At 50.6% G+C, this 71771-nt stretch overlaps 2 protein-coding genes across 2 annotated transcripts; both read right to left on the reverse strand.

Moving 5' to 3' along the window:
- Positions 1-1193: 1193 nt before the first annotated feature.
- On the reverse strand, positions 1194-26206 carry LOC139070453 (E3 SUMO-protein ligase ZBED1-like). Its single transcript, XM_070552711.1, has 4 exons — positions 24722-26206; positions 24031-24432; positions 22465-22558; positions 1194-1300 (listed from the first exon to the last, which is right to left on the reverse strand). Exons 1-4 carry the CDS (start codon positions 26204-26206, stop codon positions 1194-1196), a joined length of 2088 nt encoding a protein of 695 aa, XP_070408812.1.
- An 18233-nt stretch (positions 26207-44439) lies between these two features.
- On the reverse strand, positions 44440-48433 carry LOC139070454 (E3 SUMO-protein ligase ZBED1-like). Its single transcript, XM_070552714.1, has 4 exons — positions 46949-48433; positions 46258-46659; positions 44692-44785; positions 44440-44456 (listed from the first exon to the last, which is right to left on the reverse strand). The coding sequence occupies exons 1-4, from the start codon at positions 48431-48433 to the stop codon at positions 44440-44442; spliced, it is 1998 nt and encodes a 665-aa protein (XP_070408815.1).
- Between the last annotated feature and the right edge of the window lie 23338 nt (positions 48434-71771).

Here is a 71771-nt window from a genome sequence, read left to right on the forward strand (position 1 = left end):
GAGGAGCAGAAACCTGGGTCGCACCTGGTCTATAGCAGAGCTCAGCAGCCTCCAGAGGCTGATGGCAGTGTGTGTTCAAGTCCCTGCGGGGTGGAGGAGCAGAAACCTGGGTCGCACCTGGTCTATAGCAGAGCTCAGCAGCCTCCAGAGGCTGATGGCAGTGTGTGTTCAAGTCCCTGCGGGGTGGGAGAGCTGCAACCAGGGTCGGACCTGGTCTAAAGCAGGGCCCATCACCACCCAGATGCTGATGGCCGTGTGTCTTTAATCCCCTGCGGGGTGGAGAGGCAGGAACCTGGGTCGGACCTGGTCTATAGCGGAGCTCAGCAGCCTCCAGCAGCTGATGGCAGTGTGTGTTTAAGTCCCAGCCTGGTGGCAGAGATGCAACCTGGGTCGGACCTGGTCTAAAGCAGGGCCCATCACCACCCAGATGCTGATGGCCGTGTGTCTTTAATCCCCTGCGGGGTGGAGAGGCAGGAACCTGGGTCGGGCCTGGTCTATAGAAGAGCTCAGCAGCCTCCAGCAGCTGATGGCAGTGTGTGTTTAAGTCCCTGCGGGGTGGAGGAGCAGAAACCTGCGTCGGACCTGGCCCGCAGCAGGGCCCATCCCCCTCCAGAAGCTGAAGGCAGTGTGTGTTTAGTTCCCTGCGGGGTGGAGGAGCAGAAACCTGGGTCGGACCAGGCCTGCAGCAGAGATCAGCAGCCTCCAGAAGCTGACGGCGGTGTGTTTTTAATTCCCTGCGGGGTGCAGGAGCTGAAACCTGGGTCGGACCTGGTCTGCAGCAGAGCTCAGCAGCCTCCAGCAGCTGATGGCAGTGTGTCTTTATTTCCCAGTGGGGTGCAGGAGCTGAAACCTGGGTCGGACCTGGTCTATAGCAGAGCTCAGCAGCCTCCAGAACCTGATGGCAGTGTGTGTTTAAGTCCCTGCCTGGTGGGAGAGCTGAAACCTGGGTCGGACCAGGTCTGCAGCAGGGCTCAGCAGCCTCCAGAAGCTGATGGGAGTGTGTCTTTAATCCTCTGCGGGGTGCAGGAGCAGAAACCTGGGTCGGACCTGGTCTGCAGCAGGGCTCAGCAGCCTCCAGCAGCTGATGGCAGTGTGTGTGTTTAAGACCCTGCGGGGTGGGAGAGCTGTAACCTGGATCGGACCTGGTCTATTGCAGGGCTCAGCAGCCTCCAGAAGCTGATGGCAGTGTGTGTTTAAGTCCCAGCCTGGTGGGAGAGCTGAAACCTGGGTCGGACCTGGTCTGCAGCACAGCTCAGCAGAACCAAGAAGCTGAGGGCAGTGTGCATGTTTAAGTCTCTGCCTGGTGGGGGAGCTGAAACCTGGGTCGCACCTGGTCTATGGCAGAGCTCAGCAGCCTCCAGAAGCTGATGGCAGTGTGTCTTCAATTCCCTGCGGGGTGCAGGAGCTGAAACCTGGGTCGTACCTGGTCTATAGCAGAGCTCAGCAGCCTCCAGAAGCTGATGGCAGTGTGTGTTTAATTCCCTGCCTGGTGGGAGAGCTGTAACCTGGATCGGACCTGGTCTATAGCAGAGCTCAGCAGCCTCCAGAAGCTGATGGCAGTGTGTCTTTAATTCCCTGCGGGGTGGGAGAGATGAAACCTGGGTCGGACCTGGTCTGCAGCAGGGCCCATTACCACTCAGAAGCTGATGGCAGTGTGTGTTTAGGTCCCTGCGGGGTGGAGGAGCTGAAAGCTGGGTCGGACCTGGTCTATAGCAGAGCTCAGCAGCCTCCAGAAGCTGATGGCAGTGTGTCTTTAAGTCCCTGCCTGGTGGAGGAGCAGAAACCTGGGTCGGACTTGGTGTGCAGCAGGGCCCATCACCATCCAGAAGCTGATTGCTGTGTGTGTTTAAGTCCCTGCGGGGTGGGAGAGCCATAACCCGGGTCGGACCTTGTCCACAGCAGAGCTCAGCAGCCCAGTTGCAGATGGCAGTGTGTGTTTAGTTCCCTGCGGGGTGCAGGAGCAGAATCCCGGGTCGGACCTGGTCTGCAGCAGAGCTCAGCAGCCTCCAGTTGCAGATGGCAGTGTGTGTTTAGTTCCCTGCGGGGTGCAGGAGCAGAAACCTGGGTCGGACCTGGTCTGCAGAAGAGCTCAGAAGCCTCCAGAAGCTGATGACAGTGTGTGTTTAAGTCCCTGCCTGGTGGGAGAGCCGATACCTGGGTCGGACCTGGTCTACAGCAGAGCTCAGCAGCCCCCAGAAGCTGATGGCAGTGTGTGTTTAAGTCCCTGCGGGGTGCAGGAGCTGAAACCTGCGTCGGACCTGGTCTGCAGCAGGGCCCATCACCGTCCAGCAGCTGATGGCTGCGTGTGTTTAAGTCCCTGCGGGGTGCAGGAGCTGAAACCTGGGTCGGACCTGCTCTATAGTAGAGCTCAGCAGCCTCCAGCAGCTGATTGCAGTGTGTGTTTAAGTCCCTGCCTGGTGGGAGAGCTGGAACCTGGGTCGGACCTGCTCTATAGTAGAGCTCAGCAGCCTCCAGCAGCTGATGGCAGTGTGTTTTTAATTCCCTGCGGGGTGCAGGATGCATAACCTGGGTCGGACCTGGCTTATAGCAGGGCTCAGCAGCCTCCAGTTGCTGATGGCAGTGTGTGTTTAATTCCTAGTGGGGTGCAGGAGCTGAAACCTGGGTCGGACCTGGTCTGCAGCAGGGCTCAGCAGCCCCCAGAAGCTGATGGCTGTGTGTGTTTAAGTCCCTGCGGGGTGGATGAGCCGAAACCTGGGTCGGACCTGGTCTGCAGCTTGTCTCAGCAGCATCCAGAAGCTGATGGCAGTGTGTGTTTAATCCCCTGCGGGGTGGGAGAGCTGAAACCTGGGTCGGACCTGGTCTAAAGCAGGGCCCATCACCACCCAGATGCTGATGGGCGTGTGTCTTTAATCCCCTGCGGGGTGGAGAGGCAGAAACCTAGGTCGGACCTGGTCTGCAGCAGGGCTCTGCAGCCTCCAGAAGCTGATGGCAGTGTGTGTTTAGTTCCCTGCGGGGTGGAGGAGCAGAAACCTGGGTCGCACCTGGTCTATAGCAGAGCTCAGCAGCCTCCAGAAGCTGATGGCAGTGTGTCTTTATTTCCCAGTGGGGTGCAGGAGCTGAAACCTGGGTCGGACCTGGTCTATAGCAGAGCTCAGCAGCCTCCAGAACCTGATGGCAGTGTGTGTTTAAGTCCCTGCCTGGTGGGAGAGCTGAAACCTGGGTCGGACCAGGTCTGCAGCAGGGCTCAGCAGCCTCCAGAAGCTGATGGCAATGTGTCTTTAATCCTCTGCGGGGTGCAGGAGCTGAAACCTGGGTCGGACCTGCTCTATAGTAGAGCTCAGCAGCCTCCAGAAGCTGATGGCAGTGTGTCTTTAAGTACCTGTGGGGTGGGATAGCTGAAACCTGGGTCGTACCTGGTCTATAGCAGAGCTCAGCAGCCTCCAGAAGCTGATGGCAGTGTGTGTTTAATTCCCTGCCTGGTGGGAGAGCTGTAACCCGGGTCGGACTTGCTCTGCAGCAGGGCCCATCACCATCCAGAAGCTGATGGCAGTGTGTCTGTAATCCCCTGCGGGGTGGAGGAGCAGAAACCTGGGTAGGACCTGGTCTGCAGCAGGGCTCAGCAGCCTCCAGAAGCTGATGGCAGTGTGTGTTTAATTCCTAGTGGGGTGCAGGAGCTGAAACCTGGGTCAGACCTGGTCTATAGCAGAGCTCAGCAGCCTCTAGAAGCTGATGGCGGTGTGTCTTTAATTCCCTGCGCGGTGGGAGAGATGAAACCTGGGTCGGACCTGGTCTGCAGCAGGGCCCATTACCACTCAGAAGCTGATGGCAGTGTGTGTTTAGGTCCCTGCGGGGTGGAGGAGCTGAAAGCTGGGTCGGACCTGGTCTATAGCAGAGCTCAGCAGCCTCCAGCAGCAGATGGCAGTGTGTGTTTAGTTCCCTGCGGGGTGCAGGAGCAGAAACCTGGGTCGGACCTGGTCTGCAGCATGTCTCAGCAGCATCCACAAGCTGATGGCATTGTGTCTTTAAGTCCCTGCGGGGTGGAGGAGCTTAGACCTGGGTCGGACCTGGTCTGCAGCATGTCTCAGCAGCATCCACAAGCTGATGGCAGCGTGCCTCTAAGTCCCTGCGGGGTGGAGGAGCAGAAACCTGGGTCGGACCTGGCCCGCAGCGGAGCTCAGCAGCCTCCAGCAGCTGATGGCAGTGTGTGTTTGATCCCCTGCGGGGTGGGAGAGCTGAAACCTGGGTCGGACCTGGTCTGCAGCAGGGCCCATTACCACTCAGAAGCTGATGGCAGTGTGTGTTTAGGTCCCTGCGGGGTGGAGGAGCTGAAAGCTGGGTCGGACCTGGTCTTTAGCAGAGCTCAGCAGCCCCCAGAAGCTGATGGCAGTGTGTCTTTAATCCCCTGCGGGGTGCAGGAGCTGAAACCTGGGTCGGACCTGGTCTGCAGCAGAGCTCAGCAACCAGCAGAAGGTGATGGCAGTGTGTGTTTAGTTCCCTGCGGGGTGGAGGAGCAGAAACCTGGGTCGGACCTGGTCTGCAGCAGAGCTCAGCAGCCAGCAGAAGGTGATGGCAGTGTGTGTTTAAGTCCCTGCGGGGTGCAGGAGCTGAAACCTGGGTCGGACCTGCTCTATAGTAGAGCTCAGCAGCCTCCAGAAGCTGATGGCAGTGTGTGTTTAGTTCCCTGCGGGGTGGAGGAGCAGAAACCTGGGTCGGACCTGGTCTGCAGAAGAGCTCAGCAGCCTCCAGAAGCTGATGACAGTGTGTGTTTAGTTCCCTGCGGGGTGGAGGAGCTGAAACCTGGGTCGGACCTGCTCTATAGTAGAGCTCAGCAGCCTCCAGAAGCTGATGGCAGTGTGTGTTTAGTTCCCTGCGGGGTGGAGGAGCAGAAACCTGGGTCGGACCTGGTCTGCAGCAGGGCTCAGCAGCCTCCAGTTGCAGATGGCAGTGTGTGTTTAGTTCCCTGCGGGGTGCAGGAGCAGAAACTTGGGTCGGACCTGGTCTGCAGAAGAGCTCAGCAGCCTCCAGAAGCTGATGACAGTGTGTGTTTAAGTCCCTGCCTGGTGGGAGAGCCGATATCTGGGTCGGACCTGGTCTATGGCAGAGCTCAGCAGCCTCCAGAAGCTGATGGCAGTGTGTCTTAAATTCCCTGCGGGGTGCAGGAGCTGGAACCTGGGTCGGACCTGGTCTGCAGCATGTCTCAGCAGCCTCCAGAAGCTGATGGCTGTGTGTGTTTAAGTCCCTGCGGGGTGGGAGAGCTGAAACCTGGGTCGGACCTGGTCTGCAGCAGGGCTCAGCAGCCCCCAGAAGCTGATGGCTGTGTGTCTTTAAGTCCCTGCGGGGTGGAGGAGCCGAGACCTGGGTCGGACCTGGTCTGCAGCAGGGCTCAGCAGCATCCGGTTGCAGATGGCAGTGTGTGTTTAGTTCCCTGTCTAGGAGGTGGTGGGATGGGACGTATCTCAGAGGCGTTATGTGAGCGTACCACCATGGCCTGAGCAACTGCGACTACTGAGAGTACACCCAGTACAGACAGCGAGATCATTTTTTTCTTGGGTGTTGTACGTGTGGGTACAGCCGCTTTAATGGCAGTGAGAGCAAGTGGTCAAATGTATTTATAGGTCACTAGCAGAAACTAAGGCACGTGGTCAGAGTGTAATCGTAACCACCGTAGCTCTTGTCATAATTTAATATATATAGAAATCAGAAACGGGCATGTCAGGATAGACATCACGAGTGATAATGCCGCCAGTATCTGTGTGCGCTTGAGAGCACCTTGTTGTTCTACTGTGGTGCCCACGCCGCCGGGTCTGTAAATGTCATCGACCTTCTTTATATACGCATACGCTAAAGACCGTATATTCTCTATGGATTTGAACAAGTCCTTTGTTTCGAGTAACGCTTGAGCTGTCTCGAGCGTGATGTTGTGAGTGTACGCCAGTGTTTCGCGTGCACCGAGGTCCGAAAGGGCGTGCGCTACAACTATTAACCTTGGTTTGGGAGTGTGGCGAAACGCTCGCTCCGCTGTAATGGGCAGATGCAATGTTATCACCTGGTACGTTTCGTTAGTCGGGTCGTAACACACCGGTCCGTGACACGGACCGTCACATTGTATGGGGCACAGTAAGGACAACACGCCGCCGACCGTGACTTCGCACTCGACATGGGATCGCCAGGAACTTACTTAAGGACTATCATCTCATTTGGCATTTACTCACGGACCCAAGAAATCAGTTCCGAAAAATGGTCGAGAATTATAACTTGTCTAATAGCAACTGGAAGATATGTTGCGTCATAAGCCTCTGATGGTTCACAAGGTGCACGGTCCACTCGAAATCCTAATGCTGTATTTGTAGTACATACACTAAGTGTTCTCTGTTGATGTCAGACTGGAGTTTTATTAGAGTTTTACTTTGCAACAATGGGATTCAAGCAATTGATGTGTATAATTTTAATAGTGTACAATGCTACTATTCCTAGGCTGAATGTATGACATGGCTCTTATGTATCATTATGTATCGTTTCCATTAAGTATTAATTTAAATAAAGTCCCTCTGTCCTCAGTGCTAGGTTGTGGGTTTAATACACATTATTATGATCAACCTGTTGAATAGTATAATAACAATATTCCTGTAAAAGTCATTTAGTAATGAACAACCTCAGTTCTGTGAAAGAACATCATGTCTCTGATGTGTACACTGCAGGCCTGACCGGGGTTTGCACGCAAGGGCCTGTGTGTGTGTGTGTGTGTGTGTGTGTGTGTGTGTGTGTGTGTGTGTGCGTGTGTGTGTGTGTGTGTGTGTGTGTGTGTGTGTGTGTGTGTGTGTGTGTGTGTGTGTGTGTGTGTGTGTGAGTGTGTGTGTGTGTGTGTGAAACAAATAAAGATAAATATAGCTAGTGCGGCCACGAGCGGTCGTGCAGGGTAGAGGCTGCGCGAAAACGCCTCTAAAACAAGCGCGTGCCCACGCCCGATCCGTGGAAGCACGTAGAACTAGCAAACGTACTAGCAGAAATCAACGATCGCACACGGGTCATTGAGTGTATACAGGGTTCGTCTGCGTGTGTGGCATTGGGCAATCTAGCGGCAACCGAGTGGCCTGAAGGCGGAACCGGCCAACCCGTCGCCCTCACCATCGTTGCGCTTCGAGATGAACTATTGCTAAAGATGATCGTCCTCGTCAACAACGGTGCTACCAGAGTTACCACGACATGCGCCTTAAAAGCGTTCTCGTTTGGGTCAGCGCCACCAGAATTGAATCGGCAAGTCAGCGGATATTACACAACTCGTAACGAAGACCCTCTCCGTGACCTCGCGGCCAGTGTGCGCAGTGTACAGCAAATGACAAACGATGTTGCGAGCGATATATCGGAAAAACTTTGCACTGACGCGACGGTCACCACTGCAGGTTGTGTGAGTCACGCGCAAAGTGCCATATCAAATGTGCGCAAGCTAGTGACAAGCAACTTCACCAGATCCCACCAGGTCCCGACCCAGGTTTCTGCTCCTCCACCCCGCAGGGGATTACAGACACACTGCCATCAGCTTCTGGATGGTGATGGGCCCTGCTGCAGAGCAAGTCCGACCCGGGTTACAGCTCTCCCACCAGGCAGGGAATTAAACACACACTGCCATCAGCTTCTGGAGGCTGCTGAGCTCTGCTATAGACCAGGTACGACCCAGGTTTCAGCTATCCCACCCCACAGGTACTTAAAGACACACTGCCATCAGCTTCTGGAGGCTGCTGAGCTCTACTATAGAGCAGGTCCGACCCAGGTTTCAGCTCCCCCACCAGGCAGAGACTTAAACACGCACACTGCCATCAGCTTCTTGGGGCTGCTGAGCTGTGCTGCAGACCAGGTCCGACCCAGGTTTCAGCTCTCCCACCAGGCTGGGACTTAAACACACACTGCCATCAGCTTCTGGAGGCTGCTGAGCTGTGCTATAGACCAGGTCCGATCCAGGTTACAGCTCTCCCACCCCGCAGGGTCTTAAACACACACACTGCCATCAGCATCTGGGTGGTGATGGGCCCTGCTTTAGACCAGGTCCGACCCAGGTTTCAGCTCTCCCACCAGGCAGAATCTTAAACACACACACTGCCATCAGCTGCTGGAGGCTGCTGAGCTCCGCTATAGACCAGGTCCGACCCAGGTTCCTGCTCCTGCACCCCGCAGAGGATTAAAGACACATTGCCATCAGCTTCTGGAGGCTGCTGAGCCCTGCTGCAGACCAGGTCCGACCCAGGTTTCTGCTCCTGCACCCCACAGAGGATTAAAGACACACTGCCATCAGCATCTGGGTGGTGATGGGCCCTGCTTTAGACCAGGTCCGACCCAGGTTTCAGCTCTCCCACCAGGCAGGGTCTTAAACACACACACTGCCATCAGCTGCTGGAGGCTGCTGAGCTCCGCTATAGACCAGGTCCGACCCAGGTTCCTACTCCTGCACCCCGCAGAGGATTAAAGACACATTGCCATCAGCTTCTGGAGGCTGCTGAGCCCTGCTGCAGACCTGGTCCGACCCAGGTTTCAGCTCTCCCACCAGGCAGGGACTTAAACGCACACTGCCATCAGGTTCTGGAGGCTGCTGAGCTCTGCTATAGACCAGGTCCGACCCAGGTTTCAGCTCCTGCACCCCACTGGGAAATAAAGACACACTGCCATCTGCAACTGGAGGCTGCTGAGCCCTGCTGCAGACCAGGTCCGACCCAGGTTTCAGCTCCTGCACCCCGCAGGGAATTAAAAACACACCGCCGTCAGCTTCTGGAGGCTGCTGATCTCTGCTGCAGGCCAGGTCCGACGCAGGTTTCTGCTCCTCCACCCCACAGAGGATTAAAGACACACTGCCATCAGCATCTGGGTGGTGATGGGCCCTGCTTTAGACCAGGTCCGACCCAGGTTTCAGCTCTCCCACCAGGCAGGGTCTTAAACACACACACTGCCATCAGCTGCTGGAGGCTGCTGAGCTCCGCTATAGACCAGGTCCGACCCAGGTTCCTACTCCTGCACCCCGCAGAGGATTAAAGACACATTGCCATCAGCTTCTGGAGGCTGCTGAGCCCTGCTGCAGACCTGGTCCGACCCAGGTTTCAGCTCTCCCACCAGGCAGGGACTTAAACGCACACTGCCATCAGGTTCTGGAGGCTGCTGAGCTCTGCTATAGACCAGGTCCGACCCAGGTTTCAGCTCCTGCACCCCACTGGGAAATAAAGACACACTGCCATCTGCAACTGGAGGCTGCTGAGCCCTGCTGCAGACCAGGTCCGACCCAGGTTTCAGCTCCTGCACCCCGCAGGGAATTAAAAACACACCGCCGTCAGCTTCTGGAGGCTGCTGATCTCTGCTGCAGGCCAGGTCCGACGCAGGTTTCTGCTCCTCCACCCCGCAGGGACTTAAACACACACTGCCTTCAGCATCTGGGTGGTGATGGGCCCTGCTTTAGACCAGGTCCGACCCAGGTTGCAGCTCTCCCACCAGGCTGGGACTTAAACACACACTGCCATCAGCTTCTGGAGACTGCTGAGCTCTGCTATAGACCAGGTCCGATCCAGGTTACAGCTCTCCCACCCCGCAGGGACTTGAACACACACTGCCATCAGCTTCTGGAGGCTGCTGAGCTCTGCTATAGACCAGGTGCGACCCAGGTTTCTGCTCCTCCACCCCGCAGGGAACTAAAAACACTGCCATCAGCTTCTGGAGGCTGCCGAGCCCTGCTGCAGACCAGGTCCGACCCAGGCTTCTGCCTCTCCACCCCGCAGGGGATTAAAGACACACGCCCATCAGCATCTGGGTGGTGATGGGCCCTGCTTTAGACCAGGTCCGACCCAGGTTTCAGCTCTCCCACCCCGCAGGGGATTAAACACACACTGCCATCAGCTTCTGGAGGCTGCTGAGCTCCGCTGCGGGCCAGGTCCGACCCAGGTTTCTGCTCCTGCACCCCGCAGGGAACTAAACACACACTGCCATCTGCAACCGGATGCTGCTGAGCCCTGCTGCAGACCAGGTCCGACCCAGGTTTCTGCTCCTGCACCCCGCAGGGAACTAAACACACACTGCCATCTGCAACCGGATGCTGCTGAGCCCTGCTGCAGACCAGGTCCGACCCAGGTTTCAGCTCTCCCACCCCGCAGGGACTTAAACACACACAGCCATCAGCTTCTGGAGGCTGCTGAGACATGCTGCAGACCAGGTCCGACCCAGGTTATGGCTCCTGCACCCCGCAGGGAATTAAAAACACACCGCCATCAGCTTCTGGAGGGTGATGGGCTCTGCTGCGGACCAGGTCCGACCCAGGTTATGGCTCCTGCACCCCGCAGGGAATTAAAAACACACCGCCATCAGCTTCTGGAGGGTGATGGGCTCTGCTGCGGACCAGGTCCGACCCAGGTTATGCCTCCTGCACCCTGCAGGGAATTAAAAACACACTGCCATCAGCTGCTGGAGGCTGCTGAGCTCTACTATAGAGCAGGTCCGACCCAGGTTTCAGCTCCTGCACCCCGCAGGGAATTGAAGACACACTGCCATCAGCTTCAGGAGGCTGCTGAGCTCTGCCATAGACCAGGTCCGACCCAGGTTCCAGCTCTCCCACCAGGCAGGGACTTAAACACACACTGCAATCAGCTGCTGGAGGCTGCTGAGCTCTACTATAGAGCAGGTCCGACCCAGGTTTCAGCTCCTGCACCCCGCAGGGACTTAAACACACGCAGCCATCAGCTGCTGGAGGGTGATGGGCCCTACTGCAGACCAGGTCCGACCCAAGTTTCAGCTCTCCCACCCCGCAGGGGATCAAACACACACTGCCATCAGCTTCTGGAGGCTGCTGAGCTCTACTATAGAGCAGGTCCGACCCAGGTTTCAGCTCCTGCACCCCGCAGGGACTTAAACACACACTGCCATCAGCTTCTGGAGGCTGCTGAGCTCTTCTGCAGACCAGGTCCGACCCAGGTTTCTGCTCCTGCACCCCGCAGGGAACAAAACACACACTGCCATCTGCAACTGGAGGCTGCTGAGCCCTGCTGCAGACCAGGTCCGACCCAGGTTTCAGCTCCTCCACCCCGCAGGGAACTAAACACACACTGCCATCAGCTTCTGGAGGCTGCTGAGCTCTACTATAGAGCAGGTCCGACCCAGGTTTCAGCTCCTGCACCCCGCAGGGACTTAAACACACACTGCCATCACCTTCTGCTTGCTGCTGAGCTCTGCTGCAGACCAGGTCCGACCCAGGTTTCAGCTCCTGCACCCCGCAGGGGATTAAAGACACACTGCCATCAGCTTCTGGGGGCTGCTGAGCTCTGCTAAAGACCAGGTCCGACCCAGCTTTCAGCTCCTCCACCCCGCAGGGACCTAAACACACACTGCCATCAGCTTCTGAGTGGTAATGGGCCCTGCTGCAGACCAGGTCCGACCCAGGTTTCAGCTCCTCCACCCCGCAGAGGATTAAAGACACATTGCCATCAGCTTCTGGAGGCTGCTGAGCCCTGCTGCAGACCAGGTCCGACCCAGGTTTCAGCTCTCCCACCAGGCTGGGACTTAAACGCACACTGCCATCAGCTTCTGGAGGCTGCTGAGCCCTGCTGCAGACCAGGTCCGACCCAGGTTTCTGCCTCTCCACCCCGCAGGGGATTAAACACACACTGCCATCAGCTTCTGGAGGGTGCTGAGGTCCGCTGCGGGCCAGGTCCGACCCAGGTTTCAGCTCTCCCACCAGGCTGGGACTTAAACACACACTGCCATCAGCTTCTGGAGGCTGCTGAGCCCTGCTGCAGACAAGGTCCGACCCAGGTTTCTGTTCCTCCACCCCGCAGGGGATTACAGACACACTGCCATCAGCTTCTCGTGGCTGCTGAGCCCTGCTGCACACCAAGTCCGACCCAGGTTTCTGCTCCTCCACCCCGCAGGTAATTAAAGACACACTGCCATCAGCTTCTGGATGGTGATGGGCCCTGCTGCAGAGCAAGTCCGACCCGGGTTACAGCTCTCCCACCCCGCAGGGGATCAAACACACACTGCCATCAGCTTCTGGAGGCTGCTGAGCTCTACTATAGAGCAGGTCCGACCCAGGTTTCAGCTCCTGCACCCCGCAGGGACTTAAACACACGCAGCCATCAGCTGCTGGACGGTGATGGGCCCTGCTATAGACCAGGTCCGACCAGGTTTCAGCTCTCCCACCCCGCAGAGACTTAAAGACACACTGCCATCAGCTTCTGGATGCTGCTGAGACATGCTGCAGACCAGGTCCGACACAGGTTTCAGCTCCTGCACCCCGCAGGGACTTAAAAACACACTGCCATCAGCTTCTGGAGGCTGCTGAGCCCTGCTGCAGACCAGGTCCGACCCGGATTTAAGCTCTGCCACCCAGCAGGGACTTAAACACACACTGCCATCAGCTTCTGGGGGCTGCTGAGCTCTGCTGTAGACCAGGTCCGACCCAGGTACCGGCTCTCCCACCAGGCAGGGACTTAAACACACACTGTCATCAGCTTCTGGAGGCTGCTGAGCTCTTCTGCAGACCAGGTCCGACCCAGGTTTCTGCTCCTGCACCCCGCAGGGAACAAAACACACACTGCCATCTGCAACTGGAGGCTGCTGAGCCCTGCTGCAGACCAGGTCCGACCCAAGTTTCAGCTCTCCCACCCCGCAGGGGATCAAACACACACTGCCATCAGCTTCTGGAGGCTGCTGAGCTCTACTATAGAGCAGGTCCGACCCAGGTTTCAGCTCCTGCACCCCGCAGGGACTTAAACACACACTGCCATCAGCTTCTGGAGGCTGCTGAGCTCTTCTGCAGACCAGGTCCGACCCAGGTTTCAGCTCCTGCACCCCGCAGGGACTTAAACACACACTGCCATCAGCTTCTGGAGGCTGCTGAGCTCTTCTGCAGACCAGGTCCGACCCAGGTTTCTGCTCCTGCACCCCGCAGGGAACAAAACACACACTGCCATCTGCAACTGGAGGCTGCTGAGCCCTGCTGCAGACCAGGTCCGACCCAGGTTTCAGCTCCTCCACCCCGCAGGGAACTAAACACACACTGCCATCAGCTTCTGGAGGCTGCTGAGCTCTACTATAGAGCAGGTCCGACCCAGGTTTCAGCTCCTGCACCCCGCAGGGACTTAAACACACACTGCCATCACCTTCTGCTTGCTGCTGAGCTCTGCTGCAGACCAGGTCCGACCCAGGTATCAGCTCCTGCACCCCGCAGGGGATTAAAGACACACTGCCATCAGCTTCTGGGGGCTGCTGAGCTCTGCTAAAGACCAGGTCCGACCCAGCTTTCAGCTCCTCCACCCCGCAGGGACCTAAACACACACTGCCATCAGCTTCTGAGTGGTAATGGGCCCTGCTGCAGACCAGGTCCGACCCAGGTTTCAGCTCTCCCACCCCGCAGGGGATCAAACACACACTGCCATCAGCTGCTGGAGGCTGATGAGCTCCGCTATAGACCAGGTCCGACCCAGGTTCCTGCTCCTGCACCCCGCAGAGGATTAAAGACACATTGCCATCAGCTTCTGGAGGCTGCTGAGCCCTGCTGCAGACCAGGTCCGACCCAGGTTTCAGCTCTCCCACCAGGCTGGGACTTAAACGCACACTGCCATCAGCTTCTGGAGGCTGCTGAGCCCTGCTGCAGACCAGGTCCGACCCAGGTTTCTGCCTCTCCACCCCGCAGGGGATTAAACACACACTGCCATCAGCTTCTGGAGGGTGCTGAGGTCCGCTGCGGGCCAGGTCCGACCCAGGTTTCAGCTCTCCCACCAGGCTGGGACTTAAACACACACTGCCATCAGCTTCTGGAGGCTGCTGAGCCCTGCTGCAGACCAGGTCCGACCCAGGTTTCTGTTCCTCCACCCCGCAGGGGATTACAGACACACTGCCATCAGCTTCTCGAGGCTGCTGAGCCCTGCTGCACACCAAGTCCGACCCAGGTTTCTGCTCCTCCACCCCGCAGGTAATTAAAGACACACTGCCATCAGCTTCTGGATGGTGATGGGCCCTGCTGCAGAGCAAGTCCGACCCGGGTTACAGCTCTCCCACCCCGCAGGGGATCAAACACACACTGCCATCAGCTTCTGGAGGCTGCTGAGCTCTACTATAGAGCAGGTCCGACCCAGGTTTCAGCTCCTGCACCCCGCAGGGACTTAAACACACGCAGCCATCAGCTGCTGGACGGTGATGGGCCCTCCTATAGACCAGGTCCGACCAGGTTTCAGCTCTCCCACCCCGCAGAGACTTAAAGACACACTGCCATCAGCTTCTGGATGCTGCTGAGACATGCTGCAGACCAGGTCCGACACAGGTTTCAGCTCCTGCACCCCGCAGGGACTTAAAAACACACTGCCATCAGCTTCTGGAGGCTGCTGAGCCCTGCTGCAGACCAGGTCCGACCCGGATTTAAGCTCTGCCACCCAGCAGGGACTTAAACACACACTGCCATCAGCTTCTGGGGGCTGCTGAGCTCTGCTGTAGACCAGGTCCGACCCAGGTACCGGCTCTCCCACCAGGCAGGGACTTAAACACACACTGTCATCAGCTTCTGGAGGCTGCTGAGCTCTTCTGCAGACCAGGTCCGACCCAGGTTTCTGCTCCTGCACCCCGCAGGGAACAAAACACACACTGCCATCTGCAACTGGAGGCTGCTGAGCCCTGCTGCAGACCAGGTCCGACCCAGGTTTCAGCTCCTCCACCCCGCAGGGAACTAAACACACACTGCCATCAGCTTCTGGAGGCTTCTGAGCTCTACTATAGAGCAGGTCCGACCCAGGTTTCAGCTCCTGCACCCCGCAGGGACTTAAACACACGCAGCCATCAGCTGCTGGACGGTGATGGGCCCTGCTATAGACCAGGTCCGACCCAGGTTTCAGCTCTCCCACCCCGCAGGGACTTAAAGACACACTGCCATCAGCTTCTGGATGCTGCTGAGCCCTGCTGCAGACCAGGTCCGACCCGGATTTAAGCTCTGCCACCCAGCAGGGACTAAAACACACACTGCCATCAGCTTCTGGGGGCTGCTGAGCTCTTCTGCAGACCAGGTCCGACCCAGGTTTCTGCTCCTGCACCCCGCAAGGAACAAAACACACACTGCCATCTGCAACTGGAGGCTGCTGAGCCCTGCTGCAGACCAGGTCCGACCCAGGTTTCAGCTCCTCCACCCCGCAGGGAACTAAACACACACTGCCATCAGCTTCTGGAGGCTGCTGAGCTCTACTATAGAGCAGGTCCGACCCAGGTTTCAGCTCCTGCACCCCGCAGGGACTTAAACACACACTGCCATCACCTTCTGCTGGCTGCTGAGCTCTGCTGCAGACCAGGTCCGACCCAAGTTTCAGCTCCTGCACCCCGCAGGGGATTAAAGACACACTGCCATCAGCTTCTGGGGGCTGCTGAGCTCTGCTAAAGACCAGGTCCGACCCAGCTTTCAGCTCCTCCACCCCGCAGGGACCTAAACACACACTGCCATCAGCTTCTGAGTGGTAATGGGCCCTGCTGCAGACCAGGTCCGACCCAGGTTTCAGCTCTCCCACCCCGCAGGGGATCAAACACACACTGCCATCAGCTGCTGGAGGCTGCTGAGCTCCGCTATAGACCAGGTCCGACCCAGGTTCCTGCTCCTGCACCCCGCAGAGGATTAAAGACACATTGCCATCAGCTTCTGGAGGCTGCTGAGCCCTGCTGCAGACCAGGTCCGACCCAGGTTTCTGCCTCTCCACCCCGCAGGGGATTAAACACACACTGCCATCAGCTTCTGGAGGCTGCTGAGCTCCGCTGCGGGCCAGGTCCGTAGAGAAGCCCAAGCAAGACGCGCCCCGAGGAGCGTCTTGCCACATGTCAACACTGGGTCTGACTGAGCGCCTCCAGGAGAGAGGCCCAAGCAAGACACGCCCCGAGGAGCGTCTTGACACTTGTAAACACTGGGTCTGACTGAGGGCCTCCATGAGAGAAGCCCAAGCAAGACGCGCCCCGAGGAGAGTCTTGCCACATGTCAACACTGGGTCTGACAGAGGGCATCCAAGAGAGAGGCCCAAGCAATACGCGCCCCGAGGAGCGTCTTGCCACATGTCAGCACTCGGTCTGACTGAGCGCCTCCAGGAGAGAGGCCCAAGCAAGAAGCGCCCCGAGGAGCGTCTTGCCACGTGTCAACACTGGGTCTAATGGAGGGCCTTCTGGAGAGAGGCCCAAGCAAGACGCGCCCCGAGGAGCATCTTGCCACATGTCAACAATGGGTCTGACTGAGGGCCTCCAGGAGAGAAGCCCAAGCAAGACGCGCCCCGAGGAGCTTCTTGCCACATGTCAGCACTCGGTCTGACTGAGCGCCTCCAGGAGAGAGGCCCAAGCAAGACGCGCCCCGAGGAGCGTCTTGACACATGTCTCCTCTGGGTCTGACTGAGCGCCTCCAGGAGAGAGGCCCAAGCAAGAAGCGCCCCGAGGAGCGTCTTGCCACGTGTCAACACTGGGTCTAATGGAGGGCCTTCTGGAGAGAGGCCCAAGCAAGACGCGCCCCGAGGAGCATCTTGCCACATGTCAACAATGGGTCTGACTGAGGGCCTCCAGGAGAGAGGCCCAAGCAAGACACGCCCCGAGGAGCATCTTGACACATGTCAACACTGGGTCTGACTGAGGGCCTCCATGAGAGAAGCCCAAGCAAGACGCGCCCCGAGGAGAGTCTTGCCACATGTCAACACTGGGTCTGACAGAGGGCATCCAGGAGAGAGGCCAAAGCAAGACGCGCCCCAAGGAGCGTCTTGACACATGTCAGCACTGGGTCTGACAGAGGGCCTCCATGAGAGAGGCCCAAGCAAGACGCGCCCCGAGGAGTGTCTTGCCACATGTCAACACTGGGTCTGACTGAGCGCCTCCAGGAGAAAGGCCCAAGCAAGACGCGCCCCGAGGAGCGTCTTGCCACGTGTCAACACTGGGTCTGACTTAGCGCCTCCAGGAGAGAGGCCCAAGCAAGATGCGCCCCGAGGAGCGTCTCGCCACGTGTCACCACTGGGTCTGACTGAGCTCCTCCAGGAGAGAGGCCCAAGCAAGACGTGCCCCGAGGAGCGTCTTGCCACGTGTCACCACTGGGTCTGATTGAGCACCTCCAGGAGAGAGGCCCCAGCAAGACGCGCCCCGAGGAGCGTCTTGCCTTATGTCAGCACTCGGTCTGACTGAGCGCCTCCAGGAGAGAGGCCCAAGCAAGACGCGGCCCGAGGAGCGTCTTGCCACATGTCACTACTCACTACTCGGCCTAACTGAGCGCCTCCAGGAGAGAGGTCCAAGCAAGACGCGCCCCGAGGAGCGTCTTGCCACATGTCACTACTCGGTCTGACTGAGCGCCTGCAGGAGAGAGGCCCAAGCAAGACGTGCCCCGAGGAGCGTCTTGCCACATGTCAACAATGGGTCTGACTGAGGGCCTCCAGGAGAGAAGCCCAAGTAAGACGCGCCCCGAGGAGTGTCTTGCCACATGTCAACACTGGGTCTGACTGAGGGCCTTCTGGAGAGAGGCCCAAGCAAGACGCGCCCCGAGGAGCGTCTTGCCACATGTCAACAATGGGTCTGACTGAGGGCCTCCAGGAGAGAAGCCCAAGCAAGACGCGCCCCGAGCAGCGTCTTGCCACATGTCAGCACTCGGTCTGACTGAGTGCCTCCAGGAGAGAGGCCCAAGCAAGACGTGCTCCGAGGAGCGTCTTGCCACATGTCAACACTGGGTCTGACTGAGCGCCTCCAGGAGAGGCCCAAGCAAGACGCGCCCCGAGGAGCGTCTTGCCACATGTGAACACTGGGTCTGACTGAGCGCCTCCAGGAGAGAGGCCCAAGCAAGACGCGCCCGGAGGAGCGTCTTGCCACATGTCAGCACTCGGTCTGACTGAGCGCCTCCAGGAGAGAGGCCCAAGCAAGACGCGCCCCGAGGAGCATCTTGACACATGTCTCCTCTGGGTCTGACTGAGCGCCTCCAGGAGAGAGGCCCAAGCAAGACGTGCCCCGAGGAGCATCTTGCCACATGTCAACACTGGGTCTGACTGAGTGCCTCCATGAGAGAAGCCCCAGCAAGACGCGCCCCGAGGAGCATCTTGCCACATGTCAACACTGGGTCTGACTGAGAACCTCCAGGAGAGAGGCCCAAGCAAGACACGCCCTGAGGAGCGTCTTGCCACATGTCAACACTGGGTCGACTGAGCGCCTCCAGGAGAGAGGCCCAAGCAAGACGCGCCCCGAGGAGCGTCTTGTCAAATGTCACTACTCGGTCTGACTGAGCGCCTCCAGGAGAGAGGCCCAAGCAAGACGTGCCCCGAGGAGCGTCTTGCCACATGTCAACAATGGGTCTGACTGAGGGCCTCCAGGAGAGAAGCCCAAGCAAGAAGCGCCCCGAGGAGCGTCTTGCCACATGTCAACACTGGGTCTGACTGAGCGCCTCCAGGAGAGAGGCCCAAGCAAGACACGCCCCGAGGAGCGTCTTGACACATGTCAACACTGGGTCTGACTGAGGGCCTAAATGAGAGAAGCCCAAGCAAGACGCGCCCCGAGGAGAGTCTTGCCACATGTCAACACTGGGTCTGACAGAGGGCATCCAGGAGAGAGGCCCAAGCAATTTGCGCCCCGAGGAGCGTCTTGCCACATGTCAGCACTCGGTCTGACTGAGCGCCTCCAGGAGAGAGGCCCAAGCAAGAAGCGCCCCGAGGAGCGTCTTGCCACGTGTCAACACTGGGTCTGATTGAGGGCCTTCTGGAGAGAGGCCCAAGCAAGACGCGCCCCGAGGAGCGTCTTGCCACATGTCAACAATGGGTCTGACTGAGGGCCTCCAGGAGAGAAGCCCAAGCAAGACGCGCCCCGAGGAGCTTCTTGCCACATGTCAGCACTCGGTCTGACTGAGCGCCTCCAGGAGAGAGGCCCAAGCAAGACGCGCCCCGAGGAGCGTCTTGACACATGTCAACACTGGGTCTGACAGAGGGTCTCCAGGAGAGAGGCCCAAATAAGACGCGCCCCGAGGAGCGTCTTGCCACATGTCAACAATGGGTCTGACTGAGGGCTTCCAGGAGAGAAGCCCAAGCAAGACGCGCCCCGAGGAGCGTCTTGACACATTTCTCCTCTGGGTCTGACTGAGCGCCTCCAGGAGAGAGGCCCAAGCAAGACGTGCCCCGAGGAGCGTCTTGCCACATGTCAACACTGGGTCTGACTGAGTGCCTCCATGAGAGAAGCCCCAGCAAGACGCGCCCCGAGGAGCATTTTGCCACATGTCAACACTGGGTCTGACTGAGAACCTCCAGGGGAGAGGCCCAAGCAAGACGCGCCCCGAGGAGCGTCTTTCCACATGTCAACACTCGGTCTGTTCCCATCAAAGAGCCTTTATTACCCATTTCCCATAGTAAAGAAAACACCGCAGCAGTCACATCGTTGTGGGCGGGCCTACCCTCAGACAGCAGAGCGCTGCTCACAACAGGTGACAGCAGCCGGTACCATGGGCGTCGCACCCGTGGGGGATTCAACACCCACACTTTTCCAGCTGTTTTGCTCACCTCCACACCAGTCTGGTTTCTTTACGTCACACTCACTCTGTTTGCCTCATCTCCTTCTTCACCTCCGCTTCTGACAGCCGATGTCGGGTTTCCAGGAGAGCAGGAGAGGGAGGGACGGAAGAGCTCGACTGAATAATTTTACATCTTGATATTAGCTGTACAAAGTCTGAGTTTGATAAAGTGAAGAACAACCATTTGCAGAGGTTTATAATAGGCGCGGCGCCAGGTTTTCATTTTTGGGTGGGCCACGGTAATTCTGGATGGACCGTAATAAGCAGTGCCTTAAGTGAAGCAGGCAGGTCGCGCTAGAAAATTTAGTTTAAAAAGACGTCATAAATGTGTTCCCCCGTCATTTTTATTTATAAAATATGAAGTAAAAACTCCCAATTTAATTTTCATTCATTTGTCATTAATATGTAGTCTACACCAGTACGTTAAGTGGACCAACTTCCAGTAAACGCAAAGCATCCAGCCCACCTCTCCAAATGCGTAAAATGTGCATCAGCCGCTAGTTAGGCGTGCCGCGCGCACCGTCAGCTATCAGCCCAGACAAGAGCAGAGCAAATAGAGAAAGAATAGAGGATAATTGTGTCTGGATGTGGATGGAGATTACATTTTACAGCAGCCTGATCATCATTTAAACACGTAAACCATCACCTGGCTTCTAGTCCACGCTATCAGCATTATTTTAATTGGTGTGTGTGTGTGTGTTCCACTTCAAACACTGGTCTAACCAACCAGACCTGCGTGTCCAGTAACATATTAATGTTACAATTAAACAGTTTCACTTCATGTAGGCTAGGAACGTTTCACCTGCCGTGGCCCGACCGCTTCTGCTCCACATAAACTTTGTGCGTGATCAAATGTCTCTACAGGTGCTTTCTGAGCTGAAGAGGCGACTGGATGCGTCATGCGTCTCCATATTAGAGACGGGAACAAGCGCTGTTCAGCCAAACTTTCATAATTTCATAAAAATAACATTTTTCCAAATGACATCCCTCAGAGAGACCGGGTTTCCAGACCGCTTCAGTGGGAGGAAATCAACGAACATCCTTGAGTATATCCGTCAAAATAAACAGTCAAATGGAAATATCTGTAACCTGTCATTTAACTGTTTTGCCTTCCTGTGAAGATTGTTGCAAAGAGAAAGAATTAAACTTGATTAACCCCAGAGCCACGCGCACTGCGCTGTACGTCGTGACTGTAAATGAGGGGGAAACGATTTAATCGGATCCTTTTCTTTTCAACATGGTTTAATGTAAAGTTTCATTCAGTACAAACTTTAGTTACACCAATCTAACGAGACAGAGCCTGGATTTGGATTCTGAACAGTTTAAACATGTTTAAAACGGAGACATGCGTGACGCGTCTAAAATTCGCACCTGCTCCGCTATTATGGAAATTAAACTAACAAGATGAATAGCATGAACTTATTTTAGGCACAGACAATATCACCCACACTTTTGAAAAGGTTGCAACGCGCCTGATCGCTCGTGTACGTCAAAGTTATCTTTCGTAAGAAGATAATCAATAAAACGATTTATATAAAGTGGATCCAGAAGCTGTAGCCCGTCTCTGCCGACAATATTTTGATATTTTTCACCCTGTTGGTGGTTTTACTGAGCAGGTGCCACTTTTGTCACGCGATTCTTTTTAAAACATGTTTAGACTGTTCAGAATACAAATCCGGGCTCTGTCACGTTTGATTGTTGTAATTAAACTTTGTAGGTGGGGAAGGTCAGAAAGCAGCTCAGAAGCGCATATGATTACGCACAAGCGTGACGCGTCAACCCGGTCTCACAGTAAGACCGGGTTGGACCTGTTCAGGTTCACGCAGACAATCTTTACATTTAGAATTGGCATACAGATGTAAAATTAATGCAGTAAAATATAAAGCATTTTATTTAAATATCCATTCATTATTTTAAAAGTACAGAGAGCCGCATCAGATGGATGGAGGAGCCGCATGCGGCTCCAGAGCCGCGGGGTGCCGACCCCTGTGCTAGCCTACTTTATTGTCCCCAGCAATTTTTAAACCCCACTCAAGTGTATGGTTATTGTCCCCAGCAATTCGGAAAACAAACTGACGGCCTTGGTTGAACCCCCACTCCTCTGTTTGGTCTCCTTTTTTATTACAGCCCACCACTTCCAGTCTGGGTTGTAACAATCTGCAGACAGATTTCTGAGTATCTCCTCCATTGGTACACAGATCCTCACTGAGCCATGTACTGTGAACAAATAGTTTCTCCATGATATTATCCAGCAAGGTCCCGTTTTTGTCAAAACAAGGGTGAGGTAATGAAAAAATAGAAATATTTCATTAAATTAACATTTAAATTATTTATATGCATCATAAAAAAAACATGTTTTGAAATATATAAAGTGCACCAAACTTGACTCAGTCCATTCAACAATTCTAAATGGACAATTATGTAACTCATCAATTAATTATTTGAAAGGATAATTTGTCAATTAAATACTGAAAAAAATAAACAATTCATTAATGAGGCAAGAACTTTTCTTTCTCTCTCTCTCTCTCTCTCTCTCTCTCTCTGGAAGCCCCACTCTAAGGGAGTTTGCAGTGTATTAGTGAGTCATATATTGTACAACCACAGTCATAATGTTTTCAATCAGTAGTTTTATTTCAGTTTGTATTTTTCCAGTATCACAAAAAATGTAATTTTATATGGTTAAAACCATCTAGCTTATGAGCACTTTTTAAAACACTGCCCAGCAAACATTCGGACGTTTAATGACAGTTGAACGGTCACAACTGTAAAATACCTGAAATTAAGGAAAATTACCAAGACATCTACTGCATTTTCCTTTGCCCGGACTCGAACCCGGATCCTCCGGGGCGAGAGTCACCCACTCTCCCAGCTGAGCTATGCCAGGAACTACTGAATAGCAGACTTTTTTATATAGATAGGTAGAGGGTAAAGTGCGGGGTACACTAACCAATCAGAGGACAGAGAAGATCTGCCACAGGCCATGCCTCCAGAGTGCCAAAAGCCCTTACAGCCGAGCGAGCAGGAGTCAGAAACCGAGCGCGCAGAGAGGCTGCCGAGCGCGCACATAGGCTGCCGCACGCGCACGTTTTCCTCTGCCGTGTGCTCGTTGACAACGCGCGCACACAGGTTTGTCACTTGTGCACATCCTTGTGCGCTCACAGACACAGTTTGCTCCCTCTCAGTGCACGAATGACCTCTCGCCATGTATATTTCCGCTCGCGAGTCCCGTTCACACGCGCGCTGCCATGTATATTTTCGCTCGCGAGTCCCGTTCACACGCGCGCTGTGGACCCAATGCGCGTGCACGGATTGTGGCACGCTTTAAACGCCATAGATCTCTCTAGGACATTCAGAAGCCAAGTTAGAATCCCACAAAGGTGTAACTTGACTACTTCTTTAAAGTGACACCAGGCCCGGTGACCTTTGGGACATGGTTTGACCCCCTATAGGAATGTGCGATCATCATGAAACGTTCAGATCACTTACAACTCAATAGATTCTACCTTCTTGTAACGTTTCAGCCTGATTGGACCTTGTTTTCACACAAATGAACCCAGAATGATGTGAAATTGTGCTTCGTGCAACATAATTCTGGGTGCCATTTAAAAACCATAAGTGCTAATGACTCCATTCCTTTTTGTGGTAATGGGGGCTGTGAATTTGAGTACTCTAAAACAAACCTGACCTCTCTAGGATATTCAGAAGCCAAGTTATAAGCCCACAAAGGTGTAACTGGACTACTTCTTTAAATTGACACCAGATCCGGTGACCTTTAGGACATGGTTTGACCCCCTTAGGAAAGTGCTATCATCATGAAACGTTCAGATCACTTTAGAGGTGTGAATCTTCACTAGTCTCACGATTCGATTCGATTACGATTATTGTGTCAGCGATTCAATTCGATTCGATATCTCGATGCATCACGATGCATCACGATTATTTCATGTGGATTTCATGTCATCAATAAATATATGTTAGACATTTGCTTTTTTATTTAACAAAAACTTTTATTTGCATAAATATGCAGTAAACAGCTTTCTGATAACAGTCCTTGGGACAGTGTAAAAGTACCAAACATTTGAAGCTTTAGTTTGCATTTAAGAGGATTGCACAGCAAAAAAAAAATCTCTTTCCTCATTAAACAATAATGTCTCAGGCTGTCGGAAAAACATGTTCTGTAGATGCTAACAAAATATTTAACAACTCTGAACAACCGTAAATGAGAAATAATTATTTGGAAAGTATTCTCTCCTGTGATAACAGTCCTTATACAAAAGTGAAAAACTTTAAATTTAAGAGGACTTAAGAACATAAAAAAATATCTCCTTATTTGACATTCACTTCTCAGGCTGTGTGGGGGGAAAGAAACGTGTTCTTCAGATGTTTGCAAAATCTACCAATACTGGCATATTTTGGAAAACCCACGAATAATACATAACAGTCCTTGGGACAACAAAAAGTGCAAACATTTTAACATTTGTTTGAATTTAAGAAGATGTACTGAAAAGTAATAATGATGACTAGTTAACATTTGGAAGTTGAAGGTTTTTGTGCAAAAACACCAGTTGATCTACATGCTGTGGTTTGAGAGTAGATCTTTTGGCCGTGATAACGTCTCCAGCAGTGGAGAAAACACGTTCTGCAGATACACTTGTTCCAGGGATGCAAAGGTATCGTTTTGACAGTCGAGCCAGGAGAGGAAATGTAACCTTGTGTACCCTCCACCAGTTTAAAGGGTCCTCTGACAGGGGCAATGATGACGTTTTCAAATAATTATCCATTTCCTCTTCAGCTCTGACATAGGGGGTCTTGGATTCTTCACTAACCTCAACATCATTGAAAGACTGTCCCAGCAAGCTCACAAGTAATGATGTAGGCTTTCTTTTAGCAGCCGAGGGATCGTCTGCCGAGGTTCCATCCTTCTGAACTTCGGGTTGCACCGGAACTTTTGGGTGCATGGCCAGAATACACTCCTGCTGTTTAGGGAAAAAATAAAAAATCATTATTTTATCTGATAGGGAACTTACTAGTCTGTCTAAATTGTATGGCTTTCAATATTTTAAAATATTTAATGATTAATCACACTTTTGAAAATGTTGATGTACCTTATCATAATATTTATTTTTATTATGATAAAAGCATTCCGGTGGATTTACTCATTTTATGCTAATGTAAATAATTACTTACAGCACCAAACATGGCAAATTATTAAGAATATTATACAGAAATGTATATGTTAATTCAAAAAGAAAGTGATGAATTTACCTCCAAACATGTTGCCTCCTCAGTCACTTCTCTGTAGACATCTGATCGCTCCTTCTCTGTCAGGAAAGGTAATCCCTTAAAGCGGGGATCCAGGGCCGAGGCTGTACAAAGCATTTTCTTCTCTGCCTCAGAGCTGTACCTGTTCATGAGATCTGTTCTGACAGCATTCTTGATGTCGGGAATCATGGGTGAGTCGCTGATGCTGCTGGTCATGTTTTGGAGAAGTTGTGCCTTGAGTGGAGCAATCAAGGAGATGGTTGGATTGCTTTCCTCAGATATTAGTGTGGTTGCATCTTTCATTGCTTTTAATGCACTGACAGCGTCTTCAGCATTAGATACATCTGTCTCGTTGAGTGTGCAGATGTCAGACTCTCCTTTTCTAACTTCCGGTGACAACAAGGTGGCACAAATGGCAGGTTGCTGTTCCAAAAACCTCTGGACCATGTCGTAGGAACTGTTCCACCTTGTTGGTACATCTGTGAGTAGTGTTTGATTTTTCAGACCCAAGCATTTCTGATTTACCTTTAAACAGTGGCTTGCTGTTGTGCTACGATGGAAGAATATGGATATACGTCTGATTCTTCCCAGAAGCCTGGTAAGCGATGCAACTCGAAGCCCACGCTGTGATGCCAGGTTCAATGTGTGAGCAAAGCATCTGACATGTTTGAATTTTCTGATTTGAGCTGCAAGAATCATGTTTGAAGCATTGTCTGTAACCAGGACAATATCTTTATCTGACAGCTGCCACTCTGAAACAACATCTGAAAGTAGCTCTGCCAGATGTGCACCTGTGTGAGACTCATAAACAGCTCTCGTCTGCAGCACGAGGGAAATAATCTGCCAGTCCTCGCTCATGTAGTGTGCCGTCACTGTAATATAGGACTCTGTTGCCACTGAAGTCCAGGAATCGCATGTTATTGCTACTAAATTAGCTTTGCTCATGGAGGTTAATATCTTGGCTTTGGTTTCATCATACAGTGCAGGAATTACCTGTTCTGCGAAGTGGCTACGTGCAGGGACCTTGTATCGTGGCTCCAGTGTCTTTAACATGTGTTTGAACCCAGGGTTTTCCACGACAGAATACGGTCGTAAATCCTTCGCAATGAAAGCCCCCACAGCCTGGGTTATTTTCTTCCCTTTTTCCGAGTTGGGAGGTATTATTGAGAGAGCCGCATTAATTTTTGGCTGCGCAGGGCTGGGCGGTTCAACAGCCGGTGTTATTGTTAGCAACTCAGGGTGGAAACGGCTAACATGATTCCTTAAATTGGTGGTGTTCCCGACGTATTTAATCTTGCTGTGGCAGGTTTTACACACGGCATATGACATGTCCAAATCATGTCTCCCTGATTGTTGGTAAAATCCAAAACGGCTCCATATGTCTGCTTTCAGTGTCTTTGGAGGGTCTTTTATCTGTAACGCTAACTCGGAGCTTAGTTCCGCCATGACCGCAAAGGCGCCAGTGCGCAGCTGCATTCGTCGCTCCATTATGACGTATGAAGTAAGGGACAAAATCAGCCGATGCTAGGCTAAAAGATTCATGTTGCGGTTGGAAAACAAACATTATGTTATAATCGATTATAGGGCGCTTCTGCATCGATGCATAATCATTTATGTCCGCATCGCAATGCATCGATTATATGATTATTTTAAACGGCTCTAGATAACTTACAACTCAATTGATTCTACCTTCCTGTAACGTTTCTGCCTGATTGGACCTTGTTTTCCCACAAATGAACCCAGAATGATGTGAAATTGTGCTTCGTGCAACATAATTCTGGGTGCCATTTAAAAACCATAAGTGCTAATGACTCCATTCCTTTTTGTGGTTGTAGGAGCTGTTGATTGGAGTACACTAAAACAAACCTTATCTCTCTAGGACATTCAGAAGCCAAGTTATAAGCCCACAAATGTGTAACTGGACTACTTCTTTAAATTGACACCAGATCTGGTGACCTTTGGGACATGGCTTGACCCCCTTAGGAAAGTGCTATCATCAAGAAACGTTCAGATCACCTACAACTCAATAGATTCTACCTTCCTGTAACGTTTCAGCCTGATTGGACCTTGTTTTCACACAAATGGACCCAGAATGATGTGAAATTGTGCTTCGTGCAACAGAATTCTGCGTGCCATTTAAAAACCATAAGTGCTAATGACTCCATTCCTTTTTGTGGTTGTAGGGGCTGTTGATTGGAGTACACTAAAACTAACCTGATCTCTCTAGGACATTCAGAAGCCAAGTTATAAGCCCACAAATGTGTAACTAGACTACTTCTTTAAAGTGACACCAGGCCTGGTGACCTTTGGGACATGGTTTGACCCCCTATAGGAATGTGCGATCATTATGAAACGTTCAGATCACTTACAACTCAATAGATTCTACCTTCTTGTAATGTTTCAGCCTGATTGGACCTTGTTTTCACACAAATGGACCCAGAATGATGTGAAATTGTGCTTCGTGCATCATAATCCTGGGTGCCATTTACAAACCATAAGTGCTAATGACTCCATTCCTTTTTGTGGTTGTAGGGGCTGTTGATTGGAGTACATTAAAACAAACCTGATCTCTCTAGGACATTCAGAAGCCAAGTTAGAATCCCACCAAGGTGTAACTTGACTACTTCTTTAAAGTGACACCAGGCCCGGTGACCTTTGGGACATGGTTTGACCCCCTATAGGAATGTGCGATCATCATGAAACGTTCAGATAACTTACAACTCAATAGATTCTACCTTCTTGTAACGTTTCAGCCTGATTGGACCTTGTTTTCACACAAATGAACCCAGAATTATGTGAAATTGTGCTTCGTGCAACATAATTCTGGCTGCCATTTAAAAACCATAAGTGCTAATGACTCCATTCCTTTTTGTGGTAATGGGGGCTGTTAATTGGAGTACTCTAAAACAAACCTGACCTCTCTAGGATATTCAGAAGCCAAGTTATAAGCCCACAAAGGTGTAACTGGACTACTTTAAATTGACACCAGATCCGGTGACCTTTGGGACATGGTTTGACCCCCTTAGGAAAGTGCTATCATCATGAAACGTTCAGGTCACTTACAACTCAATAGATTCTACCTTCCTGTAACGTTTCAGCCTGATTGGACCTTGTTTTCACACAAAGGAACCCAGAATGATGTGAAATTGTGCTTCGTGCAACATAATTCTGGGTGCCATTTAAAAACCATAAGTGCTTATGACTCCATTCCTTTTTGTGGTTGTAGGGGCTGTTGATTGGGGTACACTAAAACAAACCTTATCTCTCTAGGACATTCAGAAGCCAAGTTATAAGCCCACAAATGTGTAACTGGACTACTTCTTTAAATTGACACCAGATCCGGTGACCTTTGGGACATGGTTTGACCCCCTTAGGAAAGTGCTATCATCAAGAAACGTTCAGATCACTTACAACGCAATAGATTCTACCTTCCTGTAACGTTTCAGCCTGATTGGACCTTGTTTTCACACAAATGGACCCAGAATGATGTGAAATTGTGCTTCGTGCAAAATAATTCTGTGTGCCATTTAAAAACCATAAGTGCTAATGACTCCATTCCTTTTTGTGGTTGTAGGGGCTGTTGATTGGAGTACACTAAAACAAACCTGATCTCTCTAGGACATTCAGAAGCCAAGTTATAAGTGTCAGGACTCAGGTATCTCCCGGCTGACCTTCGGACCACAACTCCCGACATGCCCCTCGTGGGGAGCTCCCAGCGTGCTCCTCGCGGGGATTCCCTCCACGTCACAGCCAAGCAAGGCTATATATGGAAGACGCCGTGACCGGCTTCTCATCTCAGTCATCGTTTCTTCCTCACAGTGATACGACCAGAGAAATAATAAAACTGTTAAACGTCTCACCTTGTTCGTCTCCTTCATCCAGTCTGATCAACCTGACAGGATGACTGAGATCCGAGTAGATTCGACGGAGATCGATCGTCTCCGCCACGAGAACGTGCAGCTGCGTTCCATGGTAGATCAGCTCAACACCAAGGTGAACTCCTTGTCCGACCACACCCTGCGTCTATCCACGGCTCTCACGGCTCTCCAACAACAGGCAAACGATCAGCAGCAACAGATCGCTGCACTCCAGCAGCCAACCCGCTCTGCTCCTAGGGAGGAGCCCCACTTCAGCCTGCCGGAGAGGTGGAACGGGGAGACGGGGAGCCCCGATGGTCTGCTCGCCACGCTGGACATGCAGTTCAAGTGCCAACCTGGACGCTACCCATCTGCGCGCTCCCGAGTGGCGCATCTCACCTCCCTGCTCTCCGGACGCGCCGCGGAGTGGGCTGCTGCGCTTTACAATTCCAAATCCCCTGCCTGCAACGACTATGCTGCGTTTGTGTCCGCTCTCCGGAAGACCTTTGTTCCCCCCAGCAGCGAAGTGGGAGCAGAGACACGCCTTCTCAAACTCCACCAGCGAGAACGCTCGGTGTGCGCTTATGCGTCGGAGTTTCGCACCATCTCCGCCAAGCTGCAGTGGAATGACTCCGCTCTGCGGGCCGCCTTCCTGGAGGGGCTGGCACCCTACATCCGTGATGAGTTGGCGGGAAGAGAGGTGCCTCAGACCCTGGATGAGGTGGTTGATCTGGCGCTGCGCATCGACCAGCGGGTTCTGGTTCGACCCAAGTTATCCACGCGTCCACCCAGGACGCCGGTGCCTCGCCCTCGTTCACCCACGCCAGCTCCTGTACCCATGCTGGCGGAGGAGCCCATGCAGCTTGGCCACCTTCCCCCCGAGGAGAGACAACGACGGTGGCGCGAGGGCCTCTGTGCCTACTGTGGCTCTCCCGACCACCGACGCCCGGACTGCCCGCTACGATCGGAAAACGGGGGGCCCCACTGAGTATTGGGGTCGCTCAGTCTGGGTCTTCTTCTACCCCTGTCGCTACTAACCGTCTCCTTATTCCTGTCACCCTCCTCCATGGTGAGGCCTCACTCCACGTAAATGCATTGGTGGACTCGGGGGCCGCGGACAATTTCATGGACCTAGATCTGGCAAAACGCCTACGGATCCCCCTACAACCCCTGGAGAGAGTTATACCAGTGACCTCGGTGGACGGTAGGCCTCTCCTACCCTACCCAGTCCGAGACCGAACCCAGTCACTCCGTATGATCACCCAAGGCCACCAGGAGACCCTCCATTTCCTGGTCATTTCTGCTCCCTCTTCTCCTCTAATCCTGGGGTTCCCCTGGCTCCGTCTCCACGACCCTCATATTTCCTGGTCCCAGAACCGCCTGCTGGGCTGGGGGACCTCTTGCCAGACCCACCTCGTTCCTCCTCCATCCTCGGCGGGTCTTCCGGACGGGGGCCCTGGCTCCACACCGCCCCACCTGCCGCTGCCCTATCGGGACCTGGCCGCGGTGTTCGACAAGCGGCGCGCCACCTCCCTGCCACCTCACCGGCCATATAATATGGAGATCAAGCTGCTACCCGGAACCAGTCCTCCCCGCGGGCGCCTTTTCTCTCTCGCGCCTCCCGAGACCAAAGCGATGGAAGAATACATCGCCCAGGCCCTCCAGCAGGGGTTCATCTGACCCTCCTCCTCTCCGGGTGCCGCTGGCTTCTTCTTCGTGAAGAAAAAGGAAGGCGATCTTCGCCCCTGCATAGACTATCGGGGTCTGAACAAGATCACGGTCAAGGACCGCCATCCTCTGCCGCTCCTCACTACCGCTCTGGATGCCATCTCCCAGGCACGGATCTTTACGAAACTGGATCTCCGGAGCGCCTACAATCTGGTCCGTATAAAGGCCGGGGATGAGTGGAAGACCGCATTCATAACACCCACCGGCCACTGGGAGTACCTGGTTATGCCCTTCGGACTATGCTATAGACACATTGCCATCAGCTTCTGGAGGCTGCTGAGCCCTGCTGCGGGCCAGGTCCGACCCAGGTTTCATCTCCTGCACCCCGCAGGGAACTAAACACACACTGCCTTCAGCTTCTGGAGGGTGATGGGCCCTGCTGCGGGCCAGGTCCGACGCAGGTTTCTGCTCCTCCACCTCGCAGGGACTTAAACACACACTGCCATCAGCTTCTGGAGGCTGCTGAGCCCTGCCGCAGACCAAGTCCGACCCAGGTTTCTGCTCCTCCACCCCGCAGGGACTTAGAGGCACGCTGCCATCAGCTTCTGGATGGTGATGGGCCCTGCTTTAGACCAGGTCCGACCCGGGATATAGCTCTCCCACCCCGCAGGGAATTAAAGACACACTGCCATCAGCTGCTGGAGGCTGCTGAGCTCTTCTATAGACCAGGTCCGACCCAGGTTCCAGCTCTCCCACCAGGCAGGGACTTAAACACACACTGTCATCAGCTGCTGGAGGCTGCTGAGCTCCGCTATAGACCAGGTCCGACCCAGGTTCCTGCCTCTCCACCCCGCAGGGGATTAAACACACACTGCCATCAGCTTCTGGAGGCTGCTGAGCTCCGCTGCGGGCCAGGTCCGACCCAGGTTTCTGCTCCTCCACCCCGCAGGGACTTAAACACACACAGCCATCAGCTTCTGGATGGTGATGGGCCATGCTGCACACCAAGTCCGACCCAGGTTTCTGCTCCTCCACCAGGCAGGGAATTAAACACACACTGCCATCAGCTTCTGGGGGCTGCTGAGCTCTGCTGCAGACCAGGTCCGACCCAGGATTCTGCTCCTGCACCCCGCAGGGAACTAAACACACACTGCCATCTGCAACTGGGCTGCTGAGCTCTGCTGTGGACAAGGTGCGACCCGGGTTTCAGCTCTCCCACCAGGCAGGGACTTAAACACACACTGCCATCAGCTTCTGGAGGCTGCTGAGCTCTGCTATAGACCAGGTGCGACCCAGCTTTCAGCTCCTCCACCCCGCAGGGACCTAAACACACACTGCCATCAGCTTCTGAGTGGTAATGGGCCCTGCTGCAGACCAGGTCCGACCCAGGTTTCATCTCTCCCACCCCGCAGGGAATTAAAGACACACCGCCATCAGCTTCTAGAGGCTGCTGAGCTCTGCTATAGACCAGGTCCGACCCAGGTATCGGCTCCCCCAGCAGGCAGAGACTTAAACACACACACACTGCCATCAGCTTCTTGAGTCTGCTGAGCTGTGCTGCAGACCAGGTCCGACCCAGGTTATGGCTCCTGCACCCCGCAGGGAATTAAAAACACACCGCCATCAACTTCTGGAGGGTGATGGGCCCTGCTGCGGACCAGGTCCGACCCAGGTTTCAGCTCCTGCACCCCACTAGGAATTAAACACACACTGCCTTCAGCAACTGGAGGCTGCTGAGCCCTGCTATAAGCCAGGTCCGACCCAGGTTATGCCTCCTGCACCCCGCAGGGAATTAAAAACACACTGCCATCAGCTGCTGGAGGCTGCTGGGCTCTACTATAGAGCAGGTCCGACCCAGGTTTCAGCTCCTGCACCCCGCAGGGACTTAAACACACACTGCCATCAGCAACTGGAGGCTGCTGAGCCCTGCTATAGACCAGGTGCGACCCAGGTTAGTCCTCCTGCACAACGCAGGGAATTAAAAACACACTGCCATCAGCTGCTGGAGGCTGCTGAGCTCTACTATAGAGCAGGTCCGACCCAGGTTTCAGCTCCTGCACCCCGCAGGGACTTAAACACACGCAGCCATCAGCTTCTGGATGCTGCTGAGACATGCTGCAGACCAGGTCCGACGCAGGTTTCAGCTCCTGCACCCCGCAGGGACTTAAACACACACTGCCATCAGCTTCTGGGGGCTGCTGAGCTCTCCTGTAGACCAGGTCCGACCCAGGTATCGGCTCTCCCACCAGGCAGGGACTTAAACACACACTGTCATCTGCAACTGGAGGCTGCTGAGCCCTGCTGCAGACCAGGTCCGACCCAGGTTTCAGCTCCTCCACCCCGCAGGGAACTAAACACACACTGCCATCAGCTTCTGGAGGCTGCTGAGCTCTACTATAGAGCAGGTCCGACCCAGGTTTCAGCTCCTGCACCCCGCGGGGACTTAAACACACACTGCCATCACCTTCTGCTGGCTGCTGAGCTCTGCTGCAGACCAGGTCCGACCCAGGTTTCAGCTCCTGCACCCCGCAGGGGATTAAAGACACACTGCCATCAGCTTCTGGGGGCTGCTGAGCTCTGCTAAAGACCAGGTCCGACCCAGCTTTCAGCTCCTCCACCCCGCAGGGACCTAAACACACACTGCCATCAGCTTCTGAGTGGTAATGGGCCCTGCACAGACCAGGTCCGACCCAGGTTTCAGCTCTCCCACCCCGCAGGGGATCAAACACACACTGCCATCAGCTTCTGGAGGCTGCTGAGCTCCGCTATTGACCAGGTCCGACCCAGGTTCCTGCTCCTGCACCCCGCAGAGGATTAAAGACACATTGCCATCAGCTTCTGGAGGCTGCTGAGCCCTGCTGCAGACCAGGTCCGACCCAGGTTTCTGCCTCTCCACCCCGCAGGGGATTAAACACACACTGCCATCAGCTTCTGGAGGCTGCTGAGCTCCGCTGCGGGCCAGGTCCGACCCAGGTTCCTGCTCCTCCACCCCGCAGGGACTTAGAGGCACGCTGCCATCAGCTGCTGGAGGGTGATGGGCCCTGCTACAGACCAGGTCCGACCCAGGTATCAGCTCATCCACCCCGCAGGGACTTGAACACACACTGCCATCAGCTTCTGGAGGGTGATGGGCCATGCTGCAGACCAGGTGCGACCCAGGTTTCAGCTATCCCACCAGGCAGGGAATTAAACACACACTGCCATCAGCTGCTGGATGCTGCTGAGCCCTGCTGCAGACCAGGTCCGACCCAGGTTTCTGCTCCTCCACCCCGCAGGGACTTAGAGGCACGCTGCCATCAGCTTCTGGATTCTGCTGAGACATGCTGCAGACCAGGTCCGACCCAGGTCTAAGCTCCTCCACCCCGCAGGGACTTAAAGACACACTGCCATCAGCTTGTGGATGCTGCTGAGACATGCTGCAGACCAGGTCCGACCGGGATTTAAGCTCTGCCACCCAGCAGGGACTTAAACACACACTGCCATCAGCTTCTGGGGGCTGCTGAGCTCTGCTGTAGACCAGGTCCGACCCAGGTTCCAGCTCTCCCACCAGGCAGGGACTTAAACACACACTGCAATCAGCTGCTGGAGGCTGCTGAGCTCTACTATAGAGCAGGTCCGACCCAGGTTTCAGCTCCTGCACCCCGCAGGGAATTGAAGACACACTGCCATCAGCTTCTGGAGGCTGCTGAGCTCTGCCATAGACCAGGTCCGACCCAGGTTCCAGCTCTCCCACCAGGCAGGGACTTAAACACACACTGCAATCAGCTGCTGGAGGCTGCTGAGCTCTACTATAGAGCAGGTCCGACCCAGGTTTCAGCTCCTGCACCCCGCAGGGACTTAAACACACGCAACCATCAGCTGCTGGACGGTGATGGGCCCTGCTATAGACCAGGTCCGACCCAGGTTTCAGCTCTCCCACCCCGCAGGGACTTAAAGACACACTGCCATCAGCTTCTGGATGCTGCTGAGACATGCTGCAGACCAGGTCCGACCGGGATTTAAGCTCTGCCACCCAGCAGGGACTTAAACACACGCAGCCATCAGCTGCTGGAGGGTGATGGGCCCTGCTGCAGACCAGGTCCGACCCAAGTTTCAGCTCTCCCACCCCGCAGGGGATCAAACACACACTGCCATCAGCTTCTGGAGGCTGCTGAGCTCTACTATAGAGCAGGTCCGACCCAGGTTTCAGCTCCTGCACCCCGCAGGGACTTAAACACACGCAACCATCAGCTGCTGGACGGTGATGGGCCCTGCTATAGACCAGGTCCGACCCAGGTTTCAGCTCTCCCACCCCGCAGGGACTTAAAGACACACTGCCATCAGCTTCTGGATGCTGCTGAGACATGCTGCAGACCAGGTCCGACCGGGATTTAAGCTCTGCCACCCAGCAGGGACTTAAACACACACTGCCATCAGCTTCTGGGGGCTGCTGAGCTCTGCTGTAGACCAGGTCCGACCCAGGTTGCAGCTCTCCCACCAGGCTGGGACTTAAACACACACTGCCATCAGCTTCTGGAGGCTGCTGAGCTCTGCTATAGACCAGGTGCGACCCAGGTTTCTGCTCCTCCACCCCGCAGGGAACTAAACACACACTGCCATCAGCTTCTGGGTGGTGATGGGCCCTGCTTTAGACCAGGTCCGACCCAGGTTTCAGCTCTCCCACCCCGCAGGGGATTAAACACACACTGCCATCAGCTTCTGGAGGCTGCTGAGCTCCGCTGCAGACCAGGTCCGACCCAGGTCTCAGCTCCTCCACCCCGCAGGGACTTAAAGACACACTGCCATCAGCTTCTGGATGCTGCTGAGACAAGCTGCAGACCAGGTCCGACCCAGGTTTCTGCTCCTCCACCCCGCAGGGCCTTAAACTCACACTGCCATCAGCTTCTGGATGCTGCTGAGACAAGCTGCAGACCAGGTCCGACCCAGGTTTCGGCTCATCCACCCCGCATGGACTTAAACCCACACTGCCATCAGCTTCTGGATGCTGCTGAGACAAGCTGCAGACCAGGTCCGACCCAGGTTTCTGCTCCTCCACCCTGCAGGGCCTTAAACTCACACTGCCATCAGCTGCTGGATGCTGCTGAGCTCTGCTGCAGACCAGGTCCGACCCAGGTTTCAGCTCTCCCACCCCGCAGGGACTTAAACACACACAGCCATCAGCTTCTGGGGGCTGCTGAGCCCTGCTGCAGACCAGGTCCGACCCAGGTTTCTGCTCCTCCACCCCGCAGGGCCTTAAACTCACACTGCCATCAGCTTCTGGAGGCTGCTGAGACATGCTGCAGACCAGGTCCGACCCAGGTTATGGCTCCTGCACCCCGCAGGGAATTAAAAACACACCGCCATCAGCTTCTGGAGGGTGATGGGCCCTGCTGCGGACCAGGTCCGACCCAGGTTTCAGCTCCTGCACCCCACTAGGAATTAAACACACACTGCCATCAGCAACTGGAGGCTGCTGAGCCCTGCTATAAGCCAGGTCCGACCCAGGTTATGCCTCCTGCACCCCGCAGGGAATTAAAAACACACTGCCATCAGCTGCTGGAGGCTGCTGAGCTCTACTATAGAGCAGGTCCGACCCAGGTTTCAGCTCCTGCACCCCGCAGGGAATTGAAGACACACTGCCATCAGCTTCTGGAGGCTGCTGAGCTCTGCCATAGACCAGGTCCGACCCAGGTTTCAGCTCTCCCACCAGGCAGGGTCTTAAACACACACTGCCATCAGCTTCTGGAGGCTGCTGAGCTCCGCTATAGACCAGGTCCGACCCAGGTTCCTGCTCCTGCACCCCGCAGAGGATTAAAGACACACTGCCATCAGCATCTGGGTGGTGATGGGCCCTGCTTTAGACCAGGTCCAACCCAGGTTTCAGCTCTCCCACCAGGCAGGGTCTTAAACACACACACTGCCATCAGCTGCTGGAGGCTGCTGAGCTCCGCTATAGACCAGGTCCGACCCAGGTTTCTGCTCCTGCACCCCGCAGAGGATTAAAGACACATTGCCATCAGCTTCTGGAGGCTGCTGAGCCCTGCTGCAGACCAGGTCCGACCCAGGTTTCTGCTCCTGCACCCCGCAGAGGATTAAAGACACATTGCCATCAGCTTCTGGAGGCTGCTGAGCTCTGCTATAGACCAGGTCCGACCCAGGTTTCAGCTCCTGCACCCCACTGGGAAATAAAGACACACTGCCATCAGCTGCTGGAGGCTGCTGATCTCTGCTGCAGACCAGGTCCGACCCAGGTTTCTGCTCCTCCACCCCGCAGGGAACTAAACACACACTTCCTTCAGCTTCTGGAGGGGGATGGGCCCTGCTGCGGGCCAGGTCCGACGCAGGTTTCTGCTCCTGCACCCCGCAGGGACTTAAACACACGCAGCCATCAGCTGCTGGAGGGTGATGGGCCCTGCTGCAGACCAGGTCCGACCCAAGTTTCAGCTCTCCCACCCCGCAGGGGATCAAACACACACTGCCATCAGCTTCTGGAGGCTGCTGAGCTCTACTATAGAGCAGGTCCGACCCAGGTTTCAGCTCCTGCACCCCGCAGGGACTTAAACACACGCAGCCATCAGCTGCTGGAGGGTGATGGGCCCTGCTGCAGACCAGGTCCGACCCAAGTTTCAGCTCTCCCACCCCGCAGGGACTTAAACACACACTGCCATCAGCTGCTGGAGGCTGCTGAGCTCTACTATAGAGCAGGTCCGACCCAGGTTTCAGCTCCTGCACCCCGCAGGGACTTAAACACACACTGCCATCACCTTCTGCTTGCTGCTGAGCTCTGCTGCAGACCAGGTCCGACCCAGGTTTCAGCTCCTGCACCCCGCAGGGGATTAAAGACACACTGCCATCAGCTTCTGGGGGCTGCTGAGCTCTGCTAAAGACCAGGTCCGACCCAGCTTTCAGCTCCTCCACCCCGCAGGGACCTAAACACACACTGCCATCAGCTTCTGAGTGGTAATGGGCCCTGCTGCAGACCAGGTCTGACCCAGGTTTCAGGTCTCCCACCCCGCAGGGGATCAAACACACACTGCCATCAGCTGCTGGAGGCTGCTGAGCTCCGCTATAGACCAGGTCCGACCCAGGTTCCTGCTCCTGCACCCCGCAGAGGATTAAAGACACATTGCCATCAGCTTCTGGAGGCTGCTGAGCCCTGCTGCAGACCAGGTCCGACCCAGGTTTCCGCCTCTCCACCCCGCAGGGGATTAAACACACACTGCCATCAGCTTCTGGAGGCTGCTGAGCTCCGCTGCGGGCCAGGTCCGTAGAGAAGCCCAAGCAAGAAGCGCCCCGAGGAGCGTCTTGCCACATGTCAACACTGGGTCTGACTGAGCGCCTCCAGGAGAGAGGCCCAAGCAAGACACGCCCCGAGGAGCGTCTTGACACTTGTCAACACTGGGTCTGACTGAGGGCCTCCATGAGAGAAGCCCAAGCAAGACGCGCCCCGAGGAGAGTCTTGCCACATGTCAACACTGGGTCTGACAGAGGGCATCCAGGAGAGAGGCCCAAGCAATACGCGCCCCGAGGAGCGTCTTGCCACATGTCAGCACTCGGTCTGACTGAGCGCCTCCAGGAGAGAGGCCCAAGCAAGAAGCGCCCCGAGGAGCGTCTTGCCACGTGTCAACACTGGGTCTTATTGAGGGCCTTCTGGAGAGAGGCCCAAGCAAGACGCGCCCCGAGGAGCATCTTGCCACATGTCAACAATGGGTCTGACTGAGGGCCTCCAGGAGAGAAGCCCAAGCAAGACGCGCCCCGAGGAGCTTCTTGCCACATGTCAGCACTCGGTCTGACTGAGCGCCTCCAGGAGAGAGGCCCAAGCAAGACGCGCCCCGAGGAGCGTCTTGACACATGTCTCCTCTGGGTCTGACTGAGCGCCTCCAGGAGAGAGGCCCAAGCAAGACGTGCCCCGAGGAGCGTCTTGCCACATGTCAACACTGGGTCTGACTGAGTGCCTCCATGAGAGAAGCCCCAGCAAGACGCGCCCCGAGGAGCATCTTGCCACATGTCAACACTGGGTCTCACTGAGAACCTCCAGGAGAGAGGCCCAAGCAAGACGCGCCCCGAGGAGCGTCTTGACACATGTCTCCTCTGGGTCTGACTGAGCGCCTCCAGGAGAGAGGCCCAAGCAAGACGTGCCCCGAGGAGCGTCTTGCCACATGTCAACACTGGGTCTGACTGAGTGCCTCCATGAGAGAAGCCCCAGCAAGACGCGCCCCGAGGAGCATCTTGCCACATGTCAACACTGGGTCTGACTGAGCGCCTCCAGGAGAGAGGCCCAAGCAAGACGCGCCCCGAGGAGCGTCTTGTCAAATGTCACTACTCGGTCTGACTGAGCGCCTCCAGGAGAGAGGCCCAAGCAAGACGTGCCCCGAGGAGCGTCTTGCCACATGTCAACAATGGGTCTGACTGAGGGCCTCCAGGAGAGAAGCCCAAGCAAGAAGCGCCCCGAGGAGCGTCTTGCCACATGTCAACACTGGGTCTGACTGAGCGCCTCCAGGAGAGAGGCCCAAGCAAGACACGCCCCGAGGAGCATCTTGACACATGTCAACACTGGGTCTGACTGAGGGCCTCCATGAGAGAAGCCCAAGCAAGACGCGCCCCGAGGAGAGTCTTGCCACATGTCAACACTGGGTCTGACAGAGGGCATCCAGGAGAGAGGCCAAAGCAAGACGCGCCCCAAGGAGCGTCTTGACACATGTCAGCACTGGGTCTGACAGAGGGCCTCCATGAGAGAGGCCCAAGCAAGACGCGCCCCGAGGAGTGTCTTGCCACATGTCAACACTGGGTCTGACTGAGCGCCTCCAGGAGAAAGGCCCAAGCAAGACGCGCCCCGAGGAGCGTCTTGCCACGTGTCAACACTGGGTCTGACTTAGCGCCTCCAGGAGAGAGGCCCAAGCAAGATGCGCCCCGAGGAGCGTCTCGCCACGTGTCACCACTGGGTCTGACTGAGCTCCTCCAGGAGAGAGGCCCAAGCAAGACGTGCCCCGAGGAGCGTCTTGCCACGTGTCACCACTGGGTCTGATTGAGCACCTCCAGGAGAGAGGCCCCAGCAAGACGCGCCCCGAGGAGCGTCTTGCCTTATGTCAGCACTCGGTCTGACTGAGCGCCTCCAGGAGAGAGGCCCAAGCAAGACGCGGCCCGAGGAGCGTCTTGCCACATGTCACTACTCACTACTCGGCCTAACTGAGCGCCTCCAGGAGAGAGGTCCAAGCAAGACGCGCCCCGAGGAGCGTCTTGCCACATGTCACTACTCGGTCTGACTGAGCGCCTGCAGGAGAGAGGCCCAAGCAAGACGTGCCCCGAGGAGCGTCTTGCCACATGTCAACAATGGGTCTGACTGAGGGCCTCCAGGAGAGAAGCCCAAGCAAGACGCGCCCCGAGGAGTGTCTTGCCACATGTCAACACTGGGTCTGACTGAGGGCCTTCTGGAGAGAGGCCCAAGCAAGACGCGCCCCGAGGAGCGTCTTGCCACATGTCAACAATGGGTCTGACTGAGGGCCTCCAGGAGAGAAGCCCAAGCAAGACGCGCCCCGAGCAGCGTCTTGCCACATGTCAGCACTCGGTCTGACTGAGTGCCTCCAGGAGAGAGGCCCAAGCAAGACATGCTCCGAGGAGCGTCTTGCCACATGTCAACACTGGGTCTGACTGAGCGCCTCCAGGAGAGGCCCAAGCAAGACGCGCCCCGAGGAGCGTCTTGCCACATGTGAACACTGGGTCTGACTGAGCGCCTCCAGGAGAGAGGCCCAAGCAAGACGCGCCCGGAGGAGCGTCTTGCCACATGTCAGCACTCGGTCTGACTGAGCGCCTCCAGGAGAGAGGCCCAAGCAAGACGCGCCCCGAGGAGCATCTTGACACATGTCTCCTCTGGGTCTGACTGAGCGCCTCCAGGAGAGAGGCCCAAGCAAGACGTGCCCCGAGGAGCATCTTGCCACATGTCAACACTGGGTCTGACTGAGTGCCTCCATGAGAGAAGCCCCAGCAAGACGCGCCCCGAGGAGCATCTTGCCACATGTCAACACTGGGTCTGACTGAGAACCTCCAGGAGAGAGGCCCAAGCAAGACGCGCCCTGAGGAGCGTCTTGCCACATGTCAACACTGGGTCGACTGAGCGCCTCCAGGAGAGAGGCCCAAGCAAGACGCGCCCCGAGGAGCGTCTTGTCAAATGTCACTACTCGGTCTGACTGAGCGCCTCCAGGAGAGAGGCCCAAGCAAGACGTGCCCCGAGGAGCGTCTTGCCACATGTCAACAATGGGTCTGACTGAGGGCCTCCAGGAGAGAAGCCCAAGCAAGAAGCGCCCCGAGGAGCGTCTTGCCACATGTCAACACTGGGTCTGACTGAGCGCCTCCAGGAGAGAGGCCCAAGCAAGACACGCCCCGAGGAGCGTCTTGACACATGTCAACACTGGGTCTGACTGAGGGCCTAAATGAGAGAAGCCCAAGCAAGACGCGCCCCGAGGAGAGTCTTGCCACATGTCAACACTGGGTCTGACAGAGGGCATCCAGGAGAGAGGCCCAAGCAATTTGCGCCCCGAGGAGCGTCTTGCCACATGTCAGCACTCGGTCTGACTGAGCGCCTCCAGGAGAGAGGCCCAAGCAAGAAGCGCCCCGAGGAGCGTCTTGCCACGTGTCAACACTGGGTCTGATTGAGGGCCTTCTGGAGAGAGGCCCAAGCAAGACGCGCCCCGAGGAGCGTCTTGCCACATGTCAACAATGGGTCTGACTGAGGGCCTCCAGGAGAGAAGCCCAAGCAAGACGCGCCCCGAGGAGCTTCTTGCCACATGTCAGCACTCGGTCTGACTGAGCGCCTCCAGGAGAGAGGCCCAAGCAAGACGCGCCCCGAGGAGCGTCTTGACACATGTCAACACTGGGTCTGACAGAGGGTCTCCAGGAGAGAGGCCCAAATAAGACGCGCCCCGAGGAGCGTCTTGCCACATGTCAACAATGGGTCTGACTGAGGGCTTCCAGGAGAGAAGCCCAAGCAAGACGCGCCCCGAGGAGCGTCTTGACACATTTCTCCTCTGGGTCTGACTGAGCGCCTCCAGGAGAGAGGCCCAAGCAAGACGTGCCCCGAGGAGCGTCTTGCCACATGTCAACACTGGGTCTGACTGAGTGCCTCCATGAGAGAAGCCCCAGCAAGACGCGCCCCGAGGAGCATTTTGCCACATGTCAACACTGGGTCTGACTGAGAACCTCCAGGGGAGAGGCCCAAGCAAGACGCGCCCCGAGGAGCGTCTTTCCACATGTCAACACTCGGTCTGTTCCCATCAAAGAGCCTTTATTACCCATTTCCCATAGTAAAGAAAACACCGCAGCAGTCACATCGTTGTGGGCGGGCCTACCCTCAGACAGCAGAGCGCTGCTCACAACAGGTGACAGCAGCCGGTACCATGGGCGTCGCACCCGTGGGGGATTCAACACCCACACTTTTCCAGCTGTTTTGCTCACCTCCACACCAGTCTGGTTTCTTTACGTCACACTCACTCTGTTTGCCTCATCTCCTTCTTCACCTCCGCTTCTGACAGCCGATGTCGGGTTTCCAGGAGAGCAGGAGAGGGAGGGACGGAAGAGCTCGACTGAATAATTTTACATCTTGATATTAGCTGTACAAAGTCTGAGTTTGATAAAGTGAAGAACAACCATTTGCAGAGGTTTATAATAGGCGCGGCGCCAGGTTTTCATTTTTGGGTGGGCCACGGTAATTCTGGATGGACCGTAATAAGCAGTGCCTTAAGTGAAGCAGGCAGGTCGCGCTAGAAAATTTAGTTTAAAAAGACGTCATAAATGTGTTCCCCCGTCATTTTTATTTATAAAATATGAAGTAAAAACTCCCAATTTAATTTTCATTCATTTGTCATTAATATGTAGTCTACACCAGTACGTTAAGTGGACCAACTTCCAGTAAACGCAAAGCATCCAGCCCACCTCTCCAAATGCGTAAAATGTGCATCAGCCGCTAGTTAGGCGTGCCGCGCGCACCGTCAGCTATCAGCCCAGACAAGAGCAGAGCAAATAGAGAAAGAATAGAGGATAATTGTGTCTGGATGTGGATGGAGATTACATTTTACAGCAGCCTGATCATCATTTAAACACGTAAACCATCACCTGGCTTCTAGTCCACGCTATCAGCATTATTTTAATTGGTGTGTGTGTGTGTGTTCCACTTCAAACACTGGTCTAACCAACCAGACCTGCGTGTCCAGTAACATATTAATGTTACAATTAAACAGTTTCACTTCATGTAGGCTAGGAACGTTTCACCTGCCGTGGCCCGACCGCTTCTGCTCCACATAAACTTTGTGCGTGATCAAATGTCTCTACAGGTGCTTTCTGAGCTGAAGAGGCGACTGGATGCGTCATGCGTCTCCATATTAGAGACGGGAACAAGCGCTGTTCAGCCAAACTTTCATAATTTCATAAAAATAACATTTTTCCAAATGACATCCCTCAGAGAGACCGGGTTTCCAGACCGCTTCAGTGGGAGGAAATCAACGAACATCCTTGAGTATATCCGTCAAAATAAACAGTCAAATGGAAATATCTGTAACCTGTCATTTAACTGTTTTGCCTTCCTGTGAAGATTGTTGCAAAGAGAAAGAATTAAACTTGATTAACCCCAGAGCCACGCGCACTGCGCTGTACGTCGTGACTGTAAATGAGGGGGAAACGATTTAATCGGATCCTTTTCTTTTCAACATGGTTTAATGTAAAGTTTCATTCAGTACAAACTTTAGTTACACCAATCTAACGAGACAGAGCCTGGATTTGGATTATGAACAGTTTAAACATGTTTAAAACGGAGACATGCGTGACGCGTCTAAAATTCGCACCTGCTCCGCTATTATGGAAATTAAACTAACAAGATGAATAGCATGAACTTATTTTAGGCACAGACAATATCACCCACACTTTTGAAAAGGTTGCAACGCGCCTGATCGCTCGTGTACGTCAAAGTTATCTTTCGTAAGAAGATAATCAATAAAACGATTTATATAAAGTGGATCCAGAAGCTGTAGCCCGTCTCTGCCGACAATATTTTGATATTTTTCACCCTGTTGGTGGTTTTACTGAGCAGGTGCCACTTTTGTCACGCGATTCTTTTTAAAACATGTTTAGACTGTTCAGAATACAAATCCGGGCTCTGTCACGTTTGATTGTTGTAATTAAACTTTGTAGGTGGGGAAGGTCAGAAAGCAGCTCAGAAGCGCATATGATTACGCACAAGCGTGACGCGTCAACCCGGTCTCACAGTAAGACCGGGTTGGACCTGTTCAGGTTCACGCAGACAATCTTTACATTTAGAATTGGCATACAGATGTAAAATTAATGCAGTAAAATATAAAGCATTTTATTTAAATATCCATTCATTATTTTAAAAGTACAGAGAGCCGCATCAGATGGATGGAGGAGCCGCATGCGGCTCCAGAGCCGCGGGGTGCCGACCCCTGTGCTAGCCTACTTTATTGTCCCCAGCAATTTTTAAACCCCACTCAAGTGTATGGTTATTGTCCCCAGCAATTCGGAAAACAAACTGACGGCCTTGGTTGAACCCCCACTCCTCTGTTTGGTCTCCTTTTTTATTACAGCCCACCACTTCCAGTCTGGGTTGTAACAATCTGCAGACAGATTTCTGAGTATCTCCTCCATTGGTACACAGATCCTCACTGAGCCATGTACTGTGAACAAATAGTTTCTCCATGATATTATCCAGCAAGGTCCCGTTTTTGTCAAAACAAGGGTGAGGTAATGAAAAAATAGAAATATTTCATTAAATTAACATTTAAATTATTTATATGCATCATAAAAAAAACATGTTTTGAAATATATAAAGTGCACCAAACTTGACTCAGTCCATTCAACAATTCTAAATGGACAATTATGTAACTCATCAATTAATTATTTGAAAGGATAATTTGTCAATTAAATACTGAAAAAAATAAACAATTCATTAATGAGGCAAGAACTTTTCTTTCTCTCTCTCTCTCTCTCTCTCTCTCTCTCTCTGGAAGCCCCACTCTAAGGGAGTTTGCAGTGTATTAGTGAGTCATATATTGTACAACCACAGTCATAATGTTTTCAATCAGTAGTTTTATTTCAGTTTGTATTTTTCCAGTATCACAAAAAATGTAATTTTATATGGTTAAAACCATCTAGCTTATGAGCACTTTTTAAAACACTGCCCAGCAAACATTCGGACGTTTAATGACAGTTGAACGGTCACAACTGTAAAATACCTGAAATTAAGGAAAATTACCAAGACATCTACTGCATTTTCCTTTGCCCGGACTCGAACCCGGATCCTCCGGGGCGAGAGTCACCCACTCTCCCAGCTGAGCTATGCCAGGAACTACTGAATAGCAGACTTTTTTATATAGATAGGTAGAGGGTAAAGTGCGGGGTACACTAACCAATCAGAGGACAGAGAAGATCTGCCACAGGCCACGCCTCCAGAGTGCCAAAAGCCCTTACAGCCGAGCGAGCAGGAGTCAGAAACCGAGCGCGCAGAGAGGCTGCCGAGCGCGCACATAGGCTGCCGCACGCGCACGTTTTCCTCTGCCGTGTGCTCGTTGACAACGCGCGCACACAGGTTTGTCACTTGTGCACATCCTTGTGTGCTCACAGACACAGTTTGCTCCCTCTCAGTGCACGAATGACCTCTCGCCATGTATATTTCCGCTCGCGAGTCCCGTTCACACGCGCGCTGCCATGTATATTTTCGCTCGCGAGTCCCGTTCACACGCGCGCTGTGGACCCAATGCGCGTGCACGGGTTGTGGCACGCTTTAAACGCCATAGATCTCTCTAGGACATTCAGAAGCCAAGTTAGAATCCCACAAAGGTGTAACTTGACTACTTCTTTAAAGTGACACCAGGCCCGGTGACCTTTGGGACATGGTTTGACCCCCTATAGGAATGTGCGATCATCATGAAACGTTCAGATCACTTACAACTCAATAGATTCTACCTTCTTGTAACGTTTCAGCCTGATTGGACCTTGTTTTCACACAAATGAACCCAGAATGATGTGAAATTGTGCTTCGTGCAACATAATTCTGGGTGCCATTTAAAAACCATAAGTGCTAATGACTCCATTCCTTTTTGTGGTAATGGGGGCTGTGAATTGGAGTACTCTAAAACAAACCTGACCTCTCTAGGATATTCAGAAGCCAAGTTATAAGCCCACAAAGGTGTAACTGGACTACTTCTTTAAATTGACACCAGATCCGGTGACCTTTAGGACATGGTTTGACCCCCTTAGGAAAGTGCTATCATCATGAAACGTTCAGATCACTTTAGAGGTGTGAATCTTCACTAGTCTCACGATTCGATTCGATTACGATTATTGTGTCAGCGATTCAATTCGATTCGATATCTCGATGCATCACGATGCATCACGATTATTTCATGTGGATTTCATGTCATCAATAAATATATGTTAGACATTTGCTTTTTTATTTAACAAAAACTTTTATTTGCATAAATATGCAGTAAACAGCTTTCTGATAACAGTCCTTGGGACAGTGTAAAAGTACCAAACATTTGAAGCTTTAGTTTGCATTTAAGAGGATTGCACAGCAAAAAAAAAATCTCTTTCCTCATTAAACAATAATGTCTCAGGCTGTCGGAAAAACATGTTCTGTAGATGCTAACAAAATATTTAACAACTCTGAACAACCGTAAATGAGAAATAATTATTTGGAAAGTATTCTCTCCTGTGATAACAGTCCTTATACAAAAGTGAAAAACTTTAAATTTAAGAGGACTTAAGAACATAAAAAAATATCTCCTTATTTGACATTCACTTCTCAGGCTGTGTGGGGGGAAAGAAACGTGTTCTTCAGATGTTTGCAAAATCTACCAATACTGGCATATTTTGGAAAACCCACGAATAATACATAACAGTCCTTGGGACAACAAAAAGTGCAAACATTTTAACATTTGTTTGAATTTAAGAAGATGTACTGAAAAGTAATAATGATGACTAGTTAACATTTGGAAGTTGAAGGTTTTTGTGCAAAAACACCAGTTGATCTACATGCTGTGGTTTGAGAGTAGATCTTTTGGCCGTGATAACGTCTCCAGCAGTGGAGAAAACACGTTCTGCAGATACACTTGTTCCAGGGATGCAAAGGTATCGTTTTGACAGTCGAGCCAGGAGAGGAAATGTAACCTTGTGTACCCTCCACCAGTTTAAAGGGTCCTCTGACAGGGGCAATGATGACGTTTTCAAATGATTATCCATTTCCTCTTCAGCTCTGACATAGGGGGTCTTGGATTCTTCACTAACCTCAACATCATTGAAAGACTGTCCCAGCAAGCTCACAAGTAATGATGTAGGCTTTCTTTTAGCAGCCGAGGGATCGTCTGCCGAGGTTCCATCCTTCTGAACTTCGGGTTGCACCGGAACTTTTGGGTGCATGGCCAGGATACACTCCTGCTGTTTAGGGAAAAAATAAAAAATCATTATTTTATCTGATAGGGAACTTACTAGTCTGTCTAAATTGTATGGCTTTCAATATTTTAAAATATTTAATGATTAATCACACTTTTGAAAATGTTGATGTACCTTATCATAATATTTATTTTTATTATGATAAAAGCATTCCGGTGGATTTACTCATTTTATGCTAATGTAAATAATTACTTACAGCACCAAACATGGCAAATTATTAAGAATATTATACAGAAATGTATATGTTAATTCAAAAAGAAAGTGATGAATTTACCTCCAAACATGTTGCCTCCTCAGTCACTTCTCTGTAGACATCTGATCGCTCCTTCTCTGTCAGGAAAGGTAATCCCTTAAAGCGGGGATCCAGGGCCGAGGCTGTACAAAGCATTTTCTTCTCTGCCTCAGAGCTGTACCTGTTCATGAGATCTGTTCTGACAGCATTCTTGATGTCGTGAATCATGGGTGAGTCGCTGATGCTGCTGGTCATGTTTTGGAGAAGTTGTGCCTTGAGTGGAGCAATCAAGGAGATGGTTGGATTGCTTTCCTCAGATATTAGTGTGGTTGCATCTTTCATTGCTTTTAATGCACTGACAGCGTCTTCAGCATTAGATACATCTGTCTCGTTGAGTGTGCAGATGTCAGACTCTCCTTTTCTAACTTCCGGTGACAACAAGGTGGCACAAATGGCAGGTTGCTGTTCCAAAAACCTCTGGACCATGTTGTAGGAACTGTTCCACCTTGTTGGTACATCTGTGAGTAGTTTTTGATTTTTCAGACCCAAGCATTTCTGATTTACCTTTAAACAGTGGCTTGCTGTTGTGCTACGATGGAAGAATATGGATATACGTCTGATTCTTCCCAGAAGCCTGGTAAGCGATGCAACTCGAAGCCCATGCTGTGATGCCAGGTTCAATGTGTGAGCAAAGCATCTGACATGTTTGAATTTTCTGATTTGAGCTGCAAGAATCATGTTTGAAGCGTTGTCTGTAACCAGGACAATATCTTTATCTGACAGCTGCCACTCTGAAACAACATCTGAAAGTAGCTCTGCCAGATGTGCACCTGTGTGAGACTCATAAACAGCTCTCGTCTGCAGCACGAGGGAAATAATCTGCCAGTCCTCGCTCATGTAGTGTGCCGTCACTGTAATATAGGACTCTGTTGCCACTGAAGTCCAGGAATCGCATGTTATTGCTACTAAATTAGCTTTGCTCATGGAGGTTAATATCTTGGCTTTGGTTTCATCATACAGTGCAGGAATTACCTGTTCTGCGAAGTGGCTACGTGCAGGGACCTTGTATCGTGGCTCCAGTGTCTTTAACATGTGTTTGAACCCAGGGTTTTCCACGACAGAATACGGTCGTAAATCCTTCGCAATGAAAGCCCCCACAGCCTGGGTTATTTTCTTCCCTTTTTCCGAGTTGGGAGGTATTATTGAGAGAGCCGCATTAATTTTTGGCTGCGCAGGGCTGGGCGGTTCAACAGCTGGTGTTATTGTTAGCAACTCAGGGTGGAAACGGCTAACATGATTCCTTAAATTGGTGGTGTTCCCGACGTATTTAATCTTGCTGTGGCAGGTTTTACACACGGCATATGACATGTCCAAATCATGTCTCCCTGATTGTTGGTAAAATCCAAAACGGCTCCATATGTCTGCTTTCAGTGTCTTTGGAGGGTCTTTTATCTGTAACGCTAACTCGGAGCTTAGTTCCGCCATGACCGCAAAGGCGCCAGTGCGCAGCTGCATTCGTCGCTCCATTATGACGTTTGAAGTAAGGGACAAAATCAGCCGATGCTAGGCTAAAAGATTCATGTTGCGGTTGGAAAACAAACATTATGTTATAATCGATTATAGGGCGCTTCTGCATCGATGCATAATCATTTATGTCCGCATCGCAATGCATCGATTATATGATTATTTTAAACGGCTCTAGATCACTTACAACTCAATTGATTCTACCTTCCTGTAACGTTTCTGCCTGATTGGACCTTGTTTTCCCACAAATGAACCCAGAATGATGTGAAATTGTGCTTCGTGCAACATAATTCTGGGTGCCATTTAAAAACCATAAGTGCTAATGACTCCATTCCTTTTTGTGGTTGTAGGGGCTGTTGATTGGAGTACACTAAAACAAACCTTATCTCTCTAGGACATTCAGAAGCCAAGTTATAAGCCCACAAATGTGTAACTGGACTACTTCTTTAAATTGACACCAGATCCGGTGACCTTTGGGACATGGCTTGACCCCCTTAGGAAAGTGCTATCATCAAGAAACGTTCAGATCACCTACAACTCAATAGATTCTACCTTCCTGTAACGTTTCAGCCTGATTGGACCTTGTTTTCACACAAATGGACCCAGAATGATGCGAAATTGTGCTTCGTGCAACAGAATTCTGCGTGCCATTTAAAAACCATAAGTGCTAATGACTCCATTCCTTTTTGTGGTTGTAGGGGCTGTTGATTGGAGTACACTAAAACAAACCTTATCTCTCTAGGACATTCAGAAGCCAAGTTATAAGCCCACAAATGTGTAACTGGACTACTTCTTTAAATTGACACCAGATCCGGTGACCTTTGGGACATGGCTTGACCCCCTTAGGAAAGTGCTATCATCAAGAAACGTTCAGATCACCTACAACTCAATAGATTCTACCTTCCTGTAACGTTTCAGCCTGATTGGACCTTGTTTTCACACAAATGGACCCAGAATGATGCGAAATTGTGCTTCGTGCAACAGAATTCTGCGTGCCATTTAAAAACCATAAGTGCTAATGACTCCATTCCTTTTTGTGGTTGTAGGGGCTGTTGATTGGAGTACACTAAAACTAACCTGATCTCTCTAGGACATTCAGAAGCCAAGTTATAAGCCCACAAATGTGTAACTGGACTACTTCTTTAAAGTGACACCAGGCCTGGTGACCTTTGGGACATGGTTTGACCCCCTATAGGAATGTGCGATCATCATGAAACATTCAGATCACTTACAACTCAATAGATTCTACCTTCTTGTAATGTTTCAGCCTGATTGGACCTTGTTTTCACACAAATGGACCCAGAATGATGTGAAATTGTGCTTCGTGCAACATAATTCTGGGTGCCATTTACAAACCATAAGTGCTAATGACTCCATTCCTTTTTGTGGTTGTAGGGGCTGTTGATTGGAGTACATTAAAACAAACCTGATCTCTCTAGGACATTCAGAAGCCACGTTATAAGCCCACAAATGTGTAAATGGGCTACTTCTTTAAATTGACACCAGATCTGGTGACCTTTGGGACATGGTTTGACCCCCTTAAGAAATTGCTATCATCATGAAACGTTCAGATCACTTACAACTCTATAGATTCTACCTTCTTGTAACGGTTCAGCCTGATTGGACCTTGTTTTCACACAAATGGACCCAGAATGATGTGAAATTGTGCTTCGTGCAACATAATTCTGGGTGCCATTTACAAACCATAAGTGCTAATGACTCCATTCCTTTTTGTGGTTGTAGGGGCTGTTGATTGGAGTACACTAAAACAAACCTGATCTCTCTAGGACATTCAGAAGCCAAGTTATAAGCCCACAAATGTGTAACTGGACTACTTCTTTAAAGTGACACCAGGCCTGGTGACCTTTGGGACATGGTTTGACCCCCTATAGGAATGTGCGATCATCATGAAACGTTCAGATAACTTACAACTCAATAGATTCTACCTTCTTGTAACGTTTCAGCCTGATTGGACCTTGTTTTCACACAAATGAACCCAGAATGATGTCAAATTGTGCTTCGTGCAACATAATCCTGGGTGCCATTTAGAAACCATAAGTGCTAATGACTCCATTCCTTTTTGTGGTTGTAGGGGCTGTTGATTGGACTACACTAAAACAAACCTGATCTCTCTAGGACATTCAGAAGCCAAGTTATAAGCCCACAAATGTGTAACTGGACTACTTCTTTAAAGTGACACCAGGCCTGGTGACCTTTGGGACATGGTTTGACCCCCTATAGGAATGTGCGATCATCATGAAACGTTCAGATCACTTACAACTCAATAGATTCTACCTTCTTGTCATGTTTCAGCCTGATTGGACCTTGTTTTCACACAAATGAACCCAGAATGATGTGAAATTGTGCTTCGTGCAACATAATCCTGGGTGCCATTTAGAAACCATAAGTGCTAATGACTCCATTCCTTTTTGTGGTTGTAGGGGCTGTTGATTGGAGTACATTAAAACAAACCTGATCTCTCTAGGACATTCAGAAGCCAAGTTATAAGCCCACAAAGGTGTAACGTGACTACTTCTTTAAATTGACACCAGGCCCGGTGACCTTTGGGACATGGTTTGACCCCCTATAGGAATGTGCGATCATCATGAAACGTTCAGATAACTTACAACTCAATAGATTCTACCTTCTTGTAACATTTCAGCCTGATTGGACCTTGTTTTCACACAAATGAACCCAGAATGATGTGAAATTGTGCTTCGTGCAACACAATTCTGGGTGCCATTTAAAAACCATAAGTGCTATTGACTCCATTCCTTTTTGTGGTAATGGGGGCTGTTAATTGGAGTACTCTAAAACAAACCTGACCTCTCTAGGATATTCAGAAGCCAAGTTATAAGCCCACAAAGGTGTAACTGGACTACTTCTTTAAATTGACACCAGATCCGGTGACCTTTGGGACATGGTTTGACCCCCTTAGGAAAGTGCTATCATCATGAAACGTTCAGATCACTTACAACTCAATAGATTCTACCTTCCTGTAACGTTTCTGCCTGATTGGACCTTGTTTTCACACAAATGAACCCAGAATGATGTGAAACTGTGCTTCGTGCAACATAATTCTGGGTGCCATTTAAATACCATAAATGCTAATGACTCCATTCCTTTTTGTGGTTGTAGGGGCTGTTGATTGGAGTACACTAAAACAAACCTTATCTCTCTAGGACATTCAGAAGCCAAGTTATAAGCCCACAAATGTGTAACTGGACTACTTCTTTAAATTGACACCAGATCCGGTGACCTTTGGGACATGGTTTGACTCCCTTAGGAAAGTGCTATCATCATGAAACGTTCACATCACTTACAACTCAATAGATTCTACCTTCCTGTAACGTTTCTGCCTGATTGGACCTTGTTTTCACACAAATGAACCCAGAATGATGTGAAACTGTGCTTCGTGCAACATAATTCTGCGTGCCATTTAAAAACCATAAGTGCTAATGACTCCATTCCTTTTTGTGGTTGTAGGGGCTGTTGATTGGAGTACACTAAAACAACCCTGATCTCTCTAGGACATTCAGAAGCCAAGTTATAAGCCAACAAATGTGTAACTGGACTACTTCTTTAAAGTGACACCATGCCTGGTGACCTTTGGGACATGGTTTGACCCCCTAAACTTAATGTGCGATCATCATGAAACGCTCAGATCACTTACAACTCAATAGATTCTACCTTCTTGTAATGTTTCAGCCTGATTGGACCTTGTTTTCACAAAAATGGACCCAGAAAGATGTGAAATTGTGCTTCGTGCAACATAATTCTGGGTGCCATTTACAAACCATAAGTGCTAATGACTCCATTCCCTTTTGTGGTTGTAGGGGCTGTTGATTGGAGTACATTAAAACAAACCTGATCTCTCTAGGACATTCAGAAGCCAAGTTATAAGCCCACAAAGGTGTAACTGGACTACTTCTTTAAAGTGACACCAGGCCCGGTGACCTTTGGGACATGGTTTGACCCCCTATAGGAAATTGCGATCATCATGAAACGTTCAGTTCACTTACAACTCAATAGATTCTACCTTCTTGTAACGTTTCTGCCTGATTGGACCTTGTTTTCACACAAATGAACCCAGAATGATGTGAAATTGTGCTTCGTGCAACATAATTCTGGGTGCCATTTAAAAACCATAAGCGCTAATGACTCCATTCCTTTTTGTGGTAATGGGGGCTGTTAATTGGAGTACTCTAAAACAAACCTGACCTCTCTAGGATATTCAGAAGCCAAGTTATAAGCCCACAAAGGTGTAACTGGACTACTTCTTTAAAGTGACACCAGGCCCGGTGACCTTTGGGACATGGTTTGACCCCCTTAGGAAAGTGCTATCATCAAGAAACGTTCAGAACACTTACAACTCAATAGATTCTACCTTCCTTTAACGTTTCAGCCTGATTGGACCTTGTTTTCACACAAATTAACCCAGAATGATGTGAAATTGTGCTTCGTGCAACATAATTCTGCGTGCCATTTAAAAACCATAAGTGCTAATGACTCCATTCCTTTTTGTGGTTGTAGGGGCTGTTGATTGGAGTACACTAAAACAACCCTGATCTCTCTAGGACATTCAGAAGCCAAGTGATAAGCCCACAAATGTGTAACTGGACTACTTCTTTAAAGTGACACCAGGCCTGGTGACCTTTGGGACATGGTTTGACCCCCTATAGGAATGTGCGATCATCATGAAACGTTCAGATCACTTACAACTCAATAGATTCTACCTTCTTGTAATGTTTCAGCCTGATTGGACCTTGTTTTCACACAAATGGACCCAGAATGATGTGAAATTGTGCTTCGTGCAACATAATTCTGGGTGCCATTTAAAAACCATAAGTGCTAATGACTCCATTCCTTTTGTGGTTGTAGGGGCTGTTAATTGGAGTGCATTAAAACAAACCTGATCTCTCTAGGACATTCAGAAGCCAAGTTATAAGCCCACAAAGGTGTAACTGGACTACTTCTTTAAAGTGACACCAGGCCCGGTGACCTTTGGGACATGGTTTGACCTCCTATAGGAATGTGTGATCATCATGAAACGTTCAGATCACTTACAACTCAATAGATTCTACCTTCTTGTAACATTTCAGCCTGATTGGACCTTGTTTTCACACAAATGAACCTAGAATGATGTGAAATTGTGCTTCGTGCAACATATTTCTGGGTGCCATTTAAAAACCATAAGTGCTAATGACTCCATTCCTTTTTGTGGTAATGGGGGCTGTTAATTGGAGTACTCTAAAACAAACCTGACCTCTCTAGGATATTCAGAAGCCAAGTTATAAGCCCACAAAGGTGTAACTGGACTACTTCTTTAAATTGACACCAGATCCGGTGACCTTTGGGACATGGTTTGACCCCCTATAGGAATGTGCTATCATCATGAAACGTTCAGATCACTTACAACTCAATAAATTCTACCTTCCTGTAACGTTTCAGCCTGATTGGACCTTGTTTTCACACAAATGAACCCAGAATGTTGTGAAATTGTGCTTCGTGCAACATAATTCTGGGTGCCATTTAAAAACCATAAGTGCTCATGACTCCATTCCTTTTTGTGGTTGTAGGGGCTGTTGATTGGAGTACACTAAAACAAACCTGATCTCTCTAGGACATTCAGAAGCCAAGTTATAAGCCCACAAATGTGTAACTGGACTACTTCTTTAAAGTTGACACCAGGCCTGGTGACCTTTGGGACATGGTGTGACCCCCTATAGGAATGTGAGATCATCATGAAACGTTCAGATCACTTACAACTCAATAGATTCTACCTTCTTGTAATGTTTCAGTTTGATTGGACCTTGTTTTCACACAAATGGACCCAGAAAGATGTGAAATTGTGCTTCGTGCAACATAATTCTGGGTGCCATTTACAAACCATAAGTGCTAATGACTCCATTCCTTTTTGTGGTTGTAGGGGCTGTTGATTGGAGTACATTAAAACAAACCTGATCTCTCTCGGACATTCAGAAGCCAAGTTATAAGCCCACAAAGGTGTAACTGGACTACTTCTTTAAAGTGACACCAGGCCCGGTGACCTTTGGGACATGGTTTGACCCCCTATAGGAATTTGAGATCATCATGAAACGTTGAGATCACTTACAACTCAATAGATTCTACCTTCTTGTAACGTTTCAGCCTGATTGGACCTTGTTTTCACACAAATGAACCCAGAATTATGTGAAATTGTGCTTCGTGCAACATAATTCTGGCTGCCATTTAAAAACCATAAGTGCTAATGACTCCATTCCTTTTTGTGGTAATGGGGGCTGTTAATTGGAGTACTCTAAAACAAACCTGACCTCTCTAGGATATTCAGAAGCCAAGTTATAAGCCCACAAAGGTGTAACTGGACTACTTCTTTAAATTGACACCAGATCCGGTGACCTTTGGGACATGGTTTGACCCCCTTAGGAAAGTGCTATCATCATGAAACGTTCAGGTCACTTACAACTCAATATATTCTACCTTCCTGTAACGTTTCAGCCTGATTGGACCTTGTTTTCACACAAATGAACCCAGAATGATGTGAAATTGTGCTTCGTGCAACATAATTCTGGGTGCCATTTAAAAACCATAAGTGCTAATGACTCCATTCCTTTTTGTGGTTGTAGGAGCTGTTGATTGGGGTACACTAAAACAAACCTTATCTCTCTAGGACATTCAGAAGCCAAGTTATAAGCCCACAAATGTGTAACTGGACTACTTCTTTAAATTGACACCAGATCCGGTGACCTTTGGGACATGGTTTGACCCCCTTAGGAAAGTGCTATCATCAAGAAACGTTCAGATCACTTACAACGCAATAGATTCTACCTTCCTGTAACGTTTCAGCCTGATTGGACCTTGTTTTCACACAAATGGACCCAGAATGATGTGAAATTGTGCTTCGTGCAAAATAATTCTGTGTGCCATTTAAAAACCATAAGTGCTAATGACTCCATTCCTTTTTGTGGTAATGGGGGCTGTTAATTGGAGTTCTCTAAAACAAACCTGACCTCTCTAGGATATTCAGAAGCCAAGTTATAAGCCCACAAAAGTGTAACTGGACTACTTCTTTAAAGTGACACCAGGCCCGGTAACCTTTGGGACATGGTTTGACCCCCTATAGGAATGTGCGATCATCATGAAACGTTCAGATCACTTTCAACTCAATAGATTCTACCTTCTTGTAACGTTTCAGCCTGATTGGACCTTGTTTTCACACAAATGGACCCAGAATGATGTGAAATTGTGCTTCGTGCAACATAATTCTGGGTACCATTTACAAACCATAAGTGCTAATGACTCCATTCCTTTTTGTGGTTGTAGGGGCTGTTGATTGGAGTACACTAAAAAAAACCTGATCTCTCTAGGACATTCAGAAGCCAAGTTATAAGCCCACAAATGTGTAACTGGACTACTTCTTTAAAGTGACACCAGATCCGGTGACCTTTGGGACATGGTTTGACCCCCTTAGGAAAGTGCTATCATCATGAAACGTTCAGATCACTTACAACTCAATAGATTCTACCTTCCTGTAACGTTTCTGCCTGATTGGACCTTGTTTTCACACAAATGAACCCAGAATGATGTGAAACTGTGCTTCGTGCAACATAATTCTGGGTGCCATTTAAATACCATAAATGCTAATGACTCCATTCCTTTTTGTGGTTGTAGGGGCTGTTGATTGGAGTACACTAAAACAAACCTTATCTCTCTAGGACATTCAGAAGCCAAGTTATAAGCCCACAAATGTGTAACTGGACTACTTTAAATTGACACCAGATCCGGTGACCTTTGGGACATGGTTTGACCCCCTTAGGAAAGTGCTATCATCATGAAACGTTCAGATCACTTACAACTCAATAGATTCTACCTTCCTGTAACGTTTCTGCCTGATTGGACCTTGTTTTCACACAAATGAACCCAGAATGATGTGAAACTGTGCTTCGTGCAACATAATTCTGCGTGCCATTTAAAAACCATAAGTGCTAATGACTCCATTCCTTTTTGTGGTTGTAGGGGCTGTTGATTGGAGTACACTAAAACAACCCTGATCTCTCTAGGACATTCAGAAGCCAAGTTATAAGCCCACAAATGTGTAACTGGACTACTTCTTTAAAGTGACACCATGCCTGGTGACCTTTGGGACATGGTTTGACCCCCTAAACTTAATGTGCGATCATCATGAAACGTTCAGATCACTTACAACTCAATAGATTCTACCTTCTTGTAACATTTCAGCCTGATTACACCTTGTTTTCACACAAATGGACCCAGAATGATGTGAAATTGTGCTTCGTGCAACATAATTCTGGGTGCCATTTACAAACCATAAGTGCTAATGACTCCATTCCTTTTTGTGGTTGTAGGGGCTGTTGATTGGAGTACATTAAAACAAACCTGATCTCTCTGGGACATTCAGAAGCCAAGTTATAAGCCCACAAAGGTGTAACTGGACTACTTCTTTAAAGTGACACCAGGCCCGGTGACCTTTGGGACATGGTTTGACCCCCTATAGGAATGTGCGATCATCATGAAACGTTCAGATCACTTACAACTCAATAGATTCTACCTTCTTGTAATGTTTCAGCCTGATTGGACCTTGTTTTCACAAAAATGGACCCAGAAAGATGTGAAATTGTGCTTCGTGCAACATAATTCTGGGTGCCATTTACAAACCATAAGTGCTAATGACTCCATTCCCTTTTGTGGTTGTAGGGGCTGTTGATTGGAGTACATTAAAACAAACCTGATCTCTCTAGAACATTCAGAAGCCAAGTTATAAGCCCACAAAGGTGTAACTGGACTTCTTCTTTAAAGTGACACCAGGCCCGGTGACCTTTGGGACATGGTTTGACCCCCTATAGGAAATTGCGATCATCATGAAACGTTCAGTTCACTTACAACTCAATAGATTCTACCTTCTTGTAACGTTTCTGCCTGATTGGACCTTGTTTTCACACAAATGAACCCAGAATGATGTGAAATTGTGCTTCGTGCAACATAATTCTGGGTGCCATTTAAAAACCATAAGCGCTAATGACTCCATTCCTTTTTGTGGTAATGGGGGCTGTTGATTGGAGTACACTAAAACAAACCTGATCTCTCTAGGACATTCAGAAGCCAAGTTATAAGCCCACAAATGTGTAACTGGACTACTTCTTTAAAGTTGACACCAGGCCTGGTGACCTTTGGGACATGGTGTGACCCCCTATAGGAATGTGCGATCATCATGAAACGTTCAGATCACTTACAACTCAATAGATTCTACCTTCTTGTAATGTTTCAGTTTGATTGGACCTTGTTTTCACACAAATGGACCCAGAAAGATGTGAAATTGTGCTTCGTGCAACATAATTCTGGGAGCCATTTACAAACCATAAGTGCTAATGACTCCATTCCTTTTTGTGGTTGTAGGGGCTGTTGATTGGAGTACATTAAAACAAACCTGATCTCTCTCAGACATTCAGAAGCCAAGTTATAAGCCCACAAAGGTGTAACTGGACTACTTCTTTAAAGTGACACCAGGCCCGGTGACCTTTGGGACATGGTTTGACCCCCTATAGGAATTTGAGATCATCATGAAACGTTGAGATCACTTACAACTCAATAGATTCTACCTTCTTGTAACGTTTCTGCCTGATTGGACCTTGTTTTCACACAAATGAACCCAGAATGATGTGAAATTGTGCTTCGTGCAACATAATTCTGCGTGCCATTTAAAAACCATAAGTGCTAATGACTCCATTCCTTTTTGTGGTTGTAGGGGCTGTTGATTGGAGTACACTAAAACAAACCTGATCTCTCTAGGACATTCAGAAGCCAAGTTATAAGCCCACAAATGTGTAACTGGACTACTTCTTTAAAGTGACACCAGGCCTGGTGACCTTTGGGACATGGTTTGACCCCTTATAGGAATGTTCGATCATTATGAAACGTTCAGATCACTTACAACTCAATAGATTCTACCTTCTTGTAATGTTTCAGCCTGATTGGACCTTGTTTTCACACAAATGGACCCAGAATGATGTGAAATTGTGCTTCGTGCATCATAATCCTGGGTGCCATTTACAAACCATAAGTGCTAATGACTCCATTCCTTTTTGTGGTTGTAGGGGCTGTTGATTGGAGTACATTAAAACAAACCTGATCTCTCTAGGACATTCAGAAGCCAAGTTAGAATCCCACAAAGGTGTAACTTGACTACTTCTTTAAAGTGACACCAGGCCCGGTGACCTTTGGGACATGGTTTGACCCCCTATAGGAATATGCGATCATCATGAAACGTTCAGATAACTTACAACTCAATAGATTCTACCTTCTTGTAATGTTTCAGCTTGATTGGACCTTGTTTTCACACAAATGAACCCAGAATTATGTGAAATTGTGCTTCGTGCAACATAATTCTGGCTGCCATTTAAAAACCATAAGTGCTAATGACTCCATTCCTTTTTGTGGTAATGGGGGCTGTTAATTGGAGTACTCTAAAACAAACCTGACCTCTCTAGGATATTCAGAAGCCAAGTTATAAGCCCACAAAGGTGTAACTGGACTACTTCTTTAAATTGACACCAGATCCGGTGACCTTTGGGACATGGTTTGACCCCCTTAGGAAAGTGCTATCATCATGAAACGTTCAGGTCACTTACAACTCAATAGATTCTACCTTCCTGTAACGTTTCAGCCTGATTGGACCTTGTTTTCACACAAATGAACCCAGAATGATGTGAAATTGTGCTTCGTGCAACATAATTCTGGGTGCCATTTAAAAACCATAAGTGCTAATGACTCCATTCCTTTTTGTGGTTGTAGGGGCTGTTGATTGGGGTACACTAAAACAAACCTTATCTCTCTAGGACATTCAGAAGCCAAGTTATAAGCCCACAAATGTGTAACTGGACTACTTCTTTAAATTGACACCAGATCCGGTGACCTTTGGGACATGGTTTGACCCCCTTAGGAAAGTGCTATCATCAAGAAACGTTCAGATCACTTACAACGCAATAGATTCTACCTTCCTGTAACGTTTCAGCCTGATTGGACCTTGTTTTCACACAAATGGACCCAGAATGATGTGAAATTGTGCTTCGTGCAAAATAATTCTGTGTGCCATTTAAAAACCATAAGTGCTAATGACTCCATTCCTTTTTGTGGTTGTAGGGGCTGTTGATTGGAGTACACTAAAACAAACCTGATCTCTCTAGGACATTCAGAAGCCAAGTTATAAGTGTCAGGACTCAGGTATCTCCCGGCTGACCTTCGGACCACAACTCCCGACATGCCCCTCGTGGGGAGCTCCCAGCGCACTCCTCGCGGGGATTCCCTCCACGTCACAGCCAAGCAAGGCTATATATGGAAGACGCCGTGACCGGCTTCTCATCTCAGTCATCGTTTCTTCCTCACAGTGATACGACCAGAGAAATAATAAAACTGTTAAACGTCTCACCTTGTTCGTCTCCTTCATCCAGTCTGATCAACCTGACAGGATGACTGAGATCCGAGTAGATTCGACGGAGATCGATCGTCTCCGCCACGAGAACGTGCAGCTGCGTTCCATGGTAGATCAGCTCAACACCAAGGTGAACTCCTTGTCCGACCACACCCTGCGTCTATCCACGGCTCTCACGGCTCTCCAACAACAGGCAAACGATCAGCAGCAACAGATCGCTGCACTCCAGCAGCCAACCCGCTCTGCTCCTAGGGAGGAGCCCCACTTCAGCCTGCCGGAGAGGTGGAACGGGGAGACGGGGAGCCCCGATGGTCTGCTCGCCACGCTGGACATGCAGTTCAAGTGCCAACCTGGACGCTACCCATCTGCGCGCTCCCGAGTGGCGCATCTCACCTCCCTGCTCTCCGGACGCGCCGCGGAGTGGGCTGCTGCGCTTTACAATTCCAAATCCCCTGCCTGCAACGACTATGCTGCGTTTGTGTCCGCTCTCCGGAAGACCTTTGTTCCCCCCAGCAGCGAAGTGGGAGCAGAGACACGCCTTCTCAAACTCCGCCAGCGAGAACGCTCGGTGTGCGCTTATGCGTCGGAGTTTCGCACCATCTCCGCCAAGCTGCAGTGGAATGACTCCGCTCTGCGGGCCGCCTTCCTGGAGGGGCTGGCACCCTACATCCGTGATGAGTTGGCGGGAAGAGAGTTGCCTCAGACCCTGGATGAGGTGGTTGATCTGGCGCTGCGCATCGACCAGCGGGTTCTGGTTCGACCCAAGTTATCCACGCGTCCACCCAGGACGCCGGTGCCTCGCCCTCGTTCACCCACGCCAGCTCCTGTACCCATGCTGGCGGAGGAGCCCATGCAGCTTGGCCACCTTCCCCCCGAGGAGAGACAACGACGGTGGCGCGAGGGCCTCTGTGCCTACTGTGGCTCTCCCGACCACCGACGCCTGGACTGCCCGCTACGATCGGAAAACGGGGGGCCCCACTGAGTATTGGGGTCGCTCAGTCTGGGTCTTCTTCTACCCCTGTCGCTACTAACCGTCTCCTTATTCCTGTCACCCTCCTCCATGGTGAGGCCTCACTCCACGTAAATGCATTGGTGGACTCGGGGGCCGCGGACAATTTCATGGACCTAGATCTGGCAAAACGCCTACGGATCCCCCTACAACCCCTGGAGAGAGTTATACCAGTGACCTCGGTGGACGGTAGGCCTCTCCAACCCTACCCAGTCCGAGACCGAACCCAGTCACTCCGTATGATCACCCAAGGCCACCAGGAGACCCTCCATTTCCTGGTCATTTCTGCTCCCTCTTCTCCTCTAATCCTGGGGTTCCCCTGGCTCCGTCTCCACGACCCTCATATTTCCTGGTCCCAGAACCGCCTGCTGGGCTGGGGGACCTCTTGCCAGACCCACCTCGTTCCTCCTCCATCCTCGGCGGGTCTTCCGGACGGGGGCCCCGGCTCCACACCGCCCCACCTGCCGCTGCCCTATCGGGACCTGGCCGCGGTGTTCGACAAGCGGCGCGCCACCTCCCTGCCGCCTCACCGGCCATATAATATGGAGATCAAGCTGCTACCCGGAACCAGTCCTCCCCGCGGGCGCCTTTTCTCTCTCGCGCCTCCCGAGACCAAAGCGATGGAAGAATACATCGCCCAGGCCCTCCAGCAGGGGTTCATCTGACCCTCCTCCTCTCCGGGTGCTGCTGGCTTCTTCTTCGTGAAGAAAAAGGAAGGCTATCTTCGCCCCTGCATAGACTATCGGGGTCTGAACAATATCACGGTCAAGGACCGCCATCCTCTGCCGCTCCTCACTACCGCTCTGGATGCCATCTCCCAGGCACGGATCTTTACGAAACTGGATCTCCGGAGCGCCTACAATATGGTCCGTATAAATGCCGGGGATGAGTGGAAGACCGCGTTCATAACACCCACCGGCCACTGGGAGTACCTGGTTATGCCCTTCGGACTATGCAATAGCCCTGCTGTCTTCCAACGTCTCATTAATGATGTCCTCCGCGACATGCTGGGACGGTGGGTGTTCGCCTATCTGGACGATATACTGATCTACTCCAAATCCGAGGCCGAACACATCCATCATGTTCGCGCCGGCTGACCCGGCTCCTGGACCACAACCTGTACTGTAAACCCGAGAAATGCTCCTTCCATCAGCAGTCCATATCCTTCCTGGGCTACATGATCTCGGACGAAGGGATAACCATGGACCCTCAGAAAATCCAGGCGGTGAAGGACTGGCTCTTGCCAACCAGCCTGAAACAACTGCAGAGTTTTCTGGGTTTCTGCAACTTTTACCGCCGTTTTATAAAGAACTATAGCACCCTCGTAGCCCCTCTCACCTCTCTCACTCGACCAGGCTCCCCTGGCCAGCCGTTTCGTCTAACTCCCGACACCATTCGGGCCTTCCGCCACCTGGTCACCCGCTTTACCTCGGCCTCGATCCTCCGCCATCCAGATCCTGCAGTTCCCTTTGTGGTCGAGGTCGACGCCTCTGACGTCGGCGCCGGCGCCATCCTGTCTCAAGGCGGGCCCGACGACAGGCTCCATCCCTGCGCCTACTTCTCCAGGAAGTTTTCCACCACCCAGCAGAAGTACGGTGTGGGCGACCGTGAGTTACTGGCCATAAAATGGGCATTGGAGGAATGGAGGCAGTGGCTTTTGGGCACCACTCGGCCTTTCACGATCTGGACTGACCATCAGAACCTGACCCACATTAAATCTGCCAAGCAGCTTAACCCTCGCCAGGCTCGCTGGGCCCTCTTCTTTGAACCCTACGACTTCCATCTCGCCTACCGCCCGGGAGCCAAGAACCAGAAGGTGGACGCCCTCTCCCGCCAATTCACCCACTCCACGCCCTCGTCCGAGCCAGCGCCAATCCTCCCGGAACACCGCTTCCTGGGCCAACTGAGGTGGCCGTTGGAGGAAGCTATCCAGAACGCCCTCCGGGATGACCCCGCGCCTCCAGAGACCCCCGCGGGTCGCCTCTATGTCCCCACGGCCTGTCGCAGTGAGGCGTTGTCCTGGGCCCACTCATCACGCCTGTCTGGCCACGCTGGTTTCTCCAGAACTCTTAAATTCCTCCAGCGAGCCCTCTGTTGGCCAGGCATGGCGAGGGATGTGAAAGAATACACCAGCGCCTGTGACGTCTGTGCCCGCTCCAAGAACCCCAACCAGGCCTTGGCTGGTGCCCTCTGACCTCTTGCGGTGCCCAGCCGCCCCTGGTCCCACGTGGGGCTGGACTTCGTCACGGGTCTCCCGCCGGTCAGTAACCTCAACACTGTCATGACGGTTACGGACCGCTTTTCCAAGTCTGTCCATTTCATCGCCCTTCCGGGTCTCCCCTCAGCCCAACACACAGCGGAACTGTTCCTGGAGAACGTGGTGCGCCTCCACGGGTTCCCAGTCGACGTGGTCTTAGATCGGGGGCCCCAGTTCACGGCCCGGTTCTGGAAAGCTTTCTGTCGGCTGATGGGAGCATCGGTCAGTCTATCTTCAGGCTACCACCCGCAGACCAATGGCCAGACGGAGCGGGCTAACCAACAGCTGGGTCGGTACCTTCGTTGTTTTGTCTCGGCTCAACCCTCGCAGTGGCCTAAATACCTCCTCTGGGCGGAGCTGTCCCACAATCTTCACACCTCATCTGCCACTCGGCTGTCCCCTTTCGAGGTCTGCTATGGCTTCCAGCCCCCGGTCTTTGCCCACCAAGAACCCGAGGTCGCCGTTCCGGCGCCGGAAGCCATGGTGAGACGCTGCAAGAGCGCCTGGATCAAAGCACGAGCCTCCATAACCAGAGCTAACACCAGCTATGCTCACCAGCATCTCCGTCGACACCGTCCTGGTCCCTCCTATGCTCCTGGGGACAAGCTATGGGTGTCCACGGCTGACCTTCGGGTCCGTGCCGGGTCCAAGAAACTCGCCCCTCGGTTCCTCGGCCCATACCCCATCCAAAGGGTCATCAACCCGGTCACGTACCGGTTGCGGCTGCCGGCTACTCTCCGCATCCATCCCACCTTCCATACCTCCCGGCTGAAGCCCTACGTGGAGTCCTCCCTTCTCCCGCCTCCGGCTCTGGTGCCGCCTCCTGCCCGCTTCCTCTACGGTGAGCCTATCTACACCGTCCGGCGCATCCTGGACGCTCGCCGCAGGGGTCGGGGCTGGCAGTACCTGGTGGACTGGAAGGACTATGGCCCCGAGGAACGCTCCTGGGAGCCGGCTCGGTCCATCCTGGACCCTTCCCTGATCTCTGACTTCTGGGTCCGCCGGGGTTGTGCTGGGACTTCTGGAGCCGTCCCTGGACCGGGGGGTCCTGTCAGGACTCAGGTATCTCCCGGCTGACCTTCGGACCACAACTCCCAACATGCCCCTCGTGGGGAGCTCCCAGCGTGCTCCTCGCGGGGATTCCCTCCACGTCACAGCCAAGCAAGGCTATATATGGAAGACGCCGTGACCGGCTTCTCATCTCAGTCATCATTTCTTCCTCACAGAGATACGACCAGAGAAATAATAAAACTGTTAAACGTCTCACCTTGTTCGTCTCCTTCATCCAGTCTGATCAACCTGACAATAAGCCAACAAATGTGTAACTGGGCTATTTCTTTAAATTGACACCAGATCTGGTGACCTTTGGGACATGGTTTGACCCCCTATAGGAATGTGCGATCATCATGAAACGTTCAGATCACTTACAACTCAATAGATTCTACCTTCTTGTAATGTTTCAGCCTGATTGGACCTTGTTTTCACACAAATGGACCCAGAATGATGTGAAATTGTGCTTCGTGCAACATAATCCTGGGTGCCATTTACAAACCATAAGTGCTAATGACTCCATTCCTTTTTGTGGTTGTAGGGGCTGTTGATTGGAGTACATTAAAACAAACCTGATCTCTCTGGGACATTCAGAAGCCAAGTTATAAGCCCACAAAGGTGTAACTTGACTACTTCTTTAAATTGACACCAGGCCCGGTGACCTTTGGGACATGGTTTGACCCCCTATAGGAATGTGCGATCATCATGAAACGTTCAGATAACTTACAACTCAATAGATTCTACCTTCTTGTAACGTTTCAGCCTGATTGGACCTTGTTTTCACACAAATGAACCCAGAATGATGTGAAATTGTGCTTCGTGCAACATAATTCTGGGTGCCATTTAAAAACCATAAGTGCTAATTACTCCATTCCTTTTTGTGGTAATGGGGGCTGTTAATTGGAGTACTCTAAAACAAACCTGACCTCTCTAGGATATTCAGAAGCCAAGTTATAAGCCCACAAAGGTGTAACTGGACTACTTCTTTAAATTGACACCAGATCCGGTGACCTTTGGGACATGGTTTGACCCCCTTAGGAAAGTGCTATCATCATGAAACGTTCAGATCACTTACAACTCAATAGATTCTACCTTCCTGTAACATTTCTGCCTGATTGGACCTTGTTTTCACACAAATGAACCCAGAATGATAGGAAATTGTGCTTCGTGCAACATAATTCTGGGTGCCATTTAAAAACCATAAGTGCTAATGACTCCATTCCTTTTTGTGGTTGTAGGGGCTGTTGATTGGAGTACACTAAAAGAAACCTTATCTCTCTAGGACATTCAGAAGCCAAGTTATAAGCCCACAAATGTGTAACTGGACTACTTCTTTAAATTGACACCAGATCCGGTGACCTTTGGGACATGGTTTGACCCCCTTAAGAAAGTGCTATCATCAAGAAACGTTCAGAACACTTACAGCTCAATAGATTCTACCTTCCTGTAACTTTTCAGCCTGATTGGACCTTGTTTTCACACAAATGAACCCAGAATGATGTGAAATTGTGCTTTGTGCAACATAATTCTGCGTGCCATTTAAAAACCATAAGTGCTAATGACTCCATTCCTTTTTGTGGTTGTAGGGGCTGTTGATTGGAGTACACTAAAACAACCCTGATCTCTCTAGGACATTCAGAAGCCAAGTTATAAGCCCACAAATGTGTAACTGGACTACTTCTTTAAAGTGACACCAGGCCTGGTGACCTTTGGGACATGGTTTGACCCCCTATAGGAATGTGCGATCATCATGAAACGTTCAGATCACTTACAACTCAATAGATTCTACCTTTCTGTAATGTTTCAGCCTGATTGGACCTTGTTTTCACACAAATGAACCTAGAATGATGTGAAATTGTGCTTCGTGCAACATAATTCTGGGTGCCATTTAAAAACCATAAGTGCTAATGACTCCAATCCTTTTTGTGGTAATGGGGGCTGTTAATTGGAGTACTCTAAAACAAACCTGACCTCTCTAGGATATTCAGAAGCCAAGTTATATGCCCACAAAGGTGTAACTGGACTACTTCTTTAAATTGACACCAGATCCGGTGACCTTTGGGACATGGTTTGACCCCCTATAGGAATGTGCTATCATCATAAAACGTTCAGATCACTTACAACTCAATAAATTCTACCTTCCTGTAACGTTTCAGCCTGATTGGACCTTGTTTTCACACAAATGAACCCAGAATGATGTGAAATTGTGCTTCGTGCAACATAATTCTGGGTGCCATTTAAAAACCATAAGTGCTAATGACTCCATTCCTTTTTGTTGTAATGGGGGCTGTTAATTGGAGTACTCTAAAACAAACCTGACCTCTCTAGGATATTCAGAAGCCAAGTTATAAGCCCACAAAGGTGTAACTGGACTACTTCTTTAAATTGACACCAGATCCGGTGACCTTTGGGACATGGTTTGACCCCCTTAGGAAGGTGCTATCATCATGAAACGTTCAGATCACTTACAACTCAATAGATTCTACCTTTCTGTAATGTTTCAGCCTGATTGGACCTTGTTTTCACACAAATGGACCCAGAATGATGTGAAATTGTGCTTTGTGCAACATAATTCTGGGTGCCATTTACAAACCATAAGTGCTAATGACTCCATTCCTTTTTGTGGTTGTAGGGGCTGTTGATTGGAGTACACTAAAACAACCCTGATCTCTCTAGGACATTCAGAAGCCAAGTTATAAGCCCACAAATGTGTAACTGGACTACTTCTTTAAAGTGACACCAGGCCTGGTGACCTTTGGGACATGGTTTGACCCCCTGTAGGAATGTGCGATCATCATGAAATGTTCAGATCACTTACAACTCAATAGATTCTACCTTTCTGTAATGTTTCAGCCTGACTGGACCTTGTTTTAACACAAATGGACCCAGAATGATGTGAAATTGTGCTTTGTGCAACATAATTCTGGGTGCCATTTACAAAACATAAGTGCTAATGACTCCATTCCTTTTTGTGGTTGTAGGGGCTGTTGATTGGAGTACATTAAAACAATCCTGATCTCTCTAGGACATTCAGAAGCCAAGTTATAAGCCCACAAAGGTGTAACTGGACTACTTCTTTAAAGTGACACCAGGCCCGGTGACCTTTGGGACATGGTTTGACCCCCTATAGGAAAGTGCGATCATCATGAAACGTTCAGATCACTTACAACTCAATAGATTCTACCTTCTTGTAACGTTTCAGCCTGATTGGACCTTGTTTTCACACAAATGAACCTAGAATGATGTGAAATTGTGCTTCGTGCAACATAATTCTGGGTGCCATTTAAAAACCATAAGTGCTAATGACTCCATTCCTTTTTGTGGTTGTAGGGGCTGTTGATTGGAGTACACTAAAAAAACCTGATCTCTCTAGGACATTCAGAAGCCAAGTTATAAGCCCACAAATGTGTAACTGGACTACTTCTTTAAAGTGACACCAGGCCCGGTGATCTTTGGGACATGGTTTGACCCCCTATAGGAATTTGCGATCATCATGAAACATTCAGATCACTTACAACTCAATAGATTCTACCTTCTTGTAACAATTCTGCCTGATTGGACCTTGTTTTCACACAAATGAACCCATAATGATGTGAAAATGTGCTTCGTGCAACATAATTCTGGGTGCCATTTACAAACCATAAGTGCTAATGACTCCATTCCTTTTTGGGGTAATGGGGGCTGTTAATTGGAGTACTCTAAAACAAACCTGACCTCTCTAGGATATTCAGAAGCCAAGTTATAAGCCCACAAAGGTGTAACTGGACTACTTCTTTAAATTGACACCAGATCCGGTGACCTTTGGGACATGGTTTTACCCCCTATAGGAATGTGTGATCATCATGAAACGTTCAGATCACTTACAACTCAGTAGATTCTACCTTCTTGTAACGTTTCAGCCTGATTGGACCTTGTTTTCACACAAATGGACCCAGAATGATGTGAAATTGTGCTTCGTGCAACATAAATCTTGGTGCCATTTACAAACCATAAGTGCTAATGACTCCATTCCTTTTTGTGGTTGTAGGGGCTGTTGATTGGAGTACATTAAAACAAACCTGATCTCTCTAGGACATTCAGAAGCCAAGTTATAAGCCAACAAAGGTGTAACTGGACTACTTCTTTAAAGTGACACCAGGCCCGGTGACCTTTGGGACATGGTTTGACCCCCTATAGGAATGTGCGATCATCATGAAATGTTCAGATCACTTACAACTCAATAGATTCTACCTTTCTGTAATGTTTCAGCCTGATTGGACCTTGTTTTCACACAAATGGACCCAGAATGATGTGAAATTGTGCTTCGTGCAACATAATTCTGGGTGCCATTTACAAACCAAAAGTGCTAATGACTCCATTCCTTTTTGTGGTTGTAGGGGCTGTTGATTGGAGTACATTAAAACAATCCTGATCTCTCTAGGACATTCAGAAGCCAAGTTATAAGCCCACAAAGGTGTAACTGGACTACTTCTTTAAAGTGACACCAGGCCCGGTGACCTTTGGGACATGGTTTGACCCCTTATAGGAATGTGCGATCATCATGAAACGTTCAGATCACTTACAACTCAATAGATTCTACCTTCTTGTAACGTTTCAGCCTGATTGGACCTTGTTTTCACACAAATGAACCTAGAATGATGTGAAATTGTGCTTCGTGCAACATAATTCTGGGTGCCATTTAAAAACCATAAGTGCTAATGACTCCATTCCTTTTTGTGGTTGTAGGGGCTGTTGATTGGAGTACACTAAAAAAACCTGATCTCTCTAGGACATTCAGAAGCCAAGTTATAAGCCCACAAATGTGTAACTGGACTACTTCTTTAAAGTGACACCAGGCCCGGTGATCTTTGGGACATGGTTTGACCCCCTATAGGAATTTGCGATCATCATGAAACGTTCAGATCACTTACAACTCAATAGATTCTACCTTCTTGTAACATTTCTGCCTGATTGGACCTTGTTTTCACACAAATGAACCCATAATGATGTGAAAATGTGCTTCGTGCAACATAATTCTGGGTGCCATTTACAAACCATAAGTGCTAATGACTCCATTCCTTTTTGGGGTAATGGGGGCTGTTAATTGGAGTACTCTAAAACAAACCTGACCTCTCTAGGATATTCAGAAGCCAAGTTATAAGCCCACAAAGGTGTAACTGGACTACTTCTTTAAATTGACACCAGATCCAGTGACCTTTGGGACATGGTTTGACCCCCTTAGGAAAGTGCTATCATCATGAAACGTTCAGATCACTTACAACTCAATAGATTCTACCTTCCTGTAACGTTTCTGCCTGATTGGACCTTGTTTTCACACAAATGAACCCAAAATGATGTGAAATTGTGCTTCGTGCAACATAATTCTGGGTGCCATTTAAAAACCATAAGTGCTAATAACTCCATTCCTTTTTGTGGTTGTAGGGGCTGTTGATTGGAGTACACTAAAACAAACCTGATCTCTCTAGGACATTCAGAAGCCAAGTTATAAGCCCACAAAGGTGTTACTGGACTACTTCTTTAAAGTGACACCAGGCCCGGTGACCTTTGGGACATGGTTTTACCCCCTATAGGAATGTGTGATCATCATGAAACGTTCAGATCACTTACAACTCAGTAGATTCTACCTTCTTGTAACGTTTCAGCCTGATTGGACCTTGTTTTCACACAAATGGACCCAGAATGATGTGAAATTGTGCTTCGTGCAACATAATTCTGGGTGCCATTTAAAAACCATAAGTGCTAATGACTCCATTCCTTTTTGTGGTTGTAGGGGCTGTTGATTGGAGTACATTAAAACAAACCTGATCTCTCTAGGACATTCAGAAGCCAAGTTATAAGCCAACAAAGGTGTAACTGGACTACTTATTTAAAGTGACACCAGGCCTGGTGACCTTTGGGACATGGTTTGACCCCCTATAGGAATGTGCGATCATCATGAAACGTTCAGATCACTTACAACTGAGTAGATTCTACCTTCTTGTAACGTTTAAGCCTGATTGGACCTTGTTTTCACACAAATGGACCCAGAATGATGTGAAATTGTGCTTCGTGCAACATAATTCTGGGTTCCATTTACAAACCATAAGTGCTAATGACTCCATTCCTTTTTGTGGTTGTAGGGGCTGTTGATTGGAGTACATTAAAAAAAAACCTGATCTCTCTAGGACATTCAGAAGCCAAGTTATAAGCCCACAAAGGTGTACCTGGACTACTTATTTAAAGTGACACCAGGCCCGGTGACCTTTGGGACATGGTTTGACCCCCTATAGGAATGTGCGATCATCATGAAATGTTCAGATCACTTACAACTCAATAGATTCTACCTTCTTGTAACGTTTCAGCCTGACTGGACCTTGTTTTCACACAAATGAACCCAGAATGATGTGAAATTGTGCTTCGTGCAACATAATTCTGGGTGCCATTTAAAAACCATAAGTGCTAATGACTCCATTCCTTTTTGTGGTAATGGGGGCTGTTAATTGGAGTACTCTAAAACAAACCTGACCACTCTAGGATATTCAGAAGCCAAGTTATAAGCCCACAAAGGTGTAACTGGACTACTTCTTTAAATTGAAACCAGATCCGGTGACCTTTGGGACATGGTTTGACCCCCTTAGGAAAGTGCTATCATCATGAAACGTTCAGATCACTTACAACTCAATAGATTCTACCTTCCTGTAACGTTTCTGCCTGATTGGACCTTGTTTTCACACAAATGAACCCAGAATGATGTGAAATTGTGCTTCGTGCAACAGAATTCTGGGTGCCATTTACAAACCATAAGTGCTAATGACTCCATTCCTTTTTGGGGTAATGGGGAGTGTTAATTGGAGTACTCTAAAACAAACCTGACCTCTATAGGATATTCAGAAGCCAAGTTATAAGCCCACAAAGGTGTAACTGGACTACTTCTTTAAATTGACACCAGATCCGGTGACCTTTGGGACATGGTTTTACCCCCTTAGGAAAGTGCTATCATCATGAAACGTTCAGATCACTTACAACTCAATAGATTCTACCTTCCTGTAACGTTTCTGCCTGATTGGACCTTGTTTTCACACAAATGAACCCAGAATGATGTGAAATTGTGCTTCGTGCAACATAATTCTGGGTGCCATTTAAAAACCATAAGTGCTAATAACTCCATTCCTTTTTGTGGTTGTAGGGGCTGTTGATTTAAGTACACTAAACAAACCTGATCTCTCTAGGACATGCAGAAGCCAAGTTATAAGCCCACAAATATGTAACTGGACTACTTCTTTAAATTGACACCAGATCCGGTGACCTTTGGGACATGGTTTGACCCCTTATAGGAATGTGCGATCATCATGAAACATTCAGATCACTTACAACTCAATAGATTCTACCTTCTTGTAACGTTTAAGCCTGATTGGACCTTGTTTTCACACAAATGGACCCAGAATGATGTGAAATTGTGCTTCGTGCAACATAATTCTGGGTGCCATTTACAAACCATAAGTGCTAATGACTCCATTCCTTTTTGTGGTTGTAGGGGCTGTTGATTGGAGTACATTAAAAAAAACCTGATCTCTCTAGGACATTCAGAAGCCAAGTTATA

The sequence above is a fragment of the Nothobranchius furzeri genome, chromosome 6 (genome assembly GCF_043380555.1).
Source record: "Nothobranchius furzeri strain GRZ-AD chromosome 6, NfurGRZ-RIMD1, whole genome shotgun sequence".
NCBI classification, from domain to species: Eukaryota; Metazoa; Chordata; class Actinopteri; order Cyprinodontiformes; family Nothobranchiidae; genus Nothobranchius; species Nothobranchius furzeri.

Coding starts and splice junctions, on each gene's coding strand:
- LOC139070453 (XM_070552711.1), bottom strand. CDS start 26,206: ATGGAGCGACGAATGCAGCTGCGCACTGGCGCCTTTGCGGTCATGGCG. Junction 24,433..24,721: donor AGGAGGCAACATGTTTGGAG/GTAAATTCATCA, acceptor TTCCCTAAACAG/CAGGAGTGTATTCTGGCCAT. Junction 1,301..22,464: donor TGACTCCTGCTCGCTCGGCT/GTAAGGGCTTTT, acceptor CTCCCCCACCAG/GCAGAGACTTAAACATGCAC.
- LOC139070454 (XM_070552714.1), bottom strand. CDS start 48,433: ATGGAGCGACGAATGCAGCTGCGCACTGGCGCCTTTGCGGTCATGGCG. Junction 46,660..46,948: donor AGGAGGCAACATGTTTGGAG/GTAAATTCATCA, acceptor TTCCCTAAACAG/CAGGAGTGTATCCTGGCCAT. Junction 44,786..46,257: donor CTACTCTCAAACCACAGCAT/GTAGATCAACTG, acceptor GTTGTCAACGAG/CACACGGCAGAGGAAAACGT.